Source organism: Lactuca virosa, chromosome 4 (genome assembly GCF_052849685.1).
Source record: "Lactuca virosa cultivar CGN04683 chromosome 4, Lactuca_virosa_CGN04683_v6, whole genome shotgun sequence".
Taxonomy (NCBI): domain Eukaryota; kingdom Viridiplantae; phylum Streptophyta; class Magnoliopsida; order Asterales; family Asteraceae; genus Lactuca; species Lactuca virosa.
The window spans coordinates 478,546,923-478,619,011 of record NC_136429.1 but is presented as its reverse complement, the minus strand read 5'-3'; the positions used below and the strand labels follow the sequence as shown (position 1 = coordinate 478,619,011).

Below are 72,089 nucleotides of genomic sequence, written 5' to 3'. Positions count from 1 at the left end.
GAAAGTCGGTGAGGGTCTCGTACCAGGCGCGAGGAGCTTGCTTGAGGCCATAAACAGCTTTCCGGAGTTTGTAGCAGTAGTTTGGATATGAGAGATTGACAAAACCGGGAGGCCATTGGAGATACACTTCAGTATCAAGTTCACCATTTAGAAAAGCACTTTTGACGTCCATCTGGTAAACCTTAAAGCCTTTGTTAGCAGCGTAAGCAAGAAAGATTCTGATCGCTTCAAGACGGCCAACAGGAGCAAAGGTCTCATCGTAGTCAAGCCCTTCGATCTGTGTGAATCTTTTAGCCACCAATCTTGCTTTATTCCAAATAATGACTCCTACATCGTCTGGTTTGTTCCGAAACACCCATCTAGTACCAACAATGGGATGATTCTGAGGAGGAGGGACGAGAGTCTATACTTCATTTCTATCGAATTCTGCCAATTCTTCCTGCATGGCTGTAATCCAATCAGCATGTTCTAGTGCTTCTTTGATGGATTTGGGTTCAACCATTGAGATAAATGCCGAGAAATGACATTCATTTTGAACACTTGTGGCAGAGCGAGTTTGTACACCAGCGTTTGGATTTCCAATAACTTGGTTCGGAGGATGATCCTTAGTCCAAACATGTAGTCTCGAAAGCTCTTGTGCAACAGATGATCCTATATCAACAATGGGGTTGTGTTGCTCCCTCTGAATAGTTTGAACACGCAGATGATGCTCCCCCTGAACTTCTGAACTGGATAGGTTGACATCGTCGTCAGGTGGAAAATCGAAGAAATTTGCATCATCATCGTTGTTGATAGGATTAGAGTCGAATTCAACAGATGCATCTTGGAATCCATCCACATTTGATTCAAGGGAAGGTTGACCATTCTCCCCCTCAACCTGAGAAGGTTGAAACGGTTTGGAATCAAATGGAGGAAAACTAGGTGTCGATCCAGAAACATTATGGGAAACCAGAGGTTCGGTTGATAAGGTTTGTCTTGTTCGAGATTCCGAATCAAGAGCTGTTTTTGAGGGCCCGAGCTGTTTCTGAGGGTCCGAACAAGGTCCCAAATCTCTTTTGTAGATTTGCACAGTTTGATGTGCTCAAAGAGAGAAGGTAGAACACCAAACACCATTTCGGAAAAGGCAACTTGATCTGCATGTAGCTTTTCAAGATCATCAGCAGTGAAAGGTGCTTGACATTGTTGATCCTGTCCCAAGAGAGTTGCAGTAGCATCTCTAACAATGGTTCGAACTGGAACATGAGGACCTTCTTTAACGGATCTCCAGGTAGCTTCACATTTTTCTTTTCCAAGTAAAAATCTTTCCATTCTGACTTTCCAGTGATCATACTCTTCAATAACTAGCAATGGGGCACGTGTAGGGCAACCCACACTATTTTCTATTTGCATTGAGTACATTTTTTGAGAATTAGAAACAGCCATTGAAGTTAAGATATCTTGAGCAAAAGTGGTATACAGAAGAACTTTTATTCTGAACACAGAAATGATCGAAATACCAAGGTAATCTCAAATCAACTATAATATGTTCTTATGGATTCAAATGCCAACCACTCAAGCTTTGATACCAATTATAAGAACAAGGATTTGATTGCCCAGGGACAAGGCTCGACAACTCAAACCTCGAGTTAATGCTTAAGATCAATGTCTGCTTCTGATTAACTGTTCTAGTCAAGTCTGGTAAGACCAGTCAAGACTGAAGATGAGAATCAACAAAGTAATTCAAGTATTAAATATGGAGTAATGAGAATAACCAAAGTAAAGACAATAAATGAACAAGTAGAATGTTTGAAAGAGTTTGATTTGAGAGAAAGATGCAAGTGAAGTATGTTAGGGTGCAAAGTCACTCTTGGATGTATTTGTGCTTTACTCCTTTGTATGTGTAAATGAGTTGTCTTTCCTATAAATAGGAAGTGAGTGACACTCATATTTTGAGTTGATAATTTTGGAGTGTTAGACTAGAGAGAGAAATTTATACAAACCCATTTGTATATCCTTTCTAGATCTAATATGAGCTTACACAGATTTATTTACTCCTTGTGTTCTTGAGTTTACATGATGATTCACTAGATCTTTTCTTATTCCGCACATGCCATCATAATCAACACCACTACAATTGGTATCAGAGTGGGTGTTCTTGATTTTCATCAAGAATTGATCCATGGTGGCAATCTTGATTTGGTGATTCTTCATTGTGTTTTAGAGAGTTTTTGGATTCTAGAAATCGAATTCATCTTTGATTCTACTCATAATTCGATTTTCTTCACTAGAATTCAAGTGATTTTTACTTTCTCTCTCTAGAAAACCCATTCAAAATCACTTTCTCTCTCTAGAAGTTTTCAAGTTCTTATGATCATGGTGGATTTGTCATATGATTCTTGGGTTGTGATCATTGAAGATATTAAATACAAAGTCAATGAAGATCAATTTTATGGGTTGGTGTTAAGAAAATTGGTTTCATGGGGTAATATGGTTTCTTATGGAGATTTGAAGGATGATAATGGAAGCTTGATCTTTCAACCACTTTGTAAGATTGTATGGTTGAATAAAATTGCCTTGTCCATATTAGTCCGTAGTAGAAATCAAAAGGAAGGAGAAGAAAGAGATTTGTTCAATAAGAAATACATTTCTCTAATTGAAAACCCAAATGATCTTCGTGCTCTTAAGTTTGTTGAAGTTCTTGACAATGGAGTTCAATGTGATGTTCTTGATGTTCAAGAAAAAGGAGTTCAAGTTGATTCTCATGATGAAATTTTTTTTTGCTCGATTGGAGTTCAAACCGATGATATTTTATGTTATTGTGATTCGTTTGAAGGAATGATTCCTTATCGGAAGCCGATGATCCAAGAAAATCACAAGTATCAAACTCCAAAAGATTTGATTCAAACTCATAAAGTTGAAGTTGTGGGAAGTGGGTTTGTTCATGAAATCAAGTCTTCAAGATGCAAAAAGATGAGAAAGAAAAAGAGGAAGAAGATTAAACGGAAGAACAAACAGGTTTATTCACAAAAAATCGTCAAATGTTGTTGTGAATCCGAAATCCGTGAAACAAATTTGGGTTCCAAAGCAACAATCTCCAAGTGTTGCATTGAATTTGAAGTCAAAACCCAAAAGTGTTGGTGGTTCTTATGAAGATGTTCTTGGTTTGATGAAGAACATGAAGAACGAGTTGTACATCAAGCATAATGGGTGGTACAATGTTCAAATTGAAGATTTTCTCGTTCCAACAAAAGAACCAAGATCTTCTAAATTTGATTCGTTCGTTGCAAACGGAACTCGATTCGTCAAAAAGGTCTCACAAATTCTCAAATAGATTCCAAAACGTCCATGATTTCGATTCGTATTTTTTGTTTTTCATTTTTGATCGATTTGCCTCATTGGATCAAATCCGTTTCAACCTCATTGTTGATCCAATTATTTTTATTTAGATCAAGCCCAAACCAAATTCAAAATCATTTGATTAAATAATTTTTCTTTAAAACAAATTTTGAGCCCAATATCCAATTCCGTTCACTCTTCATCTGATTTCGAAGTCCATTCCATGAAAATAGTATGTTCACTGTTCATTTATTTTGAGCCCATGATTTTTTTTAGATCTGTTACCATTGATTGAGCCCAAATCGATCCATTTATTTAGTCAAATGGTCCCCTGACTTTCGTAACATTGAATTGTTTTTCAGTTTCAACCTTCACGCTAATTGTTTGACATCGATTCTCAGTCAAACTGAAAGTTAAAATTTCCATTGTTGAAATCGTTAAGGGGGATGTCGATTTTGAAAGAGAATGTCAAGAAGTAGAGTCGAAAGGTTGGAAGTCGATATATGTTGTTGTTTGATTCAACCGATGTTGCTTATCTGTGAATGATTTGTTTATAGTCAAACAATTTGTTGAACATCGATAGGTTCTGTTTGTATAGAACAAGAATCGAAGAGTTGATATCGAGTATTGATTTTGAATGGGTTGTGAATATTGAATGTTCTTGGGATCAATTTCAAATTTGACTGATTTGATTTGTATATGGAGTCAAAATCGATTTAAGGTTAATCATGATTTCGAATAGAGCATCTGAGTATGAGTTGTTTGTTTGAATTTGTTCGAATAAATTGATGTTGTTGTTCATATACTGGAAATCGACTTGATAGTCAAAGATGGGTTGAAAAAGTCAAAATCTATTAAGGTTCATGTGTAATAGCGAAGTCAGATATGTCGATTGTCGATTGTTGATTTGGAATTGAGTAGGAGTCGACACTCGATGTCACTTGATGTTGAATCGAAAGTTTGGAATTCGTTTATTGGAGTCGATTCATTTTGATATCAACTGGAATGAACGCTAAGGAAGATTCGTTACAGGTTGATGGTCGTTGCTTGAAAACGAATTAGGGAATGAATTGGGTTCTTGAATGAAAAGCGAAGTGATGAAAAGAGTGTTTTGATGTCCAAGGCTATGAAATCAAAGGGATTTCGAAGGGATTAATGATTTTAGAAGTCAATATGTCGATGGCAGATAACAAAATTGAGTCCTGATGAGTAGCAATTGACGATTTGGTATCGATGTCTGACAAGCGAACAATTGATAAAGTGATAACCGAAGTGTGTTGTTTTGGATTGTTAACTGAAATCGAAGGCTTGGTTTTGATTTCAATGGTCGAGGACTCGAGGTTGTGATAATGAAATGAGTTATGAGGTTCGTTCACGAAGTATTGATTGACGAATGAAACGATGGTTTCACAGTTGGGATGTAGATTCGCATGCTTGGAAGTGAACAATCAATTGATCTAAGTGTTTGGAATCGCGTATCTGATTTCGAAGAATTGAAGTATTAAGGAATGTTTGATTTCAAAGATTTGGTGGTTAATGTCGAAATATGATTTTGAGTTTGAAGTCGATGTTTGGGGTGAATGAAAAGAGAAGGACGAATTGTTGTAATTCATTAACGAAGTGTGACAAAGAAGGATTCGTGGTTGATTTCATTATCAAAGACCCGTACTTCGTTGACGATATTTGTTTGATTGAAAAGCGAAGGGTTGAAACTAAAAGCGAAGCGTGAAAAGTGAATTCGTTACCTGATTAACGAAGTGAAGAAGAAGAAATATTCGTTAAAATGGTGTTGTCTCTGTAACGAATTGGGAAAAAGGAAGAAAGCAATCAAAATTTTGACATTAGTCCTTATTGTTTCGAAAGTTTGTCACCTTCACACATTTCAAAATTGTGGGTAATTTTCGACAGTTTGGAAGATATAAGGCAGAATGTTCGAATTGGTCCCTGTACTTTCGAAACTTTGACAGTTTTTGCCCACATTCAAAATTTGGACCTAATTTCGACAGTTTTGAAAAAGAATGTAGAATTTTCGATATTAGTCCCCGAAGTTTCGAAAAGTTGGCAGCAAATACCCAACTTCGAAACTGGTTTAGTTTTCTGAGAAAATGAAGATTTTACAGTTCTGGTCCCTGTAGTTTGTGCGAATTTACGCTTTATGCCCAGTTTCGCAAATGGGGTAGAGTTTTGCATATTTGGCTGTTTTAGGCACAAAGGGTCCCTGCAGAATTCATAAAGTGACACTTTTTACCAGGATTTTGGAAAATCTTGCAACTTTCACCCAAAAAGTCAAAAAATTTCACAAATTGGAAATTTTTGGAGGCTTTTTCGTGATTGTTTTTCCGTGCAAGATTTTTGGTAATTCATTTTTGGTACACATCAAGGGGAGTATTGTGAAGTTTATTCCTCGGGCGCTTCTCACCCTTAATGGGTTTTATAATCATTTTTTTATTATAAAAAGGGAGAGAATGATGGGTATTCGAAGCGAGTTTTTCGGGTATTCATTTGCGGATTTGAAGACCGGTGTTACTTCGAGGGGGAGTTTGGTCTTGATCGCGCGAGCTTGTTGGATATTGAAGCTGGACATCCAATCCTAACTTTGAGGGGGAGAATGTTAGGGTGCAAAGTCACTCTTGGATGTATTTGTGCTTTACTCCTTTGTATGTGTAAATGAGTTGTCTTTCCTATAAATAGGAAGTGAGTGACACTCATATTTAGAGTTGATAATTTTGGAGTGTTAGACTAGAGAGAGAAATTTGTACAAACCCATTTGTATATCCTTTCTAGATCTAATATGAGCTTACACAGATTTATTTACTCCTTGTGTTCTTGAGTTTACATGATGATTCACTAGATCTTTTCTTATTCCACACATGCCATCATAATCAACACCATTACAAAGTAAATTCAAATATAGCTATCTTTGGAGGAACAATTCGTCATCTATTCTTGACATTAAACACTCCTTAAATAGGAGAAAGGAGTACATCGTACAAACTTAAAGACATACATAGGACCGGACAAAAGAGTTACACCTGACACTCTGATTATCTATTTTGACAGCATAAACTATGTCCTATGTACTGTTACATCAAACTAAAAGACAAGAATAATGTAACATCCTGTTTCGGATCATCCGTGATTTAGGGTTTGTGGAATGCAACCCGGGCATGAAGAAGCCTTACGGCCGCAACGAGTTGCTAGAAACGTAGGGCTTCTCGGCACCTTTCCAGGGATATAAGGTTCGTTGGAAACGGACTTGTAATGAAGAAGCTACGATAGTTAGAAGTTTTGGCAAGTTTAGTCCCTTTTGAGAAAAGGTGGCAGCTGAGTACGCGGGCGTACGTGTGTGTACGCTTAGCGTACTCATGTGCGTGATTTTTAAGCGGAGCCACCTAGTACGCCGGGCGTACCAGAGGGTACGTTGGGCGTACTAGGTATAGGGTGGAAACCCTAAATAAGGGACGTATCCCTATTTAAAGAATATGATGGCCTCATTTCTGGCCAACATTTCCAGCCTTCAACCCTCTCAAAACCTTAATATCCGTTCCTCTAGCTTAAGTGTCCATTTGTGAGCTTCCAAGTGTTCTTGTGGTACCCTTGGAGTGAAGAAGGAGCATGGAAGAGAATGGAGTTGGAGTCCAGGCTTTGGATCTGAGCTTTTCTGTGGTTGGAACATCATTTGAAGGTATAAAGCTCAAAGCTTTGTCATCATTTTTGATTTGTGCATAATATGATCCATTTTAGGGTTTTTGGTCCCAAAGCTTGAAGCGTTATGAGTTGTTGAACTCCAGAGCCTAATATCTGTCCCTTTGAGTGTTTTTAATGGAGTGGATTCATAAAACTGGAGTCTTGGATGTCAAATCCACCCCATGCATGCGATATGGGCATTTTTGGGAATAAAGAGTGAGAGTTTGTGTGTTTGGGACTTCCTCATCCATGCAAAGGCTTAAAGTCATGAACTTTACAGAGTATGAGCCTTTAGGGAGTCCAGATCTAGGAGTATAACTATGGTCTTAACGGGTTAAGACCAAGAGAGGGGATTAAGCAAAGTTGGGCGTACGCCCAACGTAATTATAGTACACCCCATGTACTGAGGAAGTGTCCTCGATGGCCTGATCTGGATTCGTGCGTACGCTGAGCGTACCAAGGGAGGTACGCCCCACGTAACCTTGCTGTGGGCTTTTTGGGCTAAAACTCACATTGGGCCTTAAGTGTTGGGCCTGGATTTTGGGCTTGTGGTAGTGGATACTTTGATCAAAGAAATATTGTGTATGTCTTGGGACATTGTGTTTGACTTACCATTTGGACCTAAGTTTAAGAGTTAGGCCTTGGGAGAGCCCATTTAGTATTGGGCCTTGGTGGGCCCAACGAGCTTGAGTTATTTGTGGGTCGGGTAGTGGACTATCTTTAGACCTAATGAGTGACGTTTGGTCTTAGATCTTAATTGGGTTAATTGTGGGTTTTGGTTCAGTGTTAGAGGCCGGTGTGGAGCAGCAGCATCTATAGGAGCTGTCCATCATCCGAGGTGAGTCTTCTCACTATACTTACCTAGAGTGGTGACCTTTGTGTAACCGGAGGGTCTTATGTGCTTATATTGAGTATTGTGATATCCTGCATTATTTCTTTGTGATTTATGCTGTGTATTATTTATGTGCCTTATTGAGTTAGGACCGGAGGGTCCACCCGAGTTGTGGGATCGGAGGGTTCCACTGAGACACATTGACCGAAGGGTCTTACTTGAGTATAGCCATGAGAGGATAATGAGATATGTGTGGTATTTTGGGGAACTCACTAAGCTTCGTGCTTACCGTGTTATGTGATATGTGTTTCAGGTACTTCACAAGATTGCGGGAAGGCGTCGGCTTGATTGTACACACACACACACACACGAGATGCAGTTATGTTTTTGAGGATCCCAGATTTTATTCAACAATTTGATCATGTGTTTTGGATAATTTGACAATTGGGGATTTTTGTTAAATGTGTTGATGAGATTTATGTGAATTTAAAATGAAAATTTTGCTTGAAAATTTACGGTGTTAGAAGTTGGTATCATAGCTTTGGTTTGAGGGATTCGGATGTACCTTCGGGTGTGTCTGGACTCAAACTGAGGATTTGAGAAAAATTTTCAAAGGAAATGATTCAGGAGGTAGATGGCTGGCATCATGAGGAGATCTTCATCAACTGATGGCAGAGAAGTGTGAGAACCTAGGAAGAGCCTAGGGAGTGACTTTAGTCAGATGAGTATGTTGATAGAGGAGAGTATTCGCTGGAGAGCGACCATGTGTAACGGGATGGGTGATCGAGAAGGTTGAGCAGCTACTTAGGAAATTTGGGACGATCTGTGTGGAAAGTATGGGTAGATGTGGCTGGTGGTATGGGCCCGTACTACTGAAAGCAGAGGACCCGTATTCGAAGCAGGGAGTATCCCAAAGGTTCTAAATAGCAAGTTTAGGGGGGGGAGCTAACATGGTTCGAGTACCTTGATTCATAACATAGTGTATTTTCATTTTTACCAGTTATCCGACGATGGGTGTTCAGATTGAGAAAGGATGTGGTAAACTGTGGGGCTAGAGGGCCATGTCGATCGAGCTTCGATAGATTGTACCTTGTGAGGGGATTGAGTTTAGATCCCTAGGAGTTGACTGGTGGGCTGCGAGTTAGAGTCGCGAGACTGGAGGAAAAATGGATGTGATACGCGGAAGAGGATTGCAGTCTGGGTTGAGTGATCGACCGAAGGTTGAAGATGTCACATCATGTGACGATAATTTCGCTATTTCTGCTTCTCGTAAGCGAATGAGATAATGAGCTTCCAGTTCCAGAGTTTGGAGGTAACCCCGAGGGGTAGCACACATAGTTGCGATATATTCGCCAGAGTAATGGTGGTACGTTTGCTGCGAGGTATTTCTTATACCGCGAAAGAGTTATTATTAGGGGGGACTGAGATGAGGACAAGGAGATGCCTTAGTTGAGTCAGGCATACTTTTAGCAGCAGTTTCAGGTGATCAAGAGGATTATACTGGGGCGGCTGCCCTCATTATCCACAATATGTATCGACTGTGATAGTGAGGTCTCTGTTTTTATGATGATCCACACGATGGAGTTTTAGTCGAGGGGTCGGAGACGCGGTGTGTGATAGTGCATTACTTCCCGATTAAGAGTCGTGACTAGTTCAGTACAGTTGGAGTATCCGGTGGTGTGTCGGTATGAGATTTCAGGATGACTAGAGGCAGTCACGTTGGGAGGGTTACGAGGATTACATTTGAGATTCAGGATATTTGGAGTTGCTTGGTCTCTATCGGGATGATCATCGAGTGTTACGTTGTACGATTCCAAGAGTCAAGCGTGATGAACCTGGTGAAACAGTCTACAGAGTAGACTGTTGGTATGCCAAATTAGTGATGTTTCGAACCCTGAGTGGGGGAGAATTGGGTATTCTATTATGAGGATCAACGATCTGCTCAAGGGCGGTTAGAGAACTGGTTATGGAGATTTGCGGTGCGGACACATGAAGACTTGGGCTATTGGTGGATGAGGCAAGGTGCAGAGTGGGATGATGCATGTTATACGTGTTCAGGAAAGGATGAGTGTATCCACATCAAGTAGCCATTGGTCAGATATCTTATTGTGGTTAGGAACCCTTAGAGTTTGTAGTGGTTGAGTTCGAGGCGGTTGGCTCGTTGAGGACCGGTTTCGACTATTGAGAATTTCTAGTTCGATGTAGGGATGGTTCTATGCACTCCAGGAAGGGCATCAGTTGTTTGGCAACCAAATTCAGAGTCGGTATGAGTATTCTCTCTTCAGCACCAACTCGTCGAGTCCAAGCCTCCGACTCGGCGAGTTAGCCACTTAACCGGCAACAGATTCCCGCTCCGACTCGGCGAGTAAGCAGACCTACTCGTCGAGTCCCTTTTCTAAATTTACACTTTTGGCCCTTCATTGAGCAATTGAAATTTGGGGTGTTACACATAATCCTTGTTCAGATCTATGTCGATGACATCATCTTCGGTTCAACGAGCCAGAAGCTCTGCAAGGAGTTCGAGGCGATTATGAAGAAGAGGTTCAAGATGAGTTCCCTGGGGGAAATGACGATGTTTTTGGGTTTGCAAGTACGTTAAAGTTCAACCGGAATTCTGCTGCACCAAGGAAAATACGTTGAAGACATGCTTGAGAGGTTTGGGTTTAAAGACTCAAAAGCTGCCTTGACGCCGATGACTTAACGACCCCTGTTGTCTCCAGATCCTGAAGGCGAATCCGTAGATCAGACTGAGTACAGATCGATGATCGGATCCCTGATGTATCTAACTGGGAGCAGGCCCGACATCATGTTCGCAGTTTGTCAATGTGCACGATACCAGGCTAATCCTAAATTCTATCATTTTACTGCTGTCAAAAGAATCTTTAGGTATCTCAAAGGCAACCCAAAATTGGGTATTTGGTATACTAAAAATTCTGATTTTGATTTATATGCTTTCGCTGACAGCAATTATGGAGGATGTGAACTTGACAGGAAATCAATGTCTGGGGGATGTCAATTTCTAGGTGACCGTCTGGTGTCATGGCAATGCAAGAAACAACAGACAGTCTCAACCTCAACGGCGAAGGCGGAATACGTTGCTGCTTCTGCCTGTTGCTCTCAAGTCATTTGGATTCAACATCAATTAATGGATTACAGTTTGAACTTTCTAGAAACTCTAATATTCTGTGATAACGAAGCTGCAATCCAAATAGCTAAAAATCATGTCCAACACTCCAAAACCAAGCACATCAACATCAAAGTTCATTTAATCAGAGATTGTTATGAGCGTTCGCTCATTCGGTTAGATCAGGTTCCCACTGCTAATAATGTGGCAGATCTGTTCACAAAACCATTTAACAAAGCTCGATTCGATGTGCTGGTTGGTTTTCTAAAAATGTTATGTTTTGAGGACTAATTTTTGTTTTTAGGTAGTTTAAATTTGCACATTTCATTTTCATTCTCTCCCATGCACAAATTTAGGGGGAGAAATAAACAAAAAGAAAACAAAAGTTAGAAAATCTCAAAAATCCAAAAATAGTATCTCATGCTAGTCTGTCTGCAGGGGATGTGATGGGAAGTGATATCAACTCAGTGATAACAGGCAATCTTGATTAGTGTAAGGTACCAACGCTGAACTGATCTAGACTCTGTGTTCGAAGCGGTGGTAGGAACGAAAGATTTAAATGGACCAGACTAGGTATAGACGGACACTAAGAAAAGACTTGACAATGATTGACATAGATAGTCCTGTTTGGTTTGACAATACGACACTCGGATAGGTTAAGTAGGGAGATATACATGGGAACTTGCGGGATACACTAAATAATCTGTATCTAGAACTGTGGCTTAACTTTTCCTCGATGTACGAACTCATGTCCTTAATTCCGGTACTGATAGGGCGACTGGGGAATTCCGATAAAGTAGATCTGTAGAAGGTTATTTTCTTGCTTTCTTTCTGTCAGTCATATGTTGCGTCCTCTGTGTGATCGAAAGATCCGACCTAGACTGCAACATATGCAATTCTATCTCTCTGCATCTTCTTATCTATGCAATTCTTTCTATCTGTTAGCCACATGTTGTCTCCTTTGCGTGATTGACTTATCCGACCTGGTACACATCATTTGCACCATTCTACTTCTCAACCCTTCTAACTCTGGTTAGTCATATGTTTATCCCTCTGTGTGATTGGAAGAGATCCGACCTGGGTGTACAACATATGCATTCTAAATCTGACTTCTCCCATAACAATTGTCTGCTCATCTAAAGTAAGGAGTATTTTGGAAGTCCTTGATTATTGGGGTATATCAGGAAGCGGGAAACATGTTCTAGTACATCTAAAATTGAACATTCAATAGGTTGTCTGTAGATCTCGCTGCTAAATTTAGGTGGACAACAATATATGTGGTCGTCGTTAGCTAAATGGTCTTCTAGGGATATCATTTAGGATCATAGGGTCAAATGTCTTGTCACCTGTAGTATGTCCTCAATTGTCACAATCTTTCGTGTTTAAGTGGACCACAATACCAACGATTGACCAGATCTAGTCATGAAGGTGGAAGTGCTGAAAAACATATTAAGGTTGTCCCAGAACTTTGATCCCAAAAATCACAAAAGGAATATCTACATTGTTGAAAAGAAATTTTTGTTAGTTTTCTTTATTTTTATTTTTATTTTATTTTATTTTATTTTTAGTAAAAAATTGAAAAATTAAAAATTAATCAAAATTAGTTTGGTTTAAATTTTTTAGATTTTATTTTATTTTAATTTTTAAGTCCTCAAAATGTTTTTATTTTTTTTAAATAATTTGGAGCATTAGGCTTAGATTTAATGCTTCTTGGGTTTGCGGTTGATGGGCTTTGAGCCGTGAATTAGGGTTCAGGTATAAAGGTCTGAATTCACGGCCGTTAGCCTTCATCAGCCTCATTTTGTGATCACGTCGTGAACCCCTCTTCGAACTCTCTCTCTCCCTCTCTCTCTCTCTCTTTCTCTCTCTCTCTCAATTCTCGATTCATCTTCATTTCGTGTTTTTCTGTCGAAATTGCTTGCTGCATCTTGTAGGTACACCCAAGGGGACTCCATTCATGCTGAACTTAACGAGAATCGACCGTGTTTTAAGGTTTTATTAGATAAAAATCGATTTTCGGCACTGTTGAGTCGTTCACGGCCATTGAAGCGTTCACGGCCATGAACCTGTGTGTGGCTGTGAACCCTATTTTGGAAATAAACACAATTTTTGCTCAATTAAAATTAATTTTAAAGCCTAAATTAGTTGATTAATGAGAGAAACCCAAGCTTAATTCTTTAAATCATTTGTTTTTCTCACTTGGCTCGGTTGGTGCAGGACGACAATGGCAGATTTGAAGTTTGCAGACATCCATAACCTTGCCATCTTTTTGGTTGATCCACCAGCTGCACACAATGACTTCAACTCCATGATTCATGGATTGAAGAAATGTTGCCTTGTTCATGCCCTCACATCAAGTCCAGTCATTTACCAAGGCTTGATAAAGCAGTTCTGGAGCAAAGTTGTTGTGCTCAGAGGAGAAGATGATGCAGCCTCCATAGAATCAAACGTCAATGGAAAGAAGATCGTAGTGACGGAGAAAATCATTCGTGAAGTATTGCGGATTGATGAGCAACCAGGGTTTCCAACCGAGATTTCAATGGAACAAACGAAGGAGATCATTGAACGAATGGGCTATAAAGAGATGTTTCCTCCAAAATCAAAAAGCTATTGCCACCTTATTGGAGATTCCTAGCTCATGTGTTCATGAGCTGCATATCTGGACGGAGAGCCGGGGCTGGCGAAATCTCACTACTCAACACGGGTGCCATTGTTGCACTCACTACGGGTCTCAACTTCAACTACTCAAAGTACATTCTAAACGAGATGGTTGGGAATGTGGAAGCGAAGAAAAGAGATAAATTTTTAATGTTCCCAAGATTCTTACAAATGATCTTCAACAGTAAGCATCCGGAGCTTGAAAGAAGAGGAGAAGTATTAGATGTTAAATACCTTGGTTCTATCACTTTCGGACTCATGAAGCAGAACAGAAAAGAAAAGTTCATGTTCCAAGGGAAATATCCACTTGTGAAGTTTGGTCGATTTGCTGAAGTTAGTGATGCATCCGAGTATGAGGGTTCCTCTGATAATGAAGAGATTGAAGATGAGGTGATTACTGCTTCCTAGCATGAGGAAGAACCTGTTCCTCTTGTTGCAATCGTGGCGGAGGAACACGATCAAATGAAGAATGTGAAGGTTCAAAATGACTATGATGTTATGGGTAATGATGATGATGATGATTCGATGAATTTGGGAGATGATGAAGTTGGTTTGGATGATGAAGGGGGTGATAATGAGGTGGATTTTGACTGTGGTGGTGACATGTCTGGCTTTGACGATGTCACATTCTTCGATTTTGATAAGAATAATGATGAGTACTGCCCAACAAATGAGGAGGTCAACTCACTCTTTGACAATGTCGATGATGTTGTGCAACACACAACGGAGACAGGGGGAGTTGATGATGTTCTAAAAGTGACGCCTCCTAATTTTGATCAGATGGCCAACCCTACAGCGAATATGGATACAACTTCAAGGATTCCTCCCCATCCTGTTGTTACTCCAACTCCATTACCATCTGAAAGTGATCTAGTTTTGAATCTAGCCTCCCAGCCTCCCCTGAAACGTAGAAGAGCCGATCCAAGGCCGGGAGTGCTAGTTAGGGATCAAGCTCCACCAGTGCAACAACCTGATTCTTCAGCGGCTACACCAACCATACCAGCCCAAGTTGATTCTCAAAAAGGTCCAAGTGGTATGAGAAAGGCTCGCCAGGTTTCTTGCTCAATATAATACAGAACCTTCACCTCGTGGAAAAGGAATATCAATCGATGAAGGAAGCTCAGGAGATGCGGACCCATCTATTACAGAGCTCAAGTCGGAGATCGGTGTATTGAAGCAGACACTTATTGAAAAAGATGTTTTGATTGGAAACCTCGACATCCGAGTTTCCGAGCTTGAAGAAGATAATACTCAAAAGTCAAAACAGATCACTGACTTGCAAACCCACCTTGGAGCATTGACCGCTTTCTATTTCGACTTAAAGAACAAGTTGGCAATAGAATTTGGCGACAAATTCAAATACTCCGTCGAAGGATTTAATGCAACCGAGGCTTCTCCCAACACCTCTGCCCAGTCATTTCAGCAAGACCAGCTTGTAGATCCGCCACCTTTCAGAACCACACAAATTGTTGATCGTTTCGAAAAGGAGCCTGCTCAAGCCAACCCTCGAGTTACATTCAAAAGAGCTCAGAAACCGTCTGCTCCTAAAAAGAAAGCACAATGGCTCTTCATGAAGAATTCCGAAGAAAATCTTCGTGGAGACCAGCCCAAATTAACGTTGACTGATCTCGAGAAAAGGCGGTTCGGTGACAAGTATGGCAACCGATCAGGAATCAGAATGTGGGGATATCATGACAAACTAAAATTATGGGTGGTGAAAAGATGAATTGGTAATCCAGAGTACTACAAAGATAAGAATGACTTTTGTTCTTGGACGAAAGTTGATCTCACTGAACTCTCAGAAGCTCCATTTCATAAACCATCCCAGGATCCTCAGGCTAGTGCTTTCAAGCTGTTCTTAGAGAATCAAGTCAAAAGACAGTTTGTTGGGATTAAAACTGTGAATTCATTTGTGAGGAAAGATAAGGACGTGCTCGATCCCAGAACCAATGAGCCTATAAAGATAGTGATGTGGCCTCCAACTAAACAGACGAAAGAGATTCCTATTGTCCAATACTATCAAGATGGATCTTTGGACAATATGGAATTTTGGGCATTCGATGAGGCCACAGCCACAGCAGTGATCAAGTTTCCACATGGTGTCCACCGTCTTGTTGACGAGAAGGATCTCCTAAGGTTCAGGGAACGGCACATACACACCTTGGCTCGCCATCAAATTGTCTGCAAATCTGAGCTTCTGGAGCCGGCTGCCAAGGAGTTTACAAGCATGGTCGCTACAATTATTGAAAAGCAAATGTGGCTTGGGGCAATGGGAAAGTCGGACGTGCTGCTGATCGAAAAAGACTAAGTTCATGCTAGCCTCAAACCAAGGGGGAAACTGTTAGGTCACATTTAGATGGTTTGGGCTAGGCATTTATCTTGTATAGGTCTTGATTAGGGTTTGGTCATATGTTTAGGTGTTGTTGTAAGGTGTTCACGGCCGTGAACCCGTTTGCGGTTGGTCGTGTCCTATAAATAGTTGTCAGTCCTGTAAGTGTAAAGAGACGTGGTGTCAGACGTGTATGCGTGTGTTCCAAGTGTACTTGACGTTTACGGCTGAATACAACGTGTGCATTGTTGGAACTTCTTTGCTTGTACTCCTTCTAATTCTTACTGTTTCTGCAACTTGATTGTGTTTGATCACTAGTTGGTTCGCGTTTATGGGACTTACAGTATCGTAAGACTGCGGGGAGCTGTAGCATGCACGAGGCAGTGAGAGATTGTCATTGGACTACAGGGAGCCGTAGCACTTGTTAGTCAGTGAGAGAGTATTGTATAACTGCGGGGAGCCGCAGACTTACTAGTCAGGGGTGACGCAGAGTGGCTCTTAGGCTTGGGTAGCCTTGCCAAATGGGTATGTGGGAACCTGGTGGCCAAACCAGGGGCGAGACTGGGGTCTCAGCAATGGTCGAAACCCGTTGTGTTTTGGAGTTGGAGAGGGGTTGTCGCAAGTCGGAAGGATCGAGGTGTAATGCATGCGTATATGCGTGGAACATGGGTCATGAGTTGAGTACTGGGTTGGGACGAGTGGTTCCAACTCTGCATCGGACCAGACTCTGCTGGGTGAGTTTGGCTCTATCTGTGAGGAGAACGAGCAGGTGGGGATTTCAGGTGGATTACATTCTGATAGGGGTGTGTTTCCCATTTGATGTTTTAGACTTGGGTGAACCTGTTCATTGGTTTAAGAAGAACCACGACGCGCACGAGGTAACATGTGCTAAACGACTGAGGTCGTGTGTGGGAGTGCAATTTCAAATTGAGTGTAGAAATCGCTTGGGGGTAAAGCGAGCTTCGTGATTGTGGAGTTTAGTGCGATTGGACGAGTCAGCTCGGTTGAATAGGACTCCTGTGAAGTCCTATTGCCGAATGGGCTAGGGTAGCCTCGGAGATTCAACTGTTGGGTCGGGAGTCGATCTATTAATTGGATTTGGTGTCTAGCACTGAGAGGCAGTTGGAGTTATGTTTCCGTCTATCAGTGGATAGTTCGGTTAGGCATGGACGTTGATTGTGGGGTCGGAGCTGAATCATCCTGGGGACGGCAGTGAAATGATTCTGTCTGACGAGAGGTGTTAGATGCCATTTTATGCATCTTTTAGGGTAGTTTTCATTATTTGTTAGCATCATATTTTGTACATTTGCATTTCATTTATTTAAATAATGTTCACCTCATGTAATTCGTAAGAATTCACGCACTGCTCATGTTTTTATGTCAATTTCAGATAGTTTGAGTGGAGAAGTGCTTTGGGAGCAGTTGGATGCGCGTTTGGAGCTTAAAATGGAGCTTGGAACTTATGGAGTATGTTGTGGAATGATTGGAAGATGCTTTGGTCAAGAAACATTCGATCTAACTGATCACACGAAGATAGAATATGCAATCTAAAGTTAAAGGATGTTGTTGGCAGCTTTGACCCCCTGTCAGTATTTTGACCATATCTCATGAACCGTAACTCCGATTGAGGCGATTCAAAATGATATGAAAAGTAGACGAAATTTCAGACATCTTAGGCACAACATGCGATCACAAGTTGCCTTTATGCGATCGCATGGTGCCTTTATGCGATCGCAAGTTAGGTCGCAGCTCTAATACATGCGATCGCAGGTTGGCCAAAAAGTGCCAAAATGGTATCCTACTTCATTAAAAAGGCACGAGATGCGTTTTCTTCAAAACATGCGATCGCAGCTCTAATACATGCGATCGCATGCACGTCGTTTTTGCTGCTAGACGTATAAATAGACCCTGATAGCATTCCTGTAACCTAAGTTGGTGATTCCAAAGGTACCAGACGATGAAAATACGATTTTGGAGGCGTTTCTTCTCCGATTTCAACGATTTCTGAAGATCTGAAGATTGTGGATCATCTCCTTCAAGTAGATTAGTAAGATTAGTTGTTTGATGTCTCTTTTCATCTTTTTTCATTAGATTTTGGTCATGTCTGGCTAAACCTTAGTTTTCAGTTCTGCAAAGACAAGTACTTTTCATGTGATTGATCATTAGATCTGGTTTTTGATTTGTGTTTCTATGTAGATTCTTCAGTTTTGAGCTTAATGAATGTTTGATTTGAATTCTTGTTAGTCTGATCACCTAGCTAGGGTTTTATCATTCTAGTTAATCAATTAATAGAATCCGTAATTGTTCTAATAAATTGGTAAAAGTAACAAGTATCAGATTGGTTCCGGTTTGGGATTTAACTCTGGTATAAACTGTAAAAATCATATCCTTACGCTTCCGAGCTTGTGAGAAGTATTGGATATAGCTGGGAATTTTACAAAGAACTTAATGCAACTTTTCTAATTTAATTAAGAGCTTATTTAATTGAATAGTAAAAATTTAGGGTTAATTGAAGAGCTTGTTTTGATTAACTACTTTAGATAAAAGAGAAATTACTAGAGCTTGTTAGTTTTTCTCAGTACCAGCTTAGATAGAACGCATCTCAAATAATCAGATCAGGATCTGTTGCAAGATTAGGAAAGTCGCAGCAAAACTGGAATTGTTTTTATTATTGACTTTCATTTAATTTAATATCACTGCATTTTAGTTTCTAGTTTTTAATTAAAACCCCCTTTTATATTTTCTGTTTCTTGACTAGATTGTGCTTGATTTAAAAAGGCATTGACCATTAGGCTGTGTCCCTGAGGATTCGACCCTACTTCCCTGTGCTATATTTTTAGTGCAACCAGCAGTGATAAATTTATTTGTTTAATACGTGCACGACAGCGTGTTAAAAAATTGGCGCCGTTGCCGGGGAGACGGTACTGCTAATTGTTTTGTGCAAAATCTTTACTTACAGGTAATCTAGTCTTCAGGCATTGACCATTATGATGTGTCCCTGAGGATTCGACCCTGCTTCCCTGTGCTATATTTTTAGTGCATTCCAAGCAGTGATAAATTTATTTGTTTAATACGTGCGCGACATCGTCTTATCAAGAGGTCGGACCTAGAGTAAAGTTTCGATTCCCATGTGGGTTGGCAGGTCTTCATTCAGTGTTGAGGATCGGGTATTGAGGTTCACTCTTCATATGGGTTCTGATAGCATTATCGGAGGTTGGTCATTGGTGCGAGATGACCCCCGCTTCTTTGGGTTTCAGTCGGAGTCGCCTGGTGTGTCGGGCAGGAGTGCTCAACAGCTAATTATGGTTAACGACTTGTTCCATCTGTCGCGACGAGTAATCGGAGTTGGAGATGTTTTATCGAGTCTGTTATTCGATGATCGAATGACATGGGGATATACCGAATGGGCGGTTAGTCGGAGAGACATACCACTACAGAGTCCAAGTTTTGGAGAGGCAGAGTGGGTTCTGCAACAGCGAAGGGTTCATTCTTCTTCGAGGTGGAGCGTTCGGCTTGATTTCAGATGTCTTGAGAGAGATCAACTATGTTCCGAATAATCGGCTGCGCTTCTGGGGCTAATTGTTGGGATCTGAGTAATGATAAGGAGCGATTTCGAGGGCGAAATTTAATTCAAGTGGGGGAGAATTATAACATCCTGTTTCGGATCATCCGTGATTTAGGGTTTGTAGACTGCAACCCAGGCATGAGGAAGCCTTAGGTCTGCAACGAGTTGCTAGAAACATAGGGCTTCTCGCCACCTTTCTATGGATATAAGGTTCATTGGAAACGGACTTGTAACGAAGAAGCTACGATAGTTTAAAGTTTTGGCAAGTTTAGTCCTTTATTGAGAAAAAGTTGGCAGCTGAGTACGCGGGGCGTACGTGTGTGTACGCTTAGCGTACTTATGTGTGTGATTTTTAAGAGGAGCCACCTAGTACGCTGGGCGTACCAGAGGGTACGCTGGGCGTACTAGGCACAAGGTGGAAACCCTAAATGAGGGATGTGTCCCTATTTGAAGAACATGATGGCCTCATTTATGGCCACCATTTCCAGCCTTCAAACCTCTCAAAACCCTAATATCCGTTCCTCTAGCTTAAGTGTCCATTTGTGAGCTTCCAAGTGTTCTTGTGGTACCCTTGGAGTGAAGAAGGAGCATGGAAGAGAATGGAGTTGGAGTCCAGGCTTTGGATCTGAGCTTTTCTGTGGTTGGAACATCATTTGAAGGTATAAAGCTCAAAGCTTTCTCATCATTTTTGATTTGTGCATAATATGGTCCATTTTAGGGTTTTGGTCCCAAAGCTTGAAGCTTTATGAGTTGTTGAACTCCAGAGCCTAATATATGTCCCTTTGAGTGTTTTTAATGGAGTGGATTCATAAAAATGGAGTCTTGCACGTCAAATCCACCCCATGCATGAGATATGAGCATTTTTGGGAATAAAGAGTGAGAGTTTGTGTGTTTGGGACTTCCTCAGCCATGCAAAGGCTTAAAGTCATGAACTTTATGGAGTATGAGCCTTTAGGGAGTCCAGATCTGAGAGTATAGTTATGGTCTTAACGGGTTAAGACCAAGAGAGGGGATTAAGCAAAGCTAGGTGTACACCCAGCGTAATTCCAGTACGCCCCGCGTACTAAGCAAGTGTCCCCGATGGCCTGATCTGGATTCGTGCGTACGCTGAGCGTACTAAGGGAGGTACGCCCCGCGTAACCTTGCTGTGGGCTTTTTAGGCTAAAACTCACATTGGGCCGTAAGTGTTGCGCCTGGATTTTGGGCTTGTGGTACTGGAGACTTTGATCAGAGAAATATTGTGTATGTCTTGGGCCTTTGTGTTGGACTTGCCATTTGGACCAAAGTTTAAGAGTTGGGCCTTGGGAAAGCCTATTTAGTATTGGGCCTTGGTGGGCCCAATGAGCTTGAGTTATTTGTGGGTCGGGTAGTGGACTATCTTTAGACCTAATGAGTGAGGTTTGGTCTTAGATCTTAATTGGGTTAATTGTAGGTTTTGGTTCAGTGTTAGAGGCCGGTGTGTAGCAGCAGCATCTATAGGAGCTGTTCATCATCCGAGGTGAGTCTTCTCACTATACTTACCTAGAGTGGTGACCTTTGTGTGACCGGAGGGTCTTACTTGAGTATAGCCATGAGAGGCTAATGAGATATGTGTGGTATTTTGGGGAACTCACTAAGCTTCGTGCTTACCGTGTTATGTGATATGTGTTTCAGGTACTTCACAGGATCGCGGGAAGGCGCCGACTTGATTGTACACACACACACACGAGATGGAGTTATGTTTTTGAGGATCCCAGATTTTATTCAACAATTTGATCATGTGTTTTGAATAATTTGACAATTGGGGATTTTTGTTAAATGTGTTGATGAGATTTATGTGAATTTAAAACGAAAAATTTGCTTGAAAATTTACGCTGTTATAAGTTGGTATCAGAGCCTTGGTTTGAGGGATTCGGATGTACCTTCAGGTATGTCTGTACTCAAACTGAGGATTTGAGAAAAATTTTCAAAGGAAATGATTTTTCTAAAATGAGAAAGAGTTTTAAGAGAAAACGAGTTGGAGCAGTGTGTACAATCAGCCAAAGCCCGAACGGTGATTTTCCAAAATACCCTTAATTATTTGTGTTATAAGTTATTATTGAGATATTAGTGATGCATGCTAGAAGATAGGCTAGGTATCTCGTATTTTAGGGCTAGAGTTTCCTGATTTATGATGCCTTAGCATAGGAAATGCCATTGATTGATATTATCTGCTATTTTCTCTGTGTATGTGTTGAGTAAGAGTACCTAGCAAGAATCTTTTAGAGAGAGCTTTGAGTAGAGGAGTAATCTAGGAGAGATACCTAGATGTGCATTTGAGGAACCTAGTGAGAGAGTAGTGAGATACCCACGAGGGGTAGGGTTGCCTGAGTTGGTAATGCCTTTTTGAGTTGCGGATAGAGCGAGTGGAGCTGTATGCTAGAGTGGCTTTACGTGTTGGTGAAGGTGATTTGATGCCCGAATGCTTCTTGCTTTGTGCTTTGTGGAGCTCTTGATGATGGGAGACAACTACTAAGTGAATATGACGATATTCAGGAGGTAGATGGCTGGCATCATGAGGAGATCTTCAGCAGCTGATGGCAGAGAAGTGTGAGAACCTAGGAAGAGCCTAGGGAGTGACTTTAGTCAGATGAGTATGTTGATAGAGGAGAGTATTCGCTGGAGAGCGACCATGTGTAACGGGATGGGTGATCGAGAAGGTTGAGCAGCTACTTAGGAAATTTGGGACGATCTGTGTGGAAAGTATGGGTAGATGTGGCTGGTGGTATGGGCCCGTACTACTGAAAGCAGAGGACCCGTATTCGAAGCAGGGAAAATCCCAAAGGTTCTAAATAGCAAGTTTAGGGGGGGGAGCTAACATGGTTCGAGTACCTTGATTCATAACATAGTGTATTTTCATTTTTACCAGTTATCCGACGATGGGTGTTCAGATTGAGAAAGGATATGGTAAACTGTGGGGCTAGAGGGCCATGCCGATCGAGCTTCGATAGATTGTACCTTGTGAGGGGATTGAGTTTAGATCCCTAGGAGTTGACTGGTGGGCTGCGAGTTAGAGTCGCGAGACTGGAGGAAAAGTGGATGTGATACGCGGAAGAGGATTGCAGTCTGGGTTGAGTGATTGACCGAAGGTTGAAGATGTCACATCATGTGACGAGAATTTCGTTATTTCTGCTTCTCGTAAGCGAATGAGATAATGAGCTTCCAGTTCCAGAGTTTGGAGGTAACCCCGAGGGGTAGCACACATAGTTGCGATATATTCGCCAGAGTAATGGTGGTATGTTTGCTGCGAGGTATTTCTTATACCGCGAAAGAGTTATTAGGGGGGACTGAGATGAGGACAAGGAGATGCCTTAGTTGAGTCAGGCATACTTTTAGCAGCAGTTTCAGGTGATCAAGAGGATTATACTGGGGCGGCTGCCCTCGTTATCCACAATATGTATCGATTGTGATAGTGAGGTCTCTGTTTTTATGATGATCCACGCGATGGAGTGTTGGTCGAGGGGTCGGAGACGCGGTGTGTGATAGTGCATTACTTCCCGATTAAGAGTCGTGACTAGTTCAGTACAGTTGGAGTATCCGGTGGTGTGTCGGTATGAGATTTCGGGATGACTAGAGGCAGTCACGTTGGGAGGGTTACGAGGATTACATCTGAGATTCAGGATATTTGGAGTTGCTTGGTCTCTATCGGGATGATCATCGAGTGTTACATTGTACGATTCCAAGATTCAAGCGTGATGAACCTGGTGAAACAGTCTATGGAGTAGACTGTTGGTATGGCAAATTAGTGATGTTTCAAACCCTGAGTGGGGGAGAATTGGGTATTCTATTGTAAGGATCAACGATCTGCTCAAGGGCGGTTAGAGAACTGGTTATGGAGATTTACGGTGCGGACACATGAAGACTTGGGCTATTGGTGGATGAGGCAAGGTGCACTCCAGGAAGGGCAGCAGTTGTTTGGCAACCGACTTCAAAGTCGGTATTTTGAGCAGAAAGGGATGGGGTTTCGGATTGTCATCAACGTGTTCTTGGTCATTGATGATTCCTCCGTGTTTTAAGTTGCGAGTTGGAGTATTTCGAGGTTGCGAGATGTGCGAGTGGAAGATCAGTGGATGAGACAAGACATTGTGAGATTCTGAGAGGGTGTATTGTGGTATCCGATTATGATGCCGTGAGTGGAAGATCAGTATATGAGACAAGACATCGTGATATTTTGTGATCGTGTACCGAGGTATCTGAGTATGACGCCCTAAATTTTTGGATTATTTTGAGACGTGAGTTGCAAGTGGAGTACCGAGTGGCTATTGTTCTAGTGGGAACCCTTCAGCTAATTGTCATCGAATGGGACTATCCAAATATGAATTGTAGCAGGAGAGAGTGTCTTGTTGCGGTAATTGTCGTCAGGAGTAGAGATGCTTAATCTAGGTGGGTGTGTGTACCTATCTATGGTTGGACCACGGAGCATGAGCTAGTGGACTTAGTATGGTGATGACTTGAGGATGAGAATGTGGGGTGATAAGAGAGTGGACAGATCCGAGTGGGAGTAATCACTTAGGACTGTCAGGGGAGACCGTGGAGAGAGCCCATGGAGGGTAAGAGAGAGTATCATATGATTACGGGGAGCTGTAACATACATGAGTCAGAGAGAGAGAGAGTATCGTATGATTACGGGGAGCCGTAACATACATGGGTCAGAGAGAGATTATCATATGATTACAGGGAGCCGTAACATACGTGAGTCAGAGAGAGAGTAACTGTTAGGTCACATTTAGATGGTTTGGGCTAGGCATTTATCTTGTATAGGTCTTGATTAGGGTTTGGTCATGTGTTTAGGTGTTTGCGGCTGGTTGTTCACGGTTGTAACGTGTTCACGGTCGTGAACCCGTTTGCGGTTGGTCGTGTCCTATAAATAGTTGTCAGTCCTGTCAGTGTAAAGAGACGTGGTGTCAGACGTATATGTGTGTGTTCCAAGTGTACTTGACGTTTACAGATGAATACAACGTGTGTATTGTTGGAACTTCTTTGCTTCTACTCCTTCTAATTCTTACTGTTTCTGCAACTTGATTGTGTTTGATCACTGGTTGGTTCGCGTTTGTGGGACTTACAATTGGTATCAGAGCCAATCACTAAGCTTCGTGCTTACCGTGTTATGTGATATGTGTTTTAGGTACTTCACAGGATCGCGGGAAGGCGCCGACTTGATTGTACACACACACACGAGATGGAGTTATGTTTTTGAGGATCCTGGATTTTATTCAATAATTTGATCATGTGTTTTGGATAATTTGACAATTGGGGATTTTTGTTAAATGTGTTGATGAGATTTATGTGAATTTAAAACGAAAAATTTGCTTGAAAATTTACGGTGTTACAAATAATTAATGCTTAGACGGATAGACTGATTCGAACTTATTCTTCATTTCAGAACATCTTTTTTTTAACATACTCTCTACTCCGCACATAAACTTCACTTCTGACCATAGACTGACTCCGGACCATATTCCACTTCGGAACTCAGACTGACTTCAGAACATCCAAAGGTTAGAGATTGCTATAGGTTCGCTTTCAGTTCCAACACTTACCATATACGATTTCATTTCTCCGCCCTCAAATCAAATTCAGAATTCAAACGAGAATCCCCTAAATCGGCAATAAATCATCAACAAAAATGAGAAGTCGAACAAGTTTTGTTCATGAAGTTATGTAGGGAATATGATTAGGGTATGAGCATGGAGTTCCTCTTGCGTCTCTTATGCAATTCAAGCATCAATTTATGCACTCCATTGAGTGTTTCTCTCTCACACACGTACACACACAATTAAGCCCTAATCATCTGTTTTACCCTCAGTCTCATTAGCTGGAAATATATAATCCGAGAAATCAGCTTCCAGATCACCAATATTTTCATGTTGATTAGAAACACCGGGACAAAGGATCTTACGAATGAAAGCTTGCAGGTATGTCACTTTCAAACCCTGATTCTCTCCATTTTCTTCCGCCGATATGTATCTCGACCCAATATTGACTACCACCTCCTTCTAAGTTTCTTCTGGATTTCAGTCTTTATAGGCTTATAATCATCGATGTCATCTGATTGTTTTTTCAAATTACACCAGTCGAGTTGTTTTGGCAATTTCTGAACCCGGTAATTATTTAATTTTTCATTTTGTTGTTTTCTAATAAGGGCACAAATCTAATATCTCTTCTCCCTGATGAAAATGTGTTAATTGATTTTGGGGTGGTAGAAAATGCTAGACAAAAGTATCAATTTTTCCTCCCCCCCTTTTTTTTGCTAAACGTAGTCTAATTTCAATCATGCAATGTGCATTAATTATTTATGGGTGTTGTAAACTCGGGAATCTTAAATCTGTAAGAAATTATTTTAACAGAAACACAAGTAAGAACATAGCTTCTTGGATCCAGACACACATGTAACATTCAAAACCCAATTTGATAATTTCGAGAATTCTCCTTTTGTAATTCTACTCACCATGATTTTCATGACATTAGGAGATTTTTGTATGGGATTATGACAATTAGTGTTTGATGTTTGTCAGATTGTGGATTCTAGAATCTTGAAGCAGTCAAAGGTTCACTTACTTCTGATTTATGTTTTGCTGGTGACTTTTATTTTGATAAATGTTTTATCTGTTCATGTTTGAAACAATTAAGTAAAAAAATCTTATGGTAGCTTAGAACTTCATGATTAAGATATAACTATATGACTACACTTGAACCGATGAACGAATTAGGCTTTTATCAGCCATTATGATTCATACAAGTACTTATTTTCTCTTTCTTGACTCCTATTGATCATCTATTCTAAATTTCCAATACAATTTTGTTAATATGAAACCTAATATATCTTTCCACAAACGCCTAAATGCAAGAAATATGTAGGTATCATGGAACATGCTTTTAAGCAACTTGTATGTATGTTTGACATGTTACAATAAATATGGAGGTTGATTTTGGTTGGGGTAGCCAGTTCGCATACCTTATGCTAGAGTAGTAGTAGCCATGGAAACACGGGTAGTATGTGGTCAACTAATGTTTAGGTGAGCCATTTTATAAATTTTACAAGCCCAGTTTATGCCTACATGTTTACAAAATTACATTTTTGTTGATTTCAGGAGGATTTCCCACACAATGCTCCCCATTGGGAAATATTAATCTATATACTCAATTACACATTAAAACAAGTTGGGCTTGTCATTATCGGAGGAAGGATGGACATGAAACCATATGTATGTCTTAAAACTCTTCAGTTTTTTATGTTTATGTTTATTTTTATAACATGTTTTAAAAATAAAATAATAATTTTTACAATATTTCAGATGCACACCAATCCTTTTGAAGAAATTAAAATGGTCGAGGAAAGTGCAAATCAACATAGAAGAAGCATCCTTTTGAAGAAATTAAAATGGTCGAGGAAAGTGCAAATCAACATAGAAGAAGCGCAAGAAAAAAAATATATTTCATTATCAACATTTTGTCTAAGGTGCTTCTGAAATCAATTTATATAAATATTTTTTATTCTAAAAAAATATAAATACTTTTGTATATAGTCTTTAGATGGTCTGAAAGTATGCTTCACAAAAGGATCTCAAACCAAATTTCAATTTAATAATCTTTTGAAGTATAAACGATATCAAAGTAATCTTTTTTTTTTCTAATCCGTAGGTCTTAACCTAGGGATTTTGTCATTTAACCTTATTGGGATATAAAAATGGTAGTGAAGAAAATTAAAAGTACAACCTTTTCTTTCCTTTTGTATTTAGGAATTACAAAGTAGGTAAATGATTTACTTATAACAAGTCTTCTTATATTTCTTTTTAATAATGAATTTTTTCTTTTCTAAAACTCATCATGCATCGGTCTTTAAAATGCACTTGTAGAGTCGATCATACATGCTACATCATATTATCCATAAACAAATCCTACTTATTACTTACACTTAATAGCAACCTACTTTCAAAATAGGTTGTTATTATGAGTAAAATTTAATTAACGCTTCTCAATTGTATGTTGTCTTATCAATGTCATTTCCAAATTGGAAATGACATTTTCATCAGGGAAATTCCAATGATTGATTTTAGATAAGTATGATAGTCTTACAATCAGAACTTCCATTGTTGTGTATAAGGAAGTTATAAGGAATTTATAAATAATTTGTAATTTATTGTATTGTGTTTATTTATTTTTATTACATTTATGTTATATTTATTTTTTTGTATATCAATGTCATTTCCATGATTGATTGTGTTTTTTTACACTATTCAAATTTATATTTTGTTCTATTTAAAATAAATAATGTATATCAGATATTCAAATAAAAATAAAAATATATATTAATTTTAAATAATCAATATAAAAGTCTAAACAAAATTTATATATTATTAGTTTAATAAAATTTTATAAATCTTTTACCTATGCTTTCTATGAGTTGTAACCTAGTATCAAATAAAAAATAACTATAAATTAATATTTTTTTTCTCTTGCCAAGTGTCAACCGTGTTTAACGAAAATATCGCTCATAAATTACTCGTAATAAAGAATATTCAACAATCAAATAACTCAATATATAAATAAATAGAATCTTCATGTTAATTGGATATCTAAAACTAAAAGTCAAAATTAGAGAGCATCACGTTATATATCAGGAATCTTGATGCTTTTGTCAACATCTTCCATTCAGTTATATGTGAACGTAATAATCAAATAAAATAATATCAATGAAGCTCACATTTTATGTAGATAAAACAAAACATTCTGAAGTCAAAATTACATAAATAGTTTATATGGTTTACACAAATCATATAGGTTTTTTTTTTTTTTTTTTTTTTTTTTTTTTTTTTTTTTTTTGACATTGTTAGTTTTCTTCAGTTGAGTCATGTCACGTGCCTAACATGTGAGGCTAATTTGAAATTTTCAGGTTTAGCATAGACGAAGTTTGTGACTATGGATAAACGATAATAATTATTTTTATAATTTTGTCCATATTTTATGTTTATGAGTTTGTGACATTTATACATCTTTACTTTTTAAAATATCATTTTCACTCATCCATTTTGAACTTTGTAAAATATTACTTTCGCCATTCTATTTTATAAACTTTCGTGTTTATCCACCGTACTATATATAATCTGATTTTTCTTAATAACTTTCGTTCGATAACTTTAAAAAATAATTTTTATGTATGTTTCGGTATAGATTCAAAATGGTCAACGTTTTGACGTACATTTAAAACTTTTGTACGTTAATTTTTTAACGTTTTCATGCTTAATTTTTGTATATGTTTCCTAAATATGATTCGGGCCTCATATAATACGTTTTTGATTATTTGAAATTCAATTCATTAACTTAAAAAAATAATTTTACTGATATATATTTATGTACGTGTCGGCAAAAATTTGAGTTTTTCTTTACGTTTCAACGTAAATTTTATATATATTTTCTTGTTTATTTTTATGTATGTTTCATAAATATGAGTTTAGTCACATATAATACGTTTTCATTAGGCGGTATAAATTGGAGCTAATCCGTAGTACCGACCTTGTATATTTATATACCAACAAATTAAACGGTATCTAACTTTTATCAATATACTTGTCAACATACAACTTTTATCACTACAATCGATAAAATGTAATTGAAATTATTGAATTTTGTAAATTGATTTTGGACGGTTGTATTAATAAAAGTTACGTCACAACGTAAAAAAATAAGCACAAACGAAAAAATAAGCACATTGGTATAATTAAAATATGTGCTTAATTTTTTTCGTGCTTATTATTTTTACATTTCGACATAACTTTTATCAATATAATCGTCAAAATTCAATAATTTTAATTAAGCTTTTATTGATTGTATTCAAAAAAGTTGTATTTTGATGATTTTATTGATAAAAGTTAGGCATTGTTGGATTTGTTGGTAGATAAATACAAGGTCAGTACCACTGATTAATTCAAGTTTATACCGTTTAATGGAAAAAAAACAATATGTGATCAAACTCATAAATAGAAAACGTACATAAAAATAAGCAAAAAAACGTATACTAAAGTTATATCAAAATGTAAAGAAAACTCGAATTTATACCGACACGTAGATAAAAAGATATTAGTATTTTTTTAAGTTAACAAACCGAAGTTCAAATCATAAAAAATGTATTATATATGACCCGAATCATACTTAGGAAGCATATATAACATTTAGCACGAAAATGTAAAAAAATAACGAATGAAAGTCATAAATTTACGTCGAAACGTTGACCATTTTGAATTTAGATGGAAACATACATAAAAAATAAGCACGTAAAAACTTTGTTTTTCTTTAAGTAATTTAATGAAAGTTATTAAAGAAAACCAGATTATATATACTACGAGGGATAAACAAAAAAGTTTAGAAATAGAGGGGTGAAAGTAATGATTGATTTTTATTCTAAAATAGTCTAAAAGAAATTGTCAAAACTATGAGTTTAGCAATGGAAACAATTTTATGTTTGAATAAACTAAAACTATTTTAACCACCAATAATCATTTTGCGAAGCTTAGAAAGACTAAAATAACCATACAAAAGGAGAAGATTACAAACTTTAAAGTCTTTGGTTTCTTTTGGCAATTAGGAAGTTGATGAAGATGACAAACTACTCAAAGAAGAGTTTCTCTAGAAGTATCTCCCAAGCAAGAGTAAACCACCAAAACATGTTAGTATTTACTTGTATTAAGTTGTTCTTAAGACATTAAGACATATACTAAAAATGCTTAATGAGAAACAACTTAAGTGTCCATGCCTTCCAACAAAGTCAAACAAGCAATGTCATAAGCCATAATGTGTAAGAAGTGAACCAACACACAACCTTTTGTCCTATTGTTCATGCCTATGGTTTTGGGGCCAAAACGATAATGCAAGAAGTGTTGTTTACACAATCATGTAACTAGTAGTTGGAATGGAACTAAATTGGTTACTCTAAGTGCCCAAAAAGTTTTACACAACATATATATTTATACTTTATGAATATAACTAGTTTTTGTTCTCTTTTGTTGTTATTTCCTAGAAACAATAATTCTCAATATGTTGGTAAAATATTATTTTCACAAATAATGTTTTTCCAATTAAATACAAGTGTTGATATAATTTATTAATACTCAAATTATACTAATAAATAAACACTTGGTAGTAACTTGCTATATGGTGTGGCCCTATAGGATCATATGTCATTAGCAATATCATTCTATAATGACTTTTGGGCATAAATATTTTTCAATCTTCCACTTGCACAAGAATCATCGTAGATTGATATAGAGAGTGCTGAACGTCTAACAACATTTCACTGCCCCCAATAACACAAGACGAAGAATTCCATTCATCAACATCCAATTCCTAAAAGCCAAAAGCTACTATTGATGTATAAGGTAAGTTTATCAGTTATCCCTTTGTTACATACATCTTGTTGAACATGAGACTTACATCACAATCAATCTCATTTAGAGTTCAACTTTGGGTACCGCACACTAGATGTCTAACTCTCAACACATAAGAGGAACAAATCCCATATTGATTACATAAGTCTCTTTCATAGTTCACACTAAACCTAAAAATAGCCTTTATAGTTTCCCAGTTAAGGATCAACATTTGATCACATCAAAGCATAGTACTCCCTAAACTTAAGTCCCGCTATGTATCTCAGATATTAAAGATACAAAGATAGTACCTTTTATCAGTTATCACTCATGAAAGCGATCCATGAGGTAATGTTGATGCGGGTGAATTCAATACTAGTTCTCTGACAAGTACATATGAATCTTGGTTACAAAACCTTGCCTACTTTCATCAAGTGAAAGTCAACCAATCCAATTCATATTAGTCTTACTTCATAATTGCTCCCACAATTATAACCCACTATGAACTTTTAGAATATTAAGATTATTCATGGATTAAACATGTTAATATAGAACACAACATGTAACATCCCCATCTGGAAGGTATCATAATATTGTCCGCTATGGGCTCCCAGCACGAAAACTTCCCAGGGGGTCACCCATCCCTGCTCTCGCCCGGGCACACTTAACTGCAGAGTTCTTGTGGGATCTGCTGCCCTTACGGCTTTAAAATTCGTTGTGACAGAGAATGTATTCACACCCCTTTTAAGGAATGCTTAGTTCTCCTTCCTAACCGATGTGGGATCAGGTGCAACAAACCTGCCCGCCTTCACCCCCCATTATAGGTTTCGACGTCCCCGTCGAACACATCGACCGATGCCCCATCTCTGATACCATTTCTCGATTTGTGCGTGTCATCCTTGCGTAGGGGCCATGCTAATCTTCTCTCTATCGTTGCAATTTTATCGGATGTCCCTGAAGGGACCATGCTATTCTTCTCTGTAACGCTCCATTTTCGATCTAGCCATTTCGAAATAGGTTATTAAATATTATGAATAATGATTTCATTCAAAGATAACTTGTAAGGTGATATAAGTGGAGTTAATGAGTTAAAGACATTTTTTAAACAATAGGAGATGAATTAGATTAACTAAAATGAGATTTACTAAATTAGAAGATTTATTAAGCACATTATTAAGGATAATAATAATAATTTGATTATATAAGTCCGTCAGGCTGTAATGCAATTCCGAAAAAATAACTTTTGTAAGAAGAACCGGTTGTAGGGTAGGTTTTGACATCAAGTCGAACTTCAGGGACCAAGGTTGTCATATTCTGAAATGTGGGAAATATTGTCCCCTGTTTCATTCGCATCGTGTTCAGGGAGTGCACCTCTTGTGTTTTTTGGCCGTATGCTTCCAATCCTATGCAAAATGACGATATCGACCCAACATCAGGGGTTTTTAGCTCATTTAGTGAGAGATAAAGAGGTAGAGAGATTGATATAGAGATATAGATAATGGTGAGAGAAAGAGAGACCACATGGTGGTCAATTTCGAGTCAAAGAGAGAATCAGGATGATGGACACTGATCCTTCTAAAAGTTGGTACTCCGACGTGACTGTGGCAGCTCCACCCTATGCTTTTTTTCGTAAGGATCGGTGGAGATCTCAACTGAGATCTCCGATGTTGTTTAGCGAGTATGGGTGGGAGATGGGCCCACGTCTTCTCCCTACAGTGGTTGAGTTGGTCAGTGATTTAGAAGCAAGCTAGAATGGTGTCGTCAAAAGGGCTCTTCGCCGGAGGAGAAGGTGGCGCCGACCACCATGCCTGGAATGTGTAACCAAATGCATGATGAAGATGAGTTAGGTTTATTGGCGAGTGAGTACGACCTTAGGAGTCAATTATTCCTGGCACGATAACAATGAAGATATATTATGGACTGTTCAACCGACTTTGCGGCTGATCTGGATGTTGCGGCTTTCTGGTCCGCACCTTATAAAGATTTAAGTGCGCTTGTGATCATGTGAGTTTCCTTCACTATATATGTGGGTTAAAGGCACCAATGCCGACCCACTAATTTATGCTTGTCGTATGATGATTGTCTTCGTGAAAACTGTCTGTTATGTCTATAATTGTTTGATGTCTTTGTGATTATTTTGTAATGATATTATGTGGTAGTGGTAGGGGTGAAATAGACCCGATATCCAGTTGAAATAGACCGAAGGGGATTGCGAACACCCAAATATTCTTAACTATATCCGGTTGAAATGGACTGAAGGGGATTACAAGCACCCATATATGCTTGACTATATCCGGTTGAAATAGACCAAAGGGTATTCCAAGCACCCAAATATGCTTGACTGTATCCCGTTGAAATAGACCGAAGGGGATTGCAAGCACCCATATATGCTTGACTGTATCCGGTTGAAATAGACCGAAGGGGACTGCAAGCACCCGTATATGCTTGACTGTATGTTTATATGGTATGGGGTATTTTGGGGGGACTCACTAAGTTTTGTACTTATGGTTTTTGGTTTATGTTTAACGTACTTCCGACTTGAAAGGGAAGGGCCCGGCCTGATCGCACCGCATCCGCCCATCTTTTTCGCATTATGTAATTTTGGGATTTTTACTATGATGTTATTAGTCTATGATGCACTTTTGGTTGTTTTAACATGTTTACTAGATATTTCAGAATGAATTAAAAATGAATTTTTTGTTTGTAAATCTTGGGATGTTACAAGTTTGTATCAGAGCCCTGGTTTGAGGGATTCGGGCACACTCTCGAGTATATATGGACTCAAACTGAGGAATTGGTAATATTCTGAAAGAAAATAGGTTTCTAAAAAGATTTTTGTAAAGAAAACAAGTTTCTGAAAATATTTTTTTTAAAGAAAAAGGGGGTGTGATGCATGCAATCGGCCAAGCTCAAGTAAGTGATTCCCATAATACCTATACTTTTTGATATATTATATGATATGAATGTCGCATGCTAGGATAAGGTTAGGGACACTTTCAGGAATTGCATGATAAATTGGCCTAATATGTGATGCCTTGTAGCCTAGGAAGCATTGGATGCTATGCTAGATTGGGAATATGTATTGGTAACAGTAATTGCTAAGTGTATGCTTAAAAAAATGTATACGGTCAGGATCATAAAGCCCTAGAATGACTGATTTGGCTTTATTTCCTGTCCCTTGTCTGGTTGTGGTCCTAGGGTAGAGTCTTTCATTTGACAGTCTATTTGATCCTGTATCGTGTATAATTTGCATGCATAAGGCAACCGGCAGTGAGAGTAGAAGTTCCTAACATTGGTCGTAGTAAGTGAGCTTGGGATGTTCTTTGTCTGTTTTGTGGCTTGGAGTGTTACTGTATGAATGTTTATTGCTTTGTGCTTTGTGGGACTCGTATTAATGTGAGATAATTATTTCATGAATATGTTAAGTTGCATGTTGCAAAGGTTAAATAATCTCAGAGTGATATACCTGGCCCTATTGCGCAGATCTTATCTGAGTCCAACTGTTTTAGGGTTGAGTCTTTTACTCGAAGGATTATCTAAGCCTTGTTGCATGTGATTGTATTCCTGTAGTTAGCCGACGTTAGTAGGAGTTCTTCAACAGCTGATGGCAGGGTGAGGTCAGAACCTAAGAGAGCCTAGGAAGTTCCTTAGAGAAATCGGAGTGCTGTTTAGCAGATATTGGGAGTATTATTATGAGTAGATGACTTAGAGTACTCATGATAATTCTTGAGGAAAGTATGGATAGGTGTGGAAGGTAGTATTAAGCCCGTACTACTGAAAACACAGGATCCGTACTCGAATCAAAGAAAGTTTCGGGAATTTTAAGGAGCTGATCGGGGGAAGATAACATGGTTTGATACCATGATTCGTGGCAGTGTTTCCGTATCTGTAGATCTTTTTGGTTATGGTTGTTCAGGCTAAGGATGGATCTGGTGAGTGTGTGGGCCTTAATGACCATGTCAGTTGGGTTTGAATGGTGCAGACCTAGGTGAGTTAGTTGATTTTGAGGTCTCGAAGGCCTTGTTCGAGGTAGCACCAGTTGATTTGTGGGACTCAAGAAAGTAGCAATTGTTGTGTTCAGCTCGAGGGTTGTAGCCGAAGGCTGGGTGATTGGCTGACGGATTGGAGTGCCACTATCTACGGCGGGGGTATGTTCTTCCAGCTTTCTGTGTTCGGAGGAAAGAGAGGGCATATATGTGATCATCAGAGTTGGGGTGTAGACCTAGCACAGGGCTAGATAGTTGCGGTTTTTGGCGGCAGTATGACGGTGTGGAAAATTACAAGAGGATTCTTGTGGTATGGTATCTTTGAGATGAGATCAAGGGTCTGCCTTCTTTGGATATAGGCACACCAGGTGCTGGTTGATGGAAGTGAATTGAGAGTGACAACTTTTGTTGTCTCTGATATATCCCGACTATGAGAGTGATTCTTCATATATATATATATATATATATATATATATATAGATATAATGCTTGCAATGAATTGTTTGCTGGGGATTTATAGGCGAAGCGTGTGGTAGTCTATTGGTTTCTAGATAAGGAATCGGTGCTATGAATAGACTGTCAGAATTATTGTTTGTTCATCCGCAAGGGATTCTTGGTGTTAGGGGCGGTTATGCTTGGGAAATTTCTAGGGTCTCCATCTGAGATTCGAAATCTTTTGAGGTTGGTTGGTCTCTATTTGGAGGATCATTTTACGTTGTGATATACACTCCGAGAGTCATGGATGGTATGTATCTAGTTAAGCCGGTTGATTATTGGGTTGTTGCAATGTTAGTTGGTAGTGGTTCGAACCTTAAGTGGGGGAGAACGAATTATTCTGCTTGGAGGATCATCGATATGTTCGAGTTTGTGGATTCAAAATAATGGGTCACAGGAACCAGCGGTTCAGGTATGCGAGACTTTGGTTCAAATTTTGGTTAAGTCGGGGGTGCAGAGCAAGTGTCCATCAGATATATGTGCTCACGAATGGATGAGTTATCTTCGCCGCAGGAAAATGTTGGATAAGAAGACCGTGGTAGCCAATGGTTCCTTTCGGGATGCCAATGAATAGATCAAGAGGTGTTGGGTAGCTCCGGTTGAGTATTGGTTGTCGAGGGATTTGTTAGTTTGTTGTATAGATTGCTATCTGTAATCTAGTATGTGTAGTTGTTGATTAATAAATCAAATTCAAAGTTGGGTATGCATAGTCCCACATGGGTTCTGTTCAACAGTGTATTGATTCATTGGATTAGTTGTCAATGCATTCTTGATCGTTGGTCACTTCGTTCGGCGTCGAAAGCCGAGGTTCGTCATTCTGTTAGATCTGCTGGTACTTCACCCTTTGGGTAAGGTTGTAATGAAGAAGGAATATAGTAGACCTAGGGTTGGTTACATGTTCTCCCAGATTTGGGATTGGTTGAAATTCACGATCGGGCCGTTTTAAGTGTTCGTTCTACATGGTTGGTGGTGTTCTTGGCCGGGGACTAGGGATTGATATGATGAATGGATGACTATCACCCCTTAGATATGGTTCTGGAGTTTAGATTGACGGGTTCCCAACCTTTCGAAGTATTTTGATGGAGTCAGTTCGTGGTTGTAGTTTTAAATGTTTCTCGGTTTAAGTGGTTTTGCTATGAGTTGGGTCTTACAGTTTCAGAGAGAGGTAGTTGTTGTAGTAGAGTATTTTCGAGTGATTGGGTTGTTTGTTGACATTATTTGGGTTCCGAGTGGTCCCTCAAATTTCCTTCATTGATGCTTTAATTTTATGAACTGTTTGGAGGAAGCATCTGGATTGCAATGATGTTGTTTTCAGAAGTTATAACCGAGATGGATTTCGGGGACGAAATTGGCTTTAAGTGGGGGAGAGTTGTAACGCTCCGTTTTCGATCTAGCCATTTCAAAATAGGGTTATTAAATATTATGAATAATGATTTCATTCAAAGATAACTTGTAAGGTGAAATAAGTGGAGTTAATGAGTTAATGACATTTTTTAAACAATAGGAGATGAATTAAATTAACTAAAATGAGATTTACTAAATTAGAAGATTTATTAAGAACATTATTAAGGATAATAATAATGATTTGATTATATAATTTCGAGGGGATGTAATGGAATTCCGAAAATATCACTTTTGTAAGAAGAACCCGTTGTATGGTAGGTTTTGACAGCTAGCGATACTTCAGGGACCAAGGTTATCAAATTCTGAAATGTAGGACACATTGTCCCTTGTTTCATTCACATCGTGTTCAGGGAGTGCACCTCCTGTGTTTTTTGGCCGTACGCTTCCAATCCTCTTCAAAATGACAATCTCGACCCAACATCAGGGGGTTTTAGCTTATTTAGTGAGAGATAAAGTGGAAAAAAGATTGATAGAGAGATATATATAATGGTGATAGAAAGAGAGGCCACATGGTGGTCGATTTCCAGTAAAAGAGAGAATCAGGATGATGGACACTAATCCTTGTCAAAGTTGTTGTGAGGCTGCGATGGAGTGAAACCTTTGGTGACATTCCTCAGTGACAAAAGAGATAAAATATGTATGAAGTTTTAATGTCATTCCTTGAGCTTCGATGAGCTCATAATCATTTCTGGTTATGCATAGCTTCTAAAGAAGATGAAGGATCTGGAATTCAACCGTGTAAATATGTGCGGGCTAAGGGCCGCCCGTTGTTACTCCGACGTCACCCCCGACGTGACTGTAGCAGCTCCACCCTATGCTTCTTTTCATCAGGATCGTCTGAGATCTCATCTGAGATATACGATGCTGTTTAGCGAGGATGGGTGGGAGATGGGCTCATGTCTTCTCCCTGTGGTGGCTAAGTTGGTCAGTGATTTAGAAGCAAGCTAGAATGGTGTCGTCCGAAAAAGGGCTCTTCGCCGGAGGGGAAGGTGGCGCCAATCATCCTGCCTTGAATGTGCAACCAAATGCACGGTGAAGATGAGTCAGGTTTATTGGCGAGTGAGTACTAATTTATGAGTCAATTATTCCTGGCACGATAACAATGAAGATATATTATGGACTGTTCAACCGAATTTGAGTCTGATCCGGATGTGACTACTTTCTGGTCCGCAACTTATAGAGATTTAAGTGCGCTTGTGATCAGGTGAGTTTCCTTCACTGTATCTATGGGTCGAAGGCACCAATACCGACCCACTAATTTATGCTTGTAGTATGATGATTGTCTTCGTGATAATTGTCTGTTATGTTTGTAATTGTTTGATGTCTCTGTGATTCTTTTGTTATGATATTATGTGGTATTGGTAGGGGGTGAAATAGACCCTGTATCCGGTTGAAATAGACCGAAGGCGATTGCAAGCACCCAAATATGCTTGACTATATCCAGTTGAAATAGACCGCAGAGGATTGCAAGCACCCAAATATGGTTGACTATATTCGGTTGAAATAGACTGAAGGGGATTGCAAGCACCCATATATGCTTGACTGTATCCAGTTGAAATAGACCGATGGGGATTGCAAGCACCCATATATGCTTGACTGTATCCGGTCGAAATAGACCGAAGGAGACTGCAAGCACCCATATATACTTGACTGTATGTTTGTATGGTATGGGGTATTATGGGAGAACTCACTAAGCTTTGTGCTTAAGGTTTTCAGTTTATGTTTAAGGTACTTCCAGCACGAAAGAGAAGGGCCCGGCCTGATCGCACCGCATTCGCCCATCTTTTCCGCATTATGTAATTTTGGGATGTGTACTTTGATATTATTACATTATGATGCACTTTTGGTTGTTATAACAAGTCTTGCTAAATGTGTATAGATCTCCATGTATGCATTCTTTCTAGAATAATTACTTAATCCTTCTAGCATTGCTATAGAGAGGAATATTAATCAAGCTCATACTTGATTTTTAGACATGAATTACATCTCAGTGTTCATGACTATATTTCATTTATTAGGTTCAAGATCTGATATAACATTTTGGTAGTTGATGGATTTTCCAGAAACCATCAAGAAGAACTCATTAATGAGAGATTCCATATTCCTCATGTTACGTATGATTTCTATAGTATATGCGAACATTTTGTGTTTATGAATAGTTGTTATTTGTAACATCCCGAAAATCATGACATAAAAATTTTTGTTTTTAGATTAATAAATCATTAATACATATCTTTCCCATAAAACCAAGGTAACCAAGATTTAGCAAAACATCATCAAATCAGAGTAATTCACAGAATGCGGAAACATGTGGTGGGTGCTCTGCAATCATCCCGAGCTCTTCCATTTGAAAGTTGGATTACTTGAAACATGAACTGAAAACCGTAAGCACAAAGCTTAGTGAGTTCCCCAAAATACCATATAACATACAACCACATAATATCATGCGACATACATATAGTTGCCATGGGCTACCCCCATGGTCTTTACCTGGAATGCCATGGGCTCCCCCTATGGTCTGATATCCAAGTGTCATGGGCTACCCCCATGGTCTTTCATACAAAGGCTACGGGCTACCCCCTGGGTCTTCCATGCAAGTATCATAGAGACAACTAGCATTCCACATAACATGTAATGGGCCGACATTGGTGCCTCTGACCCATAGATATAGTGAAAACACTCACCTCAAATAGCTGAAACCCATGGCTACTCTATGACTGCAGATCCGCTAACAATCCCGCGCTATCAATTGCCCAAAATAACATCAAATTAATAACTGGGTCACGACTCACCCTAAGAGTCCAAACTAGGGTAAAAGGCCGTTTTACCCTGATGAGTTTTGAGCATTCTAACACTTCCTAAGTGTACATGCAACCCTAATAACCTTGGATCTATGTTTGTCTAATAATCATGCAAAGTTGAATTCCAAGGTTATATTCCTATCTAGCATACATGGGGAACATTTTTAACTTGAATGAAAGATAGAATAACTTACCTTGTTGTTGATTATGATCCTTGAAACCTTGTGAGCCTAGCACCCCAAGTGTGATGCCTCAAATGCTTCACACAACACCAAATGCAAAGGAGTAAACTTTGAGAGAATCTGACACTTGCAAAATCGGCTCTAGCCCTCTTGTTTCTTATGTGTAGCCAATTTTGGTGGAGAATGGGTTTCTTATATAGTGTTGACACATCTAGGGTTACACCATGTAAACCCTAATGTGTCATGACTCTTCATTTCCATGACCCATGGGTTTGTAACTCCCATGGAGCATCCATGGAGCATCCTATGGGTGGAACCCAACTTGATAATCCATGGAGCCTCTTAGCCCACTATATAAGATATGGAAGATTTACATAATCTACCCATATATTTAATTAGTTATCTTTTGATCACTTAATTAATTCTAAATTAATTCTTGATCAAACTAATTAAATAATATTATTAATATATTAGAACTTATAATATATTAATAAACCATAAGTGTTATTTCTCTCATTTTAGTTTATCCAATTGCATGGTGCCATGCAACCCAAATGGACCATGTCGGGTCGGGTCAAGTACATACCAGAAATAGTTATGGACTTAGACACCTTATCCAACAGTCTCCTACTTGGATAAGTCTAATAACTATAACTGCAATACTTCAGGAACCGATCGGCAATCGTAGCTCTTTCAAGGTCTCTCGAAACTGAGAAGATGATGATACGCCATTTAAGATAAGTGATCATATAATCCTCTGTTCTAGATATCAGCCGGACAAATACATGGAACAGTGTCTTACTTTGTGTCCAGCAGTTTGTTTCCCGATTTCCGATTTGTTTGACATAGAACTCAATTAAACACATCAACTTAGTTCTGACCGGGCCCGGTACATAGGTCAAAACAAAATCATCGAGGGGCCCAAATATCAGCTTCTAATACAAGAAGGAACAGATAAACTTCGACTCATATGTTTGTTCTACTACTCATTGAATTATACACAAGATCACGTTTTATAACATCGAGTTACCAATGCATTTTCGTACAATCAATGCATAACCAACTCATAAGTAACAAATCATATATCTAGGTTTGAAGACTTATACGATATTACCGTCTCATGATCACTCGAGATAAATTCCATGAAGTGATTCCAGTGAGCGTGGGTTGAGTCCAATGCTCAGAACTTATGAGCACTTATGAGTGTTGTAGCCATGTCCAACAACTTAGACCTCTGCAACCAATCATGACAGTCTTGATTCATACCTACTTCCGACATATGACCGACTGTGGAGGTTCGAATAATATGATATACCAAACATAATTATTCTGGAAGTCAAAACATGCAAAAGAAATATAGTAAACGGTCGACAAGAGATAGCAACACTTTACTCATAAATAAAACACCTTTTATTCATCATCTAATGTCAATTACACTTTACAAATTTCAAGGTTATCTAACTACTAAATCTAATATCATCCTTCAGCCCTATGCTCCGAGCATGCTGGAGATGCTTAACCCGAGTCAGTCCTTTCGTGAGGGGATCTGCTGGATTCTCATCCGATGATACCCTCTTTGCCACGATGAGTCCTTCTTCTATTCGATGTCTGATGAAATGGTATTTTCTGTCGATGTGTCTGGATCTCCCGTGATCCCTTGGTTCCTTGGCTAAGGCAACTACACTTTCACTATCACAGAAAATTTCCATTGGCTCTTTAATAGCTGGTACAACTCCAAGGTCTCCAATGAAGTTCTTCAGCCATATCGCCTCCTTTGCTGCCTCGCTAGCTGCTATATACTCTGATTCGCAAGTTGAATCAGCTACTGTCTCTTGCTTGGAACTCTTCCAAGAAATTGCTCCTCCATTTAAGGTAAAGACCCAGCCTGACTGAGAGCAGAAATTATCCCTGTCAGTCTGAAAGCTAGCATCACCATACCCTACAACTCTCAAGTCTTCACTCCCACCGAGGGTAAGGACCCAGTCCTTAGTCCTCCGTAGGTACTTGAGGATATTCTTTACCACAGTCCAGTGTGCCTTGCCAGGGTTCCCCTGAGACCTGCTAACCATGCTCAAAGCAAAGGCTACATCAGGTCGAGTACACGTCATAGCATACATGATCGATCCTACAGCCGAAGCATAAGGTATTCGACTCATTTCTGCTATCTCAGCCTCAGTACTAGGGCATTGTGTCTTACTCAATCTGGCATTACTCTGGATGGGTAACTCTCCTTTCTTGGAGTCCTGCATGCCGAATCTCTTCAACACCTTATCCAAGTAAGTACTCTGACTAAGTCCAATTAGTCTTTTACTCTGGTCTCTCAAGATCCTTATCCCTAGAATATAGGCAGCTTCTCCTAGGTCCTTCATAGAGAAACACTTCCCAAGCCAGTACTTAACTTCCTGCAGAGTTGGGATGTCATTTCCTATGAGTAGTATGTCATCCACATACAATACCAAAAAGCTAACTATACTCCCACTAGCCTTGACATATACACAAGATTCATCTTCACTCCTAGAAAAGCCAAATTCCTTGACTTTCTCATCAAAGCAAAGATTCCATCTGCGAGGTGGTTGCTTTAACCCATAAATGGATTTCTCAAGATTACACACTCTATTAGGGTACTCTGTGTTGACAAAACCCTCTGGCTGAATCATGTAAACATCCTCAGCCAACTTTCCATTAAGGAAAGCGGTTTTGACATCCATTTGCCATATTTCATAGTCATGAAATGCGGCTATGGCTAACAGAACCCTAATAGACTTAATCTTGGCCACTGGAGAAAAGGTCTCATCATAATCAACTCCCGGAGTTTGTGAGAAACCCTTTGCAACCAGTCGTGCCTTATAAGTGTGTACATTACCATCCATGTCGGTCTTCTTCTTGAAGATCCATTTGCACCCTACAGTCTTACGACCTGGTACATTCTCAACCAAGTTCCAAACTTGATTGTCATACATGGACTATATCTCGTTGTCCATTGCCTCTTTCCACTTGACTGACTCAGGGCCTGCCATGGCTTCCGCGTAACTGTTAGGTTCATCCAGACCTATCAGTGTCTCATCACTGATAAGTGTATCACCTTCTGCAGTAATATGGAATCCATAGTAATGCTCAGGTGCATTCCTAACCCTTGTGGAACGCCTCAGAGGTACAGACTTGTCAATTGGCTCAACAGAAGTTTCCTCCTCAAGTTGAGTGCTAGGGTTTGAAGTTCCTTCACCACTTGACTCTTGAATTTCTTCAAGGTCAACTTGCCTCCCACTGTCTCCTTGGCTTATGAACTCTCTCTCTCGAAAGAAAGCCCTCCTAGCTACAAAGACCACATTCTCACTAGGTCTGTAGAAGAGGTAACCAAAGGATTTCTGTGGGTAGCCGATGAAAATACACCTCTCACTTCGAGGTTCAAGCTTATCATGAGTCTCGCGTCTCACGAAAGCCTCGCAACCCCAAATCTTAATGTGGTCTAGTTTGGGTACTTTACCAGTCCACATCTCATGAGGAGTTTTGGCAACTTTCTTTGTAGGAACTAGATTAAGGATATGGGCGACAGTCTCTAAGGCATATCCCCAAAATGAGATTGGTAGCGAAGCTCGACTCATCATGGAACGAACCATATCCAACAAGGTTCGATTACGCCTCTCAGCTACACCATTCAACTGCGGTGTCTTGGGAGGTGTCAATTGTGAGACAATCCCACATTCCCTAAGATAGTCGAGGAACTCTGAACTAAGATACTCACCACCTTGATCGGATCGAAGTATCTTAATGTTCCTGCCCAATTGATTCTCGACTTCCTGTTTAAACTCTTTAAACCTCTCAAAAGTCTCTGACTTATGCTTGATTAAGTAGACATATCCATATCTATTGTAATCATCAGTAAAAGTCAAATAATAACGATTAGCATCCCTTGTGGCATGTTTGAAGGGCCCCCACACATCCGTGTGTATAAAATCCAACAAACCTTCACCCCTCTCACAAGAACCTGTGAAGGGTGACTTTGTCATTTTTTCCAAGTAAGCATGATTCGCAACTATCATCTAACTTTAGGTCAAATGACTCCAATACTCCATCCTTTTGGAGTTGGCCTATGCGTTTCTTGCTTATATGTCCAAGACGACAATGCCATAATGATGCTTTATCCAAGTTATTATCATTAACATAATCAATACACAATACATTATTTCCTAAGTTATCAACCACATATACAGTTTCATACACACCATCACAAGGTAATGCTTTAAAATAAAGAACATTATTAAAGAAAGCATTAATCGAACCAACTTCATTATCAAATGAAAAGGTGAAACCTTGTTTATACAATGCATGAAAGGAAATAATATTTCTTGCCATTTCTGGCGAATAACAACATTTATTCAAATCTAAACTAAACCCACTACTTAGCGATAAAGTATAAACTCCAATCTTGGTGACAGGTAAAGCTTTCCTATTCCCCATGATTAAGTTTATTCTTCCATGCTCCACATTCTCACTTCTTCTTAGTCCCTGCAAATCAGAACAGATATGAATACCACAACCGGTATCAAGGACCCAAGAGTTAGAATGGGGTGAGTTACTAGATAAGATAGTGTAAATACCTGCATGGTTGGGTTTAACTTTCCCATCCTTCACATCTTGCTGGTACTTTGGGCAGTTCCGCTTCCAATGTGACTTTTCATGGCATTAGAAGCATTCAGCCTCTTTAGGGTCAGAAGAAGGAGTGACAAAACCTTTCTTGGTTCCACTTGAAGAAGAGCCATCAAGGGTCCTAGCCTTGGTACCCTTCGAAGAGATCTTCCTCTTCTTCCCTCTACCTTTCCCGATTGCCAAAACCAGGGCGGAGTTTGGAGTAGGAGTGTTAACAACCGACTTACCCTTAAGACCTGTTTCTGCGGTCTTGAGGAGTCCCTGAAGTTTGCTGAGTGTGACCTCTTCCTTATTCATGTGATATGTCATGCGGAATTGATCATAGCACGATGGTAAGGAGTGCAAAATGATATCTATTGCAAGCTCCTCAGGGAAGTTCACATTAAGCTTCAGCAACCGATCCACATACCTTTGCATTTTCTGCATGTGGCTCGTGACGAATTCCCCGTCCTTCATCATGGTTGTTATGATAGAGCATATGATTTCATACCTCTCTTGTCGTGCACTTTGATGGTATCTTTCCATCAAATCTCGGTGCATTTCAAAAGGGTAGAAGTCCTCATAGGACTTTTGGAGTTCCGCTGTCATGGTGGCTAACATGATGCATTCCACTTTTGTAGCATCCCTTTCATGTGCCCGGAAGTCAGCGATCTCCTAGGGAGTTGCAGTGGTCTCATCAATCTCCTTAAGCTCCTTGTCAAGGACATATTCTTTGTCCTCGTAGCGGGTAATCATCCTGATGTTTCTGATCCAGTCATTGAAGTTGGATCCATCAAAAGTGACTTTCCCACACAAGTTCATAAGGGTAAAGGAGTCATTAGGATTAGATCCAGAAGCAACATTGTTTGAAGACATCTGAAAGAAGAGAACAAGATTAGTTTAGATATTAAGAGAGTCCTTAATAAAACACCCAAATGTAATATTAAGGCTAGGATCCAATCACAATATATTATAACTTAGAAGAGGTATGCCGTAATCCAAGCTATAACATATTTGAAAGGTAGGTGAATGACGATTCACCAATTTCCACCATGAAAAACGAAATATAAATATTAGGTTTTTAATTGGTTCTTAGAAATTCCTAGATTCTTTTGAGATTCAATGAACTTTTCAAAGGCATGTTTCAATCTCGAGTGTGCCCTCCAAGTTTTGTGACTGGGATACTGAGGATCACAAAACGAGGTGTGAAGTAACCATGCAAATCACTTGGTACCCTTAAAGTTTATCACTCAATCGATGTGCCGGTAAACCACACACGCTCCACCGATACTATGATAAACCTTAAGTCACCCTTTACCTACCTTGTTAAGTCCAAGTTAGTGTGCCGGTTAACCACACACGCTCCACCAACGACTTAAACAAAGTGTAAAGTGTAATTTAATGGATTAGCACCTTATTCACATTTTTCCTAAACTAACTAAAATTGGGAATTTAATAAAAGCATTTAGTTACTTTATAATATTCATCATACTTTTAATGAGAATTTATAAGTCCTTGTCCTACCCGTTCGGCTAACGACCCTCCACCGATCAAGGAAGCGGTGGGTGAGAGTGGACACCCATTAAGTTGCCATTTTATAGGCAACAACCTTATACCCCCCTTATAGACCGGCTTCATGAATGAGGCGTACTAGCGGTAAGACGACTTGACGTTATACATATATATATATATATATATATATATATATATATATATATATATATATATATATATATATATATATATATATTAGTAACTTATAATATTATAAAGTATAAGGGTTGAATTTTAACTTTTAAAATTCTAAGGGTTGGAACTAAAGTTTTAATCAAGACTTTACATGTTCCAAAACTTGAGGGCAAGTTTTGTAAACTTCCAAAACTTTTCATTTCTTATAACTTATGAATTAATTGAGTAATAAAAATGAAGACTCTTCATTTTTATAACTTTTGTGTTCTTTTAATGGCTTTAATAAAAGTGAGACTTTTGGTTTTCCATAACTTGAGGACAAGTTATGGACTCCATTAAAACACATTATGATCATGAATTAAACTACCATGAAGTTTACAAACAATTCCTATGATCATCTAATCTTCATAAGTTCAAGAACATGAATATGAACACTTTCAAGAATCAAAAAATTACACTTAAAAAAACTTGTAATTTTAATAATTGCCATTGTAAATGGATTAGCATAAACATTACACCATCTAAAACAAGCTTTAAAACATCAAAACAGTTTAGGGTAATGTTTCTAGTCCATTTCCAGCAACAAATGTGCAAACTTTCATACGAGCAGAAAACAGAAAAACGATTTTTTTTTTCAAGCTGTTTGCACACAAAAAAAAACAACAAACAAACCTAGGCTCTGATACCACTGATGGGTTTTGAGCATTCTAACACTTCCTAAGTGTACATGCAACCCTAATAACCTTGGATCTATGTTTGTCTAATAATCATGCAAAGTTGAATTCCAAGGTTATATTCCTATCTAGCATACATGTGGAACATTTTTCACTTAAATGAAAGATAGAATAACTTACCTTGTTGTTGATTATGATCCTTGAAACCTTGTGAGCCTAGCACCCCAAGTGTGATGCCTCAAATGCTTCACACAACACCAAATGCAAAGGAGTAAACTTTGAGAGAATCTTACACTTGCAAAATCGGCTCTAGCCCTCTTGTTTCTTATGTGTAGCCAATTTTGGTGGAGAATGGGTTTCTTATATAGTGTTGACACATCTAGGGTTACACCATGTAAACCCTAATGTGTCATGAGTCTTCATTTCCATGACCCATGGGTTTGTAACTCCCATGGAGCATCCATGGAGCATCCTATGGGTGGAACCCAACTTGATAATCCATGGAGCCTCTTAGCCCACTATATAAGATATGGAAGATTTACATAATCTACCCATATATTTAATTAGTTATCTTTTGATCACTTAATTAATTCTAAATTAATTCTTGATCAAACTAATTAAATAATATTATTAATATATTAGAACTTATAATATATTAATAAACCATAAGTGTTATTTCTCTCATTTTAATTTATCCAATTGCATGGTGCCATGCAACCCAAATGGACCATGCCGGGTCGGGTCAAGTACATACAAGAAATAGTTATGGACTTAGACACCTTATCCAACATACCCTTCCCTATGCTTTGCCCAATGCCCAAGCCCAAACCAACAATCCAAAAGGCCCAACTTCCATATAAACACCCAAGGCCCAATTTTCCAAATTGGGCCCGCAAAACCCCTTTATGGGCCAAACTTCCAAAGGAGCCCAAAAGATACCAACCAGAAGCCCAAAAAGAATCTAATGGCCCAACAAGGTCCAACTATGAAAAACCAACAATAGATTAAACCTCAAAAGCCCAAAACACCCTTCTGAAGAGTACACACAACACACTAAAGACGTACGCCCCGCGTACTCGACCATAAAGCGCAACGTACAACAACCCGATGCACAAACCTCGCATTACGCCGAGCGTACTTCCTCGTATGCTCAACGTACTAGTCAGGAGTCCAAAAACCCTTACTTTGCTCTTAATAGGTTAAGTCAAGATGTCCAACACCTAGATATGGCCCTAACCAAGGTCTTAACCAGTAAAGTTTCCAACTTTACTCACAAACACCACTCAATGGGACTCAACACTTAAAGAAGGGACTAAATAAGAGCTTAATACATGCATGGACCAAAACCTTTCATAAAGTTTCCATTTTTATGAACAAGGGACCTTGGTGGTGCTTAGATCTAACATCCACTACTTCTGGAGTAGATCAAAAGCTCACCATTTCATCAAAGGACTTAACAATGCCAAAGAACACCATGAAATATATCTAAACACAAAGATCATCAAGGTCAAAGCTTTTTACCTTTGGAAGCTAGAAAATAGAAAGATACTCTGGATCTAGAAGCTCAAACCACAACTCCACATGATTCTCTTCTTCTTCTCATTCTCAAGACACCCATCAAGCACATACAAAGCTCAAATAGGGTCCAAGACTCTAAAATATGGTTTTCATGAATTTGGAGTACACCCCGCGTACTCCTAGTACGCTTAGCGTACTCCTCTCAAGTTCCCGATCCTTCGTCTTCGTACGCCCAACGTACATCGAGGAACGCCCATCGTACATACCTTCGCATCAGTACGCCCCGCATACTCCCTATGTACGCCCCGCGTACTAAGGTTTTTGCCTTAGACCTTGCAATCTTCCGAAGGCTAGAACTCCTTCGTTATAATCCGATTCCGATGATCCTTATATCCACGAAGAGGTTACGAGATGCTCTACACTTCTATCAACTCATACTTTCTTTAAGATTTCCCGAACAAAAATACAATTTCCAAAAAGGCCCGAGTTGACATTTTACCAAAATGCCCCTTTGTTTCCAAAACACAAGCCGAACATCCGGATCATCCAAATTACATCATCCACCTCCAAATGAGCCCAAATCTCAATTATTCAAGGGTCCTAAGCCTGCTAATACCCAATCCCTGATCACCAACCCGAAATGGGAAACGATTTGAAACAGGGCGTTACATTATTCATGTTGAACAATTACTTGTTGAATGTAATGCCAACTGTCGCTACATCAGGCTATGGTTCTTGAGCTGCTTCAAGTTCCATGTGTCTCCCATTTGTTTTTTCATTAAAATCTTGCTTTCCGATAACTAAGATTTTATAGGAATAAGCGTTGGTGGGTTTGTATATAATAATCTAAAAACTCTTTTAGAGTATTCTACAAATATGTAATTATTAGATTTTGGGTTTTCAAGCTTTTGTCTAACATAGGCCTCAAATCCTTACAACATTAAGTAAGATAAGGATGAAGCCTTTCCATACTAAATCTTATAAAGTGTTTTATCTACTCATTAATTGGTGTTTGTATTCAAAATACAAGTGATAGTAATTAAGGAATAATCCCAAAAAGAATAAAGGAAGATAATTTCCACCTATTAGAATACAAACCATACCTATTAAGGTTTAGATCATCCTTTATTATCACTAAGGCTTTGGATGGTTCTAATGGTTTGTATCTCAACTTTATATTTGAAAACTTCAACATCGGTTTCACAGTTATGTTTTAACATGTAAAATATAATTACAACGATTATAGTTGTTAATAAATTTGATTAGGTATCTTGAACTAAATCTATACATTCATTAGAAAGGAAGTCATACATCACAATGTTTAGTTCTTTAATAATTATTTTCTTGCAGTTTAGTGAAAATTTAATTAGAAATATTTTATATATAAATAAGATTCACATATCTCAAATAAACTACATTATTTGTCTTTAAAAATCCAATTCTTAAAGTTGGAATATGTGAATTTCATTTATATAATAAAGATAACAATGTCTTAGATAAGTTTCATTCAAAACAAGTTTAATTCAAAAGTGTTCGCATATAGAACTTGTTATTTATAAAACATTGATATTTACTCTATAACTCTATTAAGAGATATAATTCTCTAAAACAAAATTTTAATCATTATATAATATGAATTTGATCGCTATGAAAAACTATTAAGTAAATGATCAGTTATCTAAATAATTAACTGAGACATTATATATTTAGACAGACTAAATTAAAACATACATTGTTCCAAAAAAAAAAACTATTTTACATTACAAATATTTTATCTTCCACTACTAGAAAACAACCCTTTAATGACGCGCAAACAATGACACGCGCTGATAGAGGACACACATTTGTGCGTGTCCTAAAAAATAATGTCAATTTTCTAAATTTTGAAGGATAAAGGACGCGCATTTTTGCGTGCCCTAAAATTAGTGTCCAACAAAAAAATAAAAACACGGAGGGCACCAATCATAAAAAGCGTGTCGTGTAAATGTGTCGTTTTTTTAGGAAGGCGCGTTCTTTATTTTTTATTAGCCATGAGGGGAAATGAAATCCCAAAAAATTAAACACCCCGCCTAATGCATCTCCTTCTTCTCCTTCTAAAATCCTCTACCAAAAACCCTAATAATCCTTTAAGCAGTTCGTCTTCCTCTACCTCTGCACACACACACACACACACACACACACTCTCTCTCTCTCTCTCTCTCTCTCTCTCTCTCTCTCTCCTTTGGAATCAGATTCTTGAAAGATCGAAACCCTAACTACGACTTGTCTTACCAACCGAGATCTTCAAATCACAACGAAAGCGATGACCACCACGACAACCGTCAGCTATACAACCCTTACCAAGATCTTAGAGTCCCCGCACAAACCCTGTACAAACTTCCCACATCTCCTGAATACCTCTTTCAAGAGGAATCCATCGCTCAACGGCATTCATGGAGTAAAAACCTGACATACTACACCGATATCGGTTACCTCAGCGGCGCAGTAGTTGGTGCCGGGAAGGGTTTAGTAGAGGACGTGAAGGCTTCTGAGGCTGGAGACACCATGAAACTTAGGGTTAATCAGATCTTAAATGCTTCTAGATATGCAGGTCGGACGATCGACAACCGTGCTGGTGTAATCGGACTGTTGTACGCTGGTGTAATCGGACTGTTGTACGCTGGTGTGGAGAGTGGGATGGTTAAGGATAGGGATGAAGATGATATTATTAACAACGTGGTGGCTATATTAGCGACTGGAGCGCTTTAAAAGGCGGCAGCGGGGCCTAGGTCGGCGGCTGTTGCCGGAGCTATTTGTGGAATAGCGGTGGGATTAGCCGTAACGGGGAAGCTGATTTTGAAGAGATACGTACCGATCTGAGCTCGATCTGTATTCAATTTCATCTTACTACAAGTTTTGGTCTTTTGAGATTTCCAAAGGTGATCCATCTGTAGTCTTTTACAATATTTTAGTATTTTACAAGAACATAAGAAGAACGATAATTTTCCTAAACTCTCCTCTCTCGTCTCCTGATTTCTAAATACACCTCCCTATCCCTATTTCTATGACTTTGCTAATGTCCCTGCTATCTAAACTCATCAGACCTCACTCATCACTCACCCCTTCATAATCTGATTTCTATTTTCTCTAATTTCTCTATTTTCTGATTTCTAGATATCGACTTGGTTGTGGATTCTCCAATTCCTGATTTCTAGGACTGCAATCTAAAGAGTCATAAGAGTAAAGAGGGGATTTCTGAATTTCTGATTGGTTGATAATAAGACTCAAGGTTTAATTTTTATGCCCAACTTATAATTTCTTATTTTCTAGACTTATGATTTCCGGATTTCTAGAGTTCGTGTATTTATTTTCATATTTTTGTGTTTTGATTCAGGACTAAGGAGTTACATTTTTTCTTTAATATTTGGAGTTTGGTGGAGGTATATACTTCGAAAGTATTTAGAAAAATAAATTCTAATTTCTAATTAGTTATTTTGATTCATTAGTTTTTCTGATTCATTTGTTTAGGTTGTAATTCACACTCCGTTCTTTCCTTAAATAAAAAATCAAAAGTCTTTTAGCTGTTAGAAAGAACTCCCCCATTATTTGAACCTGTTGTGATTTTGAAACTGCTGTGATTTTGAAACCTGTTGTCCACTTGATTACTTGACCATTTGGATATTTGGATAGGAGCTTTGGAGTTCAAAGCTACTTCCTTAATTTTGTAGACTACTCATCCTTTTTGGCTAACATATATGTATTACCAGGTATATATGTAGCCCTTCAAAATTTGGATTAGATTTTATTGATTTGAGTGCATGTCCTTTTTCATGGGGACCTGCTGTTGGTGGAGAAGGTGTGCGTACACAGCTGGGCTTACCTTTCCTTAGCATTACCCATTAAATTTACTGTCATGAGTTGCTGAAAGATATAGTTTTCAAAATGAGCTATTTTTATAGTAAACATACTCGTTATTGTCACTAAATATTGGTACTATGGTACTATGATATTTTTTGATCTAAATGAGCTATTTTTACATTTTTGTTGTTGTTATTATTATTATTATTATTATTATTATTATTATTATTATTATTATTATTATTATTATTATTATTATTATTATTAACTTCTTATTTATGGGTTTTTGATTTCAGACACATTGGCTACTATATTCATAGAACCACTCCCTGTCATCGAGTTTGTAGCTCAAATTTTGGGGAAACAAGTCTATACAAAGCAAATTTCTGATGCTGATAGGATAAAGGTATAGTTGTAAATATCACAATTAAGCTTCTAAATCATCTCTGCTTGATTTTTTTATAATGCATACAAGATATATAAAGAGGCAAATAGCTATTACAGTAAAAATAAATATGTTGCCTATATTGCAAAAAGAGTAAAGTAGGTTGCTATTTCCTGCAATATACCCTGTATCATGTAAAACAATAATATTTATGAACTAGTTATGTTAATATGGAGCAGATAAAGAAAGCTCTTAGAGGTGTGAAAGTTGAAGTTACCCATAGAGGGAATGTAAGAAGGAAATATCGCATCTCAGGGGTGACATCACAACCTACAAGGGAGCTAATGTGAGTTGCTTTAATATCTCCATAATTCATTACCTTTTCTCATTTTTTTATATATATATTTTTTATTTTTTCTGTTTTCATGAAGGTTTCCTGTTGATGAGGAAAGGAATATGAAATCAATTGTTGATTATTTTCATGAAGTTTATGGATTCAAAATAAAATAATTTTGAATTATTTTATTTTTAGTTTTGAACTTTAGGGTAGAAATGTAATTTTGAACTTTAGGGTAGAAAATTAATCAATAAACAGTTTCTTCATAAAGATTTTTTCTTTCAAAATAACCATTGAGACATGTTAACAATTTGTTGGATAAAGGTAACTCTTTTGTGAAAATGGTATCTACTTTCATCATAAGCAGATTCTTAATTGTTGCAATCAACAACACCAATCATCACATACTGAGAAGGGAATAGAAAATGACTTCCTATTAGCTCTTGTTATTTTATGCATTCAATATGTTCTTGCTATATATAAACATTAAATCTTTGTTGTTTTTTTCAAGTTTTTTTTGCAGATATAAAAGTGTTGCATTCTTGATTTCAATTGTTAGTTTTACTACTAATGATGGAAGCTGCTAATAAAGGAAATGGAAGAAGTCGCACGAAATAGATTTTTTGTATGAAAAACAGAGTAGATTAGATGAATGCAAATTTATATATTGTAAGAAATAGAATTATATGACATTAAATTTTATGCAATGGATTGTATTTTTTCTATATGATATTTTATTTCTATTATGAGACATTAAATGCAAATTTAATTTAAAAATTAATAAATATATAAATATATATTTTTTTAAACATTTAAATTTACGATACGCAAAAATGTGTGTCATCTTCATTTATGACATGACCTTTCTTGACAGGGGTTTTAATGATACGCATTGCGTGTCATAAATGCGTGTCGTAAATGTGCGTCTTCTATAGACGACGCGCAAAAGCATGTCGTCTCTCGTTATGACAGGGTCTTCCTTGATACGCATTTGTGCTTCGTCTGAGCGTTTTACGACACGCATTGCGCGTCGTAAAAGACTGTTTTTCTAATAGTGTTCTAAGCATAAATAATAAACTAAACTCCGAGAATAAAGTTCCAACTTGCTTGTGCTCAACTGTTACTCTTCTTGAAATATTTGCAACCATTTACAAATATCAGATTAACCTTAAGTACCAAGTACTTGATTGTTAGTTGAAAAGAAAAATATCTATCCAGTATATGCTTGAAGTACTAGTCTTTCCAGACTTTCTTTTTAGATAAGATAGACAATTCCTCTTCTAGTATCATGTTTCTCCATAAAAGATACATGATCCATCTATGTGGGCCTTCTTGGATTTCTTGTGATAAAAGGTGTCAATTCCATAAACTATGGGCCTCTTAGATCACACAAGGTAACGCTTTCAGACTTGCATTATTCCATTGTTTAAGTTGGCTCGAAACAAATATCATTTTATTGTTGGAATATTTGTTTAACCCGTCAGAACATCTGATATACATCCAAATTATCCAAGACTTCCTGGAAGTTAGGAATAACTGTTCCTAGTAATGATGTTATAAACATCTTCAACATCATAGTGATGGCTCCACCAGGCATCATGTTCAGGTCTTCTCATCAAAGCATGTAGTTTAGGAATAAGAAATTTATGGATGTTATTATTTCAACAAGTGAAAGATGAGGCATGGTAATGAGATTGGATTTTGTTTTATCTACAAAATTCTAACAAAATTCTTTTATTATTTTCAGTAGTTAATACCCTTTTAGTTTCTAAACAACATTAATTATCAAAGTCTAGGATCCAAGTTGCAAAACAAATAAAATGGTTAAGTGACCTTTATCCCGTTCATCTGAATCCAACTGGGTAGATATCTAGTGTAACATCTGCCTTTTGGTATGATTCTTCCGGGTTTAATTTCTATAAATATATTTTGAGGTTTTGGCTTGGCGAAGACGTAGTGATGGAATGACCACGACATGACAACTTGGTTCAGAAAACATGCATATACGAACCACCACGATATGTCAAGGCCTTGGCTACGACGTGGAGGCGAATGGGGTTTAAAACCCTAGATTCTGGTTTAGTGCCTTATTTAAAGGCACTAAATCCTAGGGATGCCTCATTTGGCAGCCTCTATCATCTGAACTCGATCCCCACCTGTCACACCCCCGAACCGATAAAACGGCGGAAACGTCTGGGGGCGGATGTCGTCATGTATAATATCATAACAATTAAATAATAGAGATCAAAGCATTCCAAACATTATATTGATAATTGATAATTTTTTACATTGTATTCGAATCATTGTTTGGCTCCAAAAGCATTAAACAAACATATAAGATGTAATAAAGCTAAGCTCCATCTTCACAAAACCTGTGTGGGTACCCGTCTACTGATTCCATGAAAATACAATTGGTTTTGAAAAAGAGTGTCCACAATTAAGTTGGTGAGTTCATAAGCATTTTGTATGAGAAAGATATGTCTTTTTTCCTTGAAAATGATAATTTGTTTTTCCAGAAAATCCAATATTTTCTTTTAAATGTAATGTAGTCTTAAATACCCTAAGACTGAAAATGTATAAGTATTATTGCACTCTGAAGTAGTGTAATGTAGTTTTATATCTTTATAAAACCATTTGGATGCATGTTTCCAGGAATAGAAATTGTATTGTACTGGAAAGTAATGTATTGTAGTTGTTTCTGTTTAAAACCCTTTTGAACGTATGTATCTGGAACTACTAGTTGTACTGTGAAATAGTGTAGTGTAGTTTTATTATGTCACAACTAGCATTTTAGGGCTAGGTTTCTCATCCATGTGCAAGATAGTTTCTTTGTGTAACTATGTAACACTACGTGTAGTATAAATTAACTTCAATACTATACAAGTTTATACATCCAAAATTTTGTTTCGAGTCGAAACTTCCTCGTATAGCCCAAAAACCTAACCCAATAAGCTATGATCACTCAACTTTGGGCCTTAACCCAAGTTTTCCCGATGCAAACCTCTTATTGGACCAAGATCTTCTTATTGGGCCGACAACCCTTCCAATTGATCTTATAGGATGTAAAACCGCTGTTGGGCTCCTTCTTGGGCCAAAAGCCCTAGTTAACCTCTATATGGCCCGAGAACCCATATTTAGGCCATAGTTGGGCCGAAAATCTTTATTTAACACCATTTGCGCCATAAGATCCTTATTGGTCCTTATTGGGCCATGAGGAATTATTTTAAGGCTTATTGGGCCTTCCAAGACCGAAAACCTTTCCATTTAACCTCATTGGGCCAAATCCATTTCTTTGGGTCTAATATTGGACCGAAATCGTCCTTGGACCCGAACCAAGCCCAAAAACGCACAAAACATAAATGGGCCAAGGTGTTCTCGGCTATCCTTCAAGCCCAAAACCTTTTTCCTCCCCTCTCCTATTGGGCCGATCTGTTATTAAAGAAAAAAGATTGCAATGGTTTAAAATTGTGACACCTCACAATTACCTCTCAAACAAACATGTAAATTATACCTCATGTATCAATGCAACTAGGAATAACCATCATGTATTACCACCTTAATCTCTCTCTTCTCTCCCCTCTAAAAAAAGATCGGCCGAAGCCTCCTCTCTCCACTCCATAATTCATTTCAAACACTCACACACTCACTTCATTTTCTCTCAAACTCTCTTGTTTTCTCAAGGATATTTCGAATTCTCCATCATCAAGGTTTATTGCTAAGCTCTTTGGTAAGATCATGTTGAACTCCAGTACTTTATTCCAAGTTTATACTAAGGATTTTCTTCTTACAACATAAATTTCGTGTATATGCTCCTTAGAACCACCTTCACTCGAAAATCTCCTCAAGGAAGCAAGTTAGGACCAAAAAGCTTCTCCATCGCCCTCTTCAAAACCGAAAAGCCCCAAGGTGAGCTTCATACCCCTATTTTCGAACTTTTCTTTCTATTGGGGGAGGATACAAGTTAAAGTCTTGTGTAAATCTTTGTATATTTGCTTGTATGTGCATGTGTTGTATGATATGTGTGTTAAATGTTGTGAAATTCATGCTAAGAGTCCATGAACTCGAGATTTTTGGTTGAATCTCAAGTTGTTGGACTTAGTTAACTTGATATGTGGTTAAAAATGAAGACTAGTTTCTAAATGAAATATGTTTCACTTGAAGCATGGTAAATATCACAAAGTTTAGTCCAAGAATATGTTTAAATAAATTTTTGGCATGAAAACATGGAAAATGATAAAATATGGAAGTTTTCACTAACAAGGGACTATTTTCGGCCATAAGGACAACCAAGGGCCATTTTCGACCATTTTAGTAAAATGGGCCGAAAATAGGCATTTTAGTAAATATGGGCCATTTTTGAACACTTTTGTAGAAATGGTACTTAAATGAATACTTTTGTAAAAATGGGCCGAAAATAGGCATTTTAGTAAATATGGGCCATTTTTTGGATTTTCCGGATTGAAGCACAAAGTTTATGCCACATGTTAAGGGGGAGTTTTGACACGAAAAATTCCGAATAGAGCACATTCTCTTTCCTTGAAGGTTTTATAATCAAATTTCGATTATAAAAAGGGGGAGAAATTTATATGGAAATTCGAACTTGAATTTTTCATATTACGCGGATTTGACGACCGAAGTGACCTTGAATTTTTGAAGCTTACGAAATGAAGCAATTGGAGATTCGGAAGTGATTTCATTTCGAAATGGGTTTAGTTTTATTGAAGATTTTCGGGGTGTGTTTTTATGCTCAAATTTTTTGGTGATCAATTTGGGGTTTGAGAAGCTCGTGATCATTCGTTGATGCTCGGTTTGTATGGTCTCACATCCTAGAGCCCAAATTGAAGAATCATGGAAGAATTGAAGATTGAAGTTTGTTTCGACATGTGTCATGCTTGAGGTTCGGATCGCGTAGTTGCTCGATTTTGGAAGAATTGAAGTGGGTCATTCATTCCTAACTTTGAGGGGGAGAATGTTAGGGCACAAAGTTTTCCATGAATGACTTTGTAATGTTTGAATTTTGTAAAACCCACTTGCATGTGGTGTATTAGCCTTATGACACATGAGAGATAGAGAGTGAGAGAGAGATATGTAAACACCTCTATATAAGGTGGGTTTATTCCACTAGATCTAGATCCCTTTTTGTAACACTATATACAATCAATACATCTCTTGAACACCCAAATCACCATGTTCATTGTGCAAACTTTAATTCCGCATGCCAAACCATGTTCTTTAGTCACTACAATTGGTATCAGAGCGGGTCTTCAAGATCAACGTGATTTTTGAAGAACGATTCTCGGTTTGGCAACATTTGTCACAATTGGAGCATTTTTGGTGAGTCTCTCTCTATGATCTCTCTTAATTTCATTGAAATCGTGCGTTGCATCAAGCCCAATCCAATCATATTTGTTGATCCAATAAATGTTTTCTATTGATCAAGCCCAATCCAATCATATTTGTTGTTCGATATGTTTATCAATTTGTAATTCGTAATTTGAATCCAGACTTACCCCAAAAACATTTTAAATTCATTAATGTTCATCATTGGTTTTAAGCTCGTAATATCGTGATCCGATTACTATTCATTTTTGTTCAATTGTCAAGCCCAATTCTATGATCTTTTCACTGTTTATCGGATCAATTGTCCCAAAATCAAATTGTATCTGAATTCATTGTTAAGCCCAAGAGATGATTAATTCCTTCCGATTTATGATAGTCACTGATTAAGTCGACTTTATCATACGCTTTAAGGAGTTGTATGTTCTTGATTCTCATCGTGTTCGTGTTTCTTGTGTTCTGATTTCATCAACTTTATCATTCTTAATAATCAATTTGTGTCTGTTTTGATTAACTAGCCTTCTGAATCAATTTGTGCTCAATCTAAAATCGATTTTGTTCAAACCTTGTCTGGAAGTCGACGATTGAGTTTTTGATTTAGATAAAATTGGTCAAGAACGTTGTAATTTTTGTGAAGAACATTTGAAGAACAGTTGATTGAACAAGTTTTGATCTGAAATTTGTTGATAGAATTGTCAATTTTATGTTTGTTGACTGTTGATTTTGAAAAGTCAAATCTACGACAAAGGTCAAAGTCGATTTTCAGGAGATGATTAAATGAATTGGAGGTTGAAATCGTTGGGTATGAGTTGAACAGAGACTGTGAATGTCGAAATCAAGCTTATTTTGAGTTTAATTTCGAATGGTTGAAGTCAAAGATTTGTTGATCGTCGGTTGAAATCGATTTTTGATATTGCGGGGATAATGAATATAAGATGAACAAATATCGACTGAGTTTCAATTTCGTTGGTTTGGAGATGAACTATGATATCGATTTTGGAAGCCAATGTTTGAAACTTTGGTTTACAGATGATTTGGAATCGATGGAATCTAGGGTTCGAATCTCTTGAAAATGAACGAAGCCATGGTTTAATGGAAATTGTTTGCAGATGGTCGACTAGGAACGATTTTGATGTTATTTTCGAAGGTTTTAGTGATTACGGGACTAACGAAGATATTAGAGTCGATAGATGAACATATGGGGTTGTAATGAAAGGTGAAATCGACATTGATGGGTCGAATTTTTTTGAGTTTGTTGACAATGTGCTAAAAGCGAATGGAACCTGTGATAGAAACAACGAAGAATGAAGCTAGAGTCGATTTGTGCTCAACAGGAATCAGGTTCGCTGGTCAGGGTATGCTTGTGAACGAAATCGTTTTTGTGTTGGTTTGTTGATTGATGATGTATAAAACTGTAGAACGAAGAATCGATGTTCGTTTGTTTATGGTTATTGATTGGGAACAAGACGAATTGACGAACAGTTGGGTTGAGTCACAAAAAGCGAAGGCTGTTTGATGTTGAGGTATTGATTGAACGAACGAAAGTTTTTGATTTTGGGAAGAACTGTAAGAACGAAATGTCGATTAAGTGAATGAATGATTAAGAGGTTACTGTTCACTGTTAAGCGTTCGACACGCTTCGATTTCGTTAATCAGTGGGAAAAATTTTCGTTAATTTGGTGGTATGGTTGAATCTAACGAAGAGGAGAGAGAAAATGGGCTGAAGGGGAGAAAGAAAAAGTTTCGTACGAAGAGGAGAGAGAAAGAAAAAGTTTCGTACGAAGGGGAGAGAGAAAGATAAAGTTTCGTACGTTGCCTGCCTATAATTTCGTTCAAATGAATTTGGGGAAGAAAGAAGAAGTTTCGTATATAGCCCTTGAAGTTTTGACAGTTTGACAAAGTTGAAAACCTTTCGTACGAATAAACAAAGTTTTCGTACGTTTGAAAGGAATTGGGAAAGAAACTCAAAGTTTCGTAAATGGCCCTGAAATTTCGACAACTTGACACTTTTTCCAAAATTTCATATGATTGGACAAAGTTTCGTATGTTTGGGGAACTAAGAGCAGAATTGTCGAAAATAGTCCCTGAAGTTTCGAACATTTGGTGGTTCATACCCAAATTCGAAAAAGGACTGATTTTGCTGAAAATTGATGAATATACATTTCAGGCCCCTACAGTTTATGCGAATTGACGCTTTCTACCCAGCTTCGGAAAAGGGGGAGAGTTTCGCATATTTGGCTATTTTGGGCGCACCGGGTCACTGTAGAATTTTGAAATTGACAATTTCTACCCATTTTTGTGAAATTTTGTCAAAGGCGGTCCGTGAACGAAGCTAAAAATTCAATATTTTTTGGATTTTCCGGATTGAAGCACAAAGTTTATGCCACATGTTAAGGGGGAGTTTTGACACGAAAAATTCCGAATAGAGCACATTCTCTTTCCTTGAAGGTTTTATAATCAAATTTCGATTATAAAAAGGGGGAGAAATTTATATGGAAATTCGAACTTGAATTTTTCATATTACGCGGATTTGACGACCGAAGTGACCTTGAATTTTTGAAGCTTACGAAATGAAGCAATTGGAGATTCGGAAGTGATTTCATTTCGAAATGGGTTTAGTTTTATTGAAGATTTTCGGGGTGTGTTTTTATGCTCAAATTTTTTGGTGATCAATTTGGGGTTTGAGAAGCTCGTGATCATTCGTTGATGCTCGGTTTGTATGGTCTCACATCCTAGAGCCCAAATTGAAGAATCATGGAAGAATTGAAGATTGAAGTTTGTTTCGACATGTGTCATGCTTGAGGTTCGGATCGCGTAGTTGCTCGATTTTGGAAGAATTGAAGTGGGTCATTCATTCCTAACTTTGAGGGGGAGAATGTTAGGGTACAAAGTTTTCCATGAATGATTTTGTAATGTTTGACTTTTGTAAAACCCACTTGCATGTGGTGTATTAGCCTTATGACACATGAGTGATAGAGAGTGAGAGAGAGACATGTAAACACCTCTATATAAGGTGGGTTTATTCCACTTGTAGAGGTGTGCTTGAGAGATGTAAAAGTTGAGAGTGTAAGTGTGTGTTATTTATGTGGACTAGATCTAGATCCCTTTTTGTAACACTATATACAATTAATACATCTCTTGAACACCCAAATCACCATGTTCATTGTGCAAACTTTAATTCCGCATGCCAAACCATGTTCTTTAGTCACTACAGTAAAAACGATTATATTTTTATCACCTATGATTTCTAGTCCAAAATATACACTCGTAACATTATTTATAACGTTAAATAATGAAACTCAATATTCGCGTAAATTTTGTTAAGGCTCTTTTGAAGCACTCCTTCATTTGTACCTATCTAGTGTACATAGAAAGTCCTGTAGTTATAGCCAGAGTCTCCTGGAGGGAGAGCAGGATATTGTGTATAGATCTATACGGGGTTGACACCCCACAACTGAGCTGCTCGCTACAGCTAGACATGCCAGTCTAGGGTGAAAAATATCTTCTCAGAACCGACACCTGAAGAACGTCAAGACAGGCACTCCGTCATATTAGTATGGTTATAACGACTCGCATAGAGAATAACAATACTATATTAAAATTTACGCAATATCTATACTCTACTCATGTTACGAAGTACGAACCTATGCATTAATTATTTTACATCTATTTTCACCACTCGGGTCTTAGGATTTAAGACCACACTTTTTCATTTAAAAGAAAATAGAAGATTTTCTGGGAATCACTCTCTATACCTTTTTAAACAAGATAAACAAAGAATACACATGCAATTATACATGATTTGAAACGAGACTTACAAACTATTTACAAGAAAATATTGGATTTTCTGGAGATTTACAAACTACTACAAAGTTTTCATACAAACATGCTTATGAACTCACCAACATTCTATGTTGACGCTTTTCAAAACGACTTGTATTCTCAGGAACTCACTAAGCAGGTGGGCAGATATGGAATTTTGGATATTTGATGTATTTTGATTTATCATACATTATATTATTTTGGACGAAATTCGTAAACAAACACAATAATATAAACTATGTATGTTGATGTCGTAATGTATGATGATGATGGTTGCTATGTTTCATTCATATTCAATGGTTTTGATATTTCAAGATGAAGTCACCTGCCTCCGGGTGTTTCTGCCGTCCCGGTTAGGAGGTGTGACATATTATTAAATAAAACTATTTGAATGTAAGTTAGCACCGTGAACCAAATGTCTTGTTAATACTTATTGTGAGTGTTTATTATAACCATGCTAAAGACTAGTGGCATGCACGACGTTCTTCAGGCGTCAGAATGGTACGACATTTGTCACCCCAGACCTGCCGGTCTAACTGTAGCTAACAGTTTAGGTGCGGGATTGTTAGTCCCGTATAGATCTATACACAAAGGTCACACTCTCCTTACAAGAGACTCTGGTTATAATTCAGGACTTTAGTGTGTACTTTGGTAGGTACAATGAATGTAGTGGCTCACAATCCTGTATTAATAGGTTTACGTATAGTGTAATGAAATCTCTTTTTCTTGTAACTCTATGTATTATCCTTTCATTGCGTTTACATAGCGTAAAAATAATTATACTTTTAAGTAATTATTTTTATTATCCCAAAAAGGGTAAAATAGTGTGAATGTTCCATAAACTATAGCTATTATAGTTTATATAAATGTTTTGTTGAAATAATGAATTCTTAGTATGTACCATATATATATATATATATATATATATATATATATATATATATATATATATTAGTAGAATAATATAGTGTATTTGTACTTTGTTTATCGTGGCGTTGTGTTTTAGTCAAAACCTGGTATGTATCTGTTTCACAAATTTAGAAAATAAAACTATTTCATAAATTTAGTATATTTGTATTAATGGTAAGAAAATGTATATAATCGTTTCGTATTGTTAACACAAGTTTTCTTGTGTTTTACTTGTATCCCCCCCCCCCCCTAAAACATAGTAAAATCGTGAAAATAGTAGGGGTATGAACTCACCTCGAGTGTGTTATTGGCTGGATAACGATGTGAGTGGCGATGTTCTTCAAGTTAGAACACGTGAAATTAGCCGTATCCTAATAATATTTTAGTCATGATAACGTGTATAAATTAGTTCTACTAACATGAAAGTGTTATTAAAAACACTAGATTGTATTAGAATACTTACACATGTTCCTAAGAATCAAGCTATATAAAATAGCTTTCTGGGAAAAGTTGATGATGTTCCTGGGGATTGTTCTTGATGTTGTTACTGGGAATGGTATGAAGATATGAAGACTTGACGATTTGAAGATTATATGTATGAGTTTTGAGAGAAAAGTGAAGGAAATCTTGAAGTGTAAATGGGAGAATGGGATGTGATTTCGGTCCTAATACTTATAAAGGGGGGGGGGGTAAGGATGACGTGGTGTTTGCATTGAAATGTGTAATTGATCACCTAGGAAGGAGTGCCACTAGATAAGGTTTGGTGATTTCGGTTAATCTACACCGAAATCACTATGATTTCGGTCCAACACTTCAACCGAAATCAAGGTCTTCGGTCAGCCAAAAAGGGGTTCTCGGTCGAGGGTTCTCGGTCTAGCATGTTGTTCTCGGCCAAAAGAGATTTCGGTCTACATTGATTTTGGCCAAGAGTGATTTTCGTCTTGACATGGGATTTGATTCCCAAACCGAAAACCCTTAAAGTGGGGTATAATCGATTATTTATTGGATTTAATTTTTAACTATTGACTTTTCTTGACTTTCTTTGACTTTTAATAACCCGAAATAACCGGTTGTTACATTATCCCCCCGTTAGAGGGAATTTCGTCCCGAAATTATTTCTAAAGTGGGTACTCATGAACTAGGGAAGAGATGCAAGTATTTTTGTTTCATCTGGTCTTCTCATTCCCAAGTGAATTCAGGTCCTCGCTTGGCCTTCCAACAGACCTTCACTATTGGTATACGACTTTGTTTCGTTCTCTTGATTTCCCTGTCCATGATTTCCACAAGTTCCTCTACGAAGTGTAGACTCTCGTTTATCTCGATTTCATCGAGTGGGACTACAAGAGTCTCGTCGGAAATACACTTCTTTAGATTGGACACGTGGAAGGTGGGGTGTATATTACTGAGTTCCTGCGGTAGTTGAAGTTTGTAAGCCACCGGGCCGATTCTAGCAAGAATCTCGAATGGCCCGATATACCTTTGATTTAATTTTCCATGTTTTCCAAAACGTATCATTCCTTTCCAGGGTGAGAGCTTTAACAGGATGCGGTCACCAACCTGAAATTCCAAGGGTTTTCATCGTTTATCTGTATAACTCTTTTGTCGGTCCCTAGATGCTTTTAGTCGTTCCCGAATTTGGACGATCTTATCTGATGTTTCTCGTATGATCTCGGGGCCGGTGAGAGTGTTGTCAAGAACTTGTCTCTTTGCTAGTTGCGTGTCACCCACTTCATCCCAGCACAGAGGTGATATGCATTTGCGGCCATAGAAGGCTTCAAATGGAGCAACTTTGATGCTAGTGTGATAGCTGTTATTGTATGAGAATTCGACGAGTGGTAAATGGGTATCCCAAGCTTTACCAAAGTCTATCACATAAGTTCTCAACATGTCTTCCAGCGTCTGAATAGTTCTCTCGCTTTGCCCGTCAGTTTGAGGATGGTACGCTATACTCATGTCGAGTTTGGTTCCTAAGGACTTTTGTAGTGATTGCCAAAACCGTGAGGTAAATCTACTATCTCTATCGGAAATAATGGATATTGACACACCATGCAATCGTACGATCTCTTTAATGTACATCCTGGTTAACTTCTCCATCTTGTCGGTCTCTTTGATTGACAGGAAGTGCGCGGATTTGGTCAACCTGTAAACTATCACCCAAATGGTGTTAAGACCACCTGTTGTCTTGGGTAACTTGGTTATGAAATCCATGGTTATCCGCTCCCACTTCCACTCGGGTATTTCTGGTTGTTGTAGTAAACCTGAGGGCTTCTGGTATTCTACCTTGACCTTGGTGCAAGTCAGGCACTTGCCCACATAGGTAGCGATTTCTGCCTTCATATTTGGCCACCAATAAAGTTTCTTGAGGTCCAGGTACATCTTGTCTGAACCGGGATGAACGGAGTATCTGGTCTTGTGAGCTTCGTTCATGACAACGTCTCTGTACCCACCGAACTTCGGTGTCTAGATCCGATTCATGAGGTAATGAACTCCGTGACCCTTAACTTCCAGGTTCTTATCCATTCCTCTTAAGGCTTCACCTGCCACATTCTCGGGTTTCAAGGCTTCCATCTGAGCCTCTTTGATCTACGTGGACAGGTGTGAATGGATGGTCATGGTTAATGACTTTACTCGGCGGCTCGAGTACACTTTTCGACTAAGGGCATCTGCTACTACATTGGCTTTTCCTGGATGATAGCGAATCTCGCATTCATAATCATTTAGTAGTTCCACCCATCGTCGTTGCCTCATGTTAAGTTCGTTTTGATCGAAGATGTGTTGGAGACTCTTATGATCTGTGAAGATTGTGCATTTTGTACTATAAAGGTAGTGCCTCCAGATCTTCAGAGCAAATACTACTGCTCCCAGCTCGAGGTCATATGTGGTGTAGTTAACTTCGTGATTCTTAAGTTGTCTCGATGCATAGGAAATAACTTTTCCTCGCTGCATAAGTACACAACCTAGCCCTTGCTTGGACGCATCGCAGTAGACCACAAAATCTTCCGTCCCTTCTGGGAGGGACAAGATTGGGGCGCTGCATAGGTCTTGCTTTAGTGTTTGGAACGCAGTTTCTTATTTCTTCTCCCAGTTGAAGGTTACACCCTTACGAGTTAAGGTGGTGAATGGCTTTGCGATCTTAGAGAAGTTTTGTATGAACCTCCTGTAGTAGCCAGCGAGGCCTAAAAGTTGCCGAATTTTCAGTTGGAGTTCTTGGTGTAGTCCAATTTTCGATTGCTTTGATTTTGGAGGGATCCACATGTATCCCTTCCTCGCTGACCACATGACCTAGGAAATCCACCTTTCGAATCCATAATTCGCATTTCGAGAACTTCGCATACAATTTCTCCGCCCTTAATATTTCCAGGACGTGTCGCAGGTGTTGACTGTGTTCTTCCTTACTTCGTGAGTAGACTAATATGTCGTCGATGAAAACTATTACAAATTTGTCTAAGTAAGGTCGGCATACACGGTTCATCAGGTCCATGAACACCGCGGGTGCATTTGTTAATCCGAAGGGCATCACTACAAATTCATAGTGACCGTAGCGAGTTCTGAATGCAGTCTTTGGAATATATTCCTCATGGACTCGCAGCTGATGGTATCCGGATCTCAGATCGATCTTCGAGAAGTAGCTTGATCCTTGTAATTGTTCGAAGAGGTCGTCGATTCGAGGTAAAGGGTATCGATTTTTTATGGTGAGTTAATTTAGTTCCCGATAGTCTATGCACATGCGTAACGATCCATCCTTTTTCTTCACGAACAAGACCGGTGCTCCCCAAGGCTAGAAGCTTGGTCTGATGAATCATTTGCTTAGCAGTTCGTTTAGTTGACTGTACAGTTCCTGCATTTCTGCCGGTGCTAAGCAGTATGGGGATTTAGCTACGGGGGTAGCTCCGGGAATCAAGTCGATCCTGAACTCGACTTGGCGTTCAGGAGGTACTCCTGGGAGATCTTTGAGAAATACGTCGGGGCAGTTACAGACTTCGGGAATATCGTTGATGTCTTTTACCTCTTGATTCTTATCCACCACGTGGGATAAGAAGGCATAGTATTCTTTGCGTAGATACTTTTCAGCCTTGACGTAGGAAATGATTTGAAAGTTCGTGTTGGGTTTGTCGCCATAAATGACGAGGGTTTCGCTACTTCGCAGATTAAGCCGAATGGATTTTTCGTAACACAAGATATCGACATGGTGAGGACTTAACCAAACCATGCCAATGATGACTTTGAAACTTTTTATTATGACCGTAATTAGGTCGATTTGAAAGGAATTGTTGTTTAGAGTGAGGGTACATCCTATGTATATATCGTTAGTGCTCTCTGCCTCTCAGTTTGCCAATTCTACGGTGAAAGTGTCTTTTAGTGATTGGGGATTTTGTTTAAGTAAGTGTTTAAACTTGTGGCTCACGAAACTTTTCTCCGCACCACTATCAAAAAGTATGCATGCGTATGAGTTATTGAGGAGGAACGTACCGGTAACCATTGTAGGATCATTCACGTCCTCCTCATGACCCATCGCTAAAACTCTTCTCACACCTCTGACATTCCTCACTTTTGGGCAATCCCTCTTGAAATTCCTTGTCTCACCCTATCCGTAGCAAGCCTGGCTCATTCCATCGTTAGTGGCTTGGGTAGTTTGCTATCCTGGTGCTTTACAAAAGTGGGAAATGTGCCCCTTCTTGTTGTAATGATTGCAGTGCAACTCTTGGCAGGCTCCATAATGATGAAAGTTGCACTTGTTGCATTTTGGGAGAGTTCCAACATATTGTTTGGCGGGTGCTGGAGCAGCATGAACAGTAGCAACGTGAACTGCCACAATTTTTTGCTTCTTTGTGGGCTCTTGGGTCTGCTGGCCCTTTCTCTTGTTCCAAAATTTCTTCTTATTGTCATTGCATTTTACTTGCTCTGGAATGGCTGTCATGAAGCCCTGGCAGACTCAATGATCCACAAGTGTTTGTGCTAGGCGTTTGGCACTGTCAAACATAGACGGATTTGCTGATATCACAATCCCTTGAATATGAGGGGATAGTCCCCAGATGTATCGCTCCACCTTTTTACTTTACGTGGTGACCATCCCGGGACATAGCACTGCTATGTCACTAAATCTGGCAGTGTAGGCTGCAATGTCGGAGTCCTTCATCGTCAGGTTCCAGAGCTCTTGCTCTAGCTTTTGTACTTCTCCCCTCGGGCAGTATTCAACTTGTATCAATATTTTCAAATCTTCCCAGGTCATGGCATTGGCCACTAGAAGAGTCAGCGATTTGACATAGCCGTTCCACCAGGAGAGGGCTCTATCCATGAATGTGCACGCTGCGAATTTGACTTTTCTAGCTTCTGGGCATGCGCAAATTTCGAACACCGACTCTGTTTTCTCGAACCACCTTGTTAAAACAATGACACCTCCGGTGCCATCAAAAGACTTTGGTTTGCCATTATTGAAGTCTTTGTAGGAACATTCCCTCGGGTGTCCTTGGCTATCACCTTGGTTGGTATTATTGGTTCCGCCTCCAGTCCTACTGACAATATTTGTGCTGATTTGTGCCATGGCGGCTGCCACAGCTGCTGCTACCGCAACTTGGAAGACTGTAGTGTCCATCTGTGGAGGTGGTGGAGTTGGTGGTGTGTTGTTGACACGCCTGATAGATTTACGTGGTGGCATCTTTCTGCCATAAGGTTTAAGAGTGGAATAATGACAAGTTTTTGATAATGGCTATGAATCGAGCATTATCGAAACACAGTGTCTTAACTATTTAGTTCTGTTGACTATGCAAGAATAATGGTAATAAGACACATGAAGAGTCTAGTTGTATATAGTGTCATAAAATACTCCTATAGTATTTTAACTTTATGCTTGATTCTAGAGTTTCTTGGTAAATAGAGTTGGTAAGTTTTAGACTCGTCGTTCACGACGATCATTCCCAAACACATGTTAGTCATATCTCGCATAAATATAGTTGATCAGACTATATTTATCCTAGATATGATTACATAACTATCTAGGCTTAACCGCAACGTCCAACTTATCTAAATACTTTTATATAGTTCTTACTGTGATACTATTTCTGGTATGTATGCATGTATGTATACTTTTTGTCAGAGCGTTTTAGTCCCATTGTATTAATAGTCGTATATCTTATATGGTTTGATATACTTAGTTCACTACAAACAATGCTCTGATACCAATCTGTCACACCCACGAACCGATAAAACAGCGGAAACGTTCGGGGGCGGATGACGTCATGTACAGTATCATAACAATTGAATAATAGAGATAAAATCATTCCAAACATTATATTGATAATTGATAAGTTTTTACATTGTATTCGGCTCATTGTTTGGCTCCAATAGCATAAAACAAAAATATAAGACGTAATAAAGCTAAGCTCCTTTTTCACAAAACCTGTGTGGGTACCTGTTTACTGATTCCCTGAGAATACAAGTGGTTTTGAAAAAGAGTGTCAACAATTAAGTTGGTGCGTTCATAAGAATTTTGTATGAGAAAGATATGTCTTTGTTCTTTGAAAATGATAATGTGTTATTCCAGAAAATCCAATATTTTCTTTTAAATGTAATGTAGTCTTAAATAGCCTAAGACTGAAAATGTATAAGTATTATTGTACTCTGAAGTAGTATAATGTAGTATTATATCTTTATAATACCATTTGAATGCATGTTTCCAGAAATTTAAATTGTATTGTACTGGAAAGTAATGTATTGTAGTTATTTCTGTGTAAAACCCTTTTGAACGTATGTATCTGGAACTACTAGTTGTACTGTGAAATAGTGTAGTGTAGTTTTATTATTAAATAAAACTATTTGAATGTAAGTTGGCCCCGTGAGCCAAATGTCTTGTTAATACTTGTTGTGAGTGTTTATTATAACCATGCTAACGACTAGTGGCCTGCACGACGTTCTTCAGGCGTCGGAATGGTACGACATTTGTCACCCCAGACCTGCCGGTCTAACTGTAGCTAACAGTTTAGGTGCGGGATTGTCAGTCCCGTATAGATCTATACACAAGTGTCACGGTCCCCTTACAAGAGACTCTGGTTATAATTCAAGACTTTAGTGTGTACTTTGGTAGGTACAATGAAGGTAGTGGCTCACAATCATGTATTAATAAGTTTACGTATAGTGTAGTGAAATCTCTTTTTCTTGTAACTGTATGTATTATCCTTTCATAGTGTTTATATAAATGTTTCGTTGAAATAATGAATTCTTAGTATGTACCATATATATATATATATATATATATATATATATATATATATATATATTAGTAAAATAATATAGTGTATTTGTACTTTGTTTATCGTGGCGTTGTGTTTTAGTCAAAACCTGGTATGTATCTGTTTCACAAATTTAGAAAATAAAACTATTTCATAAATTTAGTATATTTGTATTAATGGTAAGAAAATGTATATAATCATTTCGTATTGTTAACACAAGTTTTCTTGTGTTTTACTTGTATCCCCCCCCCCCCTAAAACATAGTAAATCGTGAAAATAGTAGGGGTATGAACTCACCTCGAGTGTGTTATTGGCTGGATAACGATGTGAGTGGCGATGTTCTTCAAGTTAGAACACGTGAAATTAGCCGTATCCTAATAATATTTTAGTCATGATAACGTGTATAAATTAGTTCTACTAACATGAAAGTGTTATTAAAAACACTAGATTGTATTAGAATACTTACACATGTTCCTAAGAATCAAGCTATATAAAATAGCTTTTTGGGAAAAGTCGATGATGTTCCTGGGGCTTGTTCTTGATGTTGTTACTGGGAATGGTATGAAGATATGAAGACTTGACGATTTGAAGATTGTATGTATGAGTTTTGAGAGAAAAGTGAAGGAAATATTGAAGTGAAAATGGGAGAATGGGATGTGATTTCGATCCTAATACTTATAAAGGGGGGTAAGGTTGATGTGATGTTTGCATTGAAATGTGTAATTTATCACCTAGGAAGGAGTGAAACTAGATAAGGTTTGGTGATTTCGGCTTATCTACACCGAAATCACCATGATTTTGGTCCAACACTTCAACCGAAATTAAGGCCTTCGGTCAGCCAAAAAGGGGTTCTCGGCCGAGGGTTCTCGGTCTAGCATGTTGTTCTCGGCCAAAAGAGATTTCAGTCTACATTGATTTCGGCTAAGAGTGATTTCGGTCTAGACATGGGATTTGATTCCCAAAACCGAAAACCCTTAAAGTGGGGTATAATTCATTATTTATTGGATTTAATTTTTAACTATTGACTTTTGTTGACTTTCTTTGACTTTTATTGACTTGAAATAACCGGTTGTTACACCACCCAAACCCTAGCCTCTTTGTGTGCGTTTGGAATGTGTGAATCTGTAGTGCTCGCAAATTCGGGCTAGATATTTAAGATATAGTAAATAATTTTATCTAAAAATGTAGTAGTCGTAATGACTATCTCCTAGATATAAGGAACACTTAAATCCGACTTCGTATGAAGAAGTTATACTTCTTCGAAGTTTTGCGATCAACCCGACACAACTATACGAATCACAAAAAGTGAATCATAGATATGTTTCTTATTAACCTAAGTAATCTAAAAGAAAGTGGTAGCAATCATAAAAGCGAGGGCGTAGATATAAAGAACGTCTAAATATGACTTCATATGAGGAAGTTATGATTTTTCGAAGATTCAGTATAGAAGTGTGCGACACGGAAATCGAAATTTAGATCGGGTGAGTGTTAGCAAAACATTATAAACAAGAGTTGGAGATCTCATAAATATGAACCCTTCGATATAAAGACAGTCGAGAATAGAGTTCGTATAAAAGAGTTATGATTTTCGCACGGACTTTAACAGTGTAATCTCTATTAAAACATGAATTTAACATAAAGTGAGAACTAGCTGTTGAGTTCTAAAGTAAAGTTGTAGAGCTCATCGATTGGATTCCGGGAATATAAAGAATGTCAAAAATAAAGTTTTTATGTGAAAGTTATGGCCGTTCGAAGATTTCGAGAAAACATCTGTTGTGATGACGTGGAAGCACCAGGAAACACTATGTGGCCAAGAGAGCGTCGAGCTCTTCCACGGACCAAGTGACGTGGCACCACGAGAGTATGACACATGGAGCCACAAGATGTTGTCACGTGGCATGTTACAGAAGGGGGTTATGTGGGCAAATCATGACTGGACACATTGTAAGAAGCGGATGGCCAACACTACACAT

General features: G+C 38.3%; 1 non-coding gene and 1 pseudogene across 1 annotated transcript; one reads left to right on the top strand and one right to left on the bottom strand.

Annotated features, from left to right (window-relative positions):
• Positions 1 to 31,749: 31,749 nt before the first annotated feature.
• Positions 31,750 to 31,852, bottom strand: LOC145110056 (U6 spliceosomal RNA). Its single transcript, XR_013709442.1, has one exon. It is a non-coding gene; the product is annotated as a U6 spliceosomal RNA (small nuclear RNA).
• A 5,870-nt stretch (positions 31,853 to 37,722) lies between these two features.
• On the top strand, positions 37,723 to 51,122 carry LOC145106874 (mitochondrial import inner membrane translocase subunit TIM23-1 pseudogene; annotated as a pseudogene).
• The last annotated feature ends 20,967 nt before the right edge of the window (positions 51,123 to 72,089 follow it).